At 52.2% G+C, this 70878-nt stretch overlaps 1 protein-coding gene and 1 long non-coding RNA gene across 2 annotated transcripts; both read right to left on the bottom strand.

Moving 5' to 3' along the window:
• Positions 1-9522: 9522 nt before the first annotated feature.
• On the bottom strand, positions 9523-25734 carry FAM167A (family with sequence similarity 167 member A; the record flags this gene model as incomplete). Its single annotated transcript, XM_079707252.1, has 2 exons — positions 9523-9786; positions 25375-25734. The coding sequence occupies 2 exons, from the start codon at positions 25732-25734 to the stop codon at positions 9523-9525; spliced, it is 624 nt and encodes a 207-aa protein (XP_079563378.1).
• A 233-nt stretch (positions 25735-25967) lies between these two features.
• Positions 25968-42227, bottom strand: LOC307054532. The gene is made up of 3 exons (XR_013810942.1): positions 41970-42227; positions 36113-36212; positions 25968-26147 (listed from the first exon to the last, which is right to left on the bottom strand). It is a non-coding gene; the product is annotated as an uncharacterized lncRNA (long non-coding RNA).
• Positions 42228-70878: the final 28651 nt, after the last annotated feature.

Here is a 70878-nt window from a genome sequence, read left to right on the forward strand (position 1 = left end):
GAGCACCAGCAGAGGGCGCCAGTGACTCAGGCCATGGGAAGTGACTGTCCTGCACTTTATAACCACCTGCTGTGGTTATAAATTTATATCTGGGTATGCTGCCAGGAATAATTAAGGTGAAGATGAACTGGTTGTTAGAGAGGAAGGTGGCCATTTAGAGAGGAGAGCAACCCAGAGAGGCAGAAAAAAAATAAGCAAGCAAGACTGTAAAAATAAAATGAACTGAGACACATCAACTGAGGACCATTAGTCATGTGGACAGTTATACTATAAGGAACAGAGAACATTTCGCGAATGCAGTCATCTTGTTTCTGACTCATGGGAGGAAAGACAGAGAGAGATGATCAGCAGGGGTGGGGTTGAAAAGGCAAACTGAATTGCTTGAGTTACTATCTTAGAAAGTATTTCCCTCTTGAAGAGAAAGCCAGATTTTAGCTGCAAGCTGAGAAAGACTGCTAGAGCTTTGAAATGGAGCAAGGCCAACAAGGGGGAAATCTGGACCAGCCCAGGCGTTTTGATAGGAGCAAGCTGGTGATAGAAAGATGTAAGGGATTCTCAGTTTTCAGTTGTAATGAGGAAAATGGCTTCATTAATTAGAAACTGTAGCTTTTAAAAATGAGAATGAAAACACACCACATTAAACAATAGATTTTAAAACATATCACACTCTTTTCAAGTTAATGGCCATTTTATTTTCTTTATAAAGGATTGTGTGCCACAACTGACATAAAACATGAATTTCAGTTGAGATGACATGAATGAAACCAAAGTGCTGTATAAAGCTTCAGCTTCTAGTCACCTTGCTTTTCTAGAATTGGCACAGTGCTTGGCACATAGTAAATATTAACAAGTATTTGTAGAATTGAATTAAATTGTGACAGGGTACTCCCGCTAGAGATCTCAGTTTTTGAGTGGTGGAAATAGCATTTGAGCTTTGAATTTTCCAGCAAACATGGAAAGTGATGACAATCACAAATGCCAAGAAAACAAGCAAATATCAACGTGTAAGTTCTTGGCGCTGCTACAGTATCTGGAAGATAATCCACATGTGAGTAGATTCCTCTGTTTTTCCAGCAGGGGGCACTTTAGGATTTCCTTAACTCAATAGGCCCGCATTATAAACTGAAAAAAACCTTTTGTTTACAGGGGGAAGAACTTCTCAGATCTGTTTTCTCAGACCTCCTTCTCTGTGTAGTTCGAAGGGAGAACTCGGAGGTGGGAGGGCTCCAGGGAAGAGAGGGCGCTTGGAAGAGCCAGGATGAGGAGTTAGGAGACCGCGGTGCAGTCCCAGCTCTGCACCAACCGGACAGTGACCATGGTCAGCCACTCCAGCTCCTGGACCTGCTTCTTTGTTTGCAACAGGAAAAAAAAAAAAATCGTACTCTGAGTGATAAAGCCACCCGACTCTGACAGCATACGGTGTGTCCCACCTGCAGCTTGGGGTCCATGAAAAGCCATGTTCCTTTGTTATTTTATATGATTTAATTCCAGCCCCATTTCATCAGGGTGAGTCTCTCTCCTCTCCCTTCTCCCCTGAGACTCGTCACTCCCAGAGGCTGCTCTTTACCCTCTGCTTTGTCCCTTAAAGTGGGTGCCATCACTTCCTCCCTGTGTCCCAGCCCCTAGGATGCACGTCTCACCTGCACGTCTGTGATCCCCTGAAGAAGTAAGGCGTTGGGCCTTAGAGGTGCTTTTGAATCTGTAAAGGAGTCAAGGTCGTTTTCCTGGGAGGGCTTCTGGCACGGATGCAGCTTGTCCATCCCTCTGGCTCCCTTCCCCCAGGGGCATGGTGGCTGACCCCCTCTCACCGACTTCCCTGAAAGGAACCACTCCTACGGTTTTTCTCAGGGAGACTCACTGTCTCCTCGGCTAGAAATAGAAGTGGCTGGAAACGTTTAACAGAAACTTGCTTTCAGAGCATCGCTTTTTACCTCCTGGGCACCGTGCTGCATCTTTATGATGGCTCATTCAGTCTTGTCTTTCCTAGAGAGGGGTACAGGGAGCGGAGCTCAGAGGCCACTGTGGGCGGGGATGGGGGATACAGGAGACGACATTTTGTGTGTGGATTGTGTCAGACTGAGTTAAATCGTAGAACACCCAGCTGGTGTCTGCAGAGAACTGCAGGATCGTTTGGGGTGGGAAACTCACACCTCTGATGTCAGAAGTGTTCCGGGCAGGGGTGTTTGTGTGAGTAAAAACCCAGTGGTGGCAGAAGGCAGACAGGCAGACAGAAGACCTCTTGGGAATACCTGCTCAGGTGCTGCCAGAAGCCCCAAATGACGCCTGCCGAGCTTGCTGGAATCCAGCACAGCTCCGAGAATCACGTTCCCTGACTCTTCCAGTGGTCCGTAAGCCTGGATGCCCTGGGTCAGGTCCTCCCCTGCTTGGGATGCTGGAACGATTCCACTTCCCGCCCACCCCGCCTGGTGCAATGGGACAGTGCAGAGAGCCCTTGGGCTGCCCCCCAGCCCTGTGCTGCCCCGAAGGGGCGTCCGATCCTGGGGAGGCTCTCGGGGCAGTGGGTGGTGCCCAGGCCGGCCCCCCCTGGGGAGGGGAGTTTACTGGAAGGAGGCAGAGTCCCTTGGGACCCTGGATGTCCTCCGACAAGTGGTCCTTTCTCGGGCTCCAGTTGTCCCCACGTGGAGGAGGGAGCAGGAGGAAGAAGCGATTGGACTGAGGGATTCCCTGTTTGACAGAATTATGGTTTAGGAAATAAATACACTCCAGTCCTGCAGAGCTGAACCACGCCTTACCGGACTATCTCCCAGGGAATTTCCACCCACTCCCGGCACCTGTCCCTGCCAGTCAGGAAACGCCCCCGGTGGACTTATCTCCCCGCAGTGAGTGTGGGTGACTGCTGTCCAGAGCCCCCCAACATTTGCGGTCTCTCTTCCTGAGTCAGTTTCCCTCGGAGGCTGCCTAGCTGTCTCCACCGCTGTTTGCTTTGAGCCTGGGAACAGGGTATTTAAAAATAGCCTTATCTGAAAGCTTCAGTGTGCCTGAGCGGTCCCCATCAGATAGGCCCACGGTTGTACTTGGCCTGTGTGTCCTGGCAGGGCCACACTACTGTCCTCCTCCAGTCTCTTCTTCTCAACTGCAGACTCGGGGCTCTGACAGAGAGCATTCGGAAGGGGGAGACGCTCTGCTGTTGCCAAGAAGCCAAAGAGAATGCTGTCTACAGAGCGTAAAAACCCCTTCCTAAATAAGACGGGTGAGGTCTGCAGGGGCCGGGGCGGTCTCAGTCTTGACTGATGTCACCAGTGCATGAGATGCACACTTACTGGGGCCACCAGGCAGCTATTGTAGCATCAGGCTGTGTCTCTGAAGGAAGAAGCTGCACCGTCCCCGAAATGTCACTTCTGCTGTCCCCGTACTCTGATCATCACCTTCTGTTCAGCTTTTCTCCACCAGCCCTGTCACTCAGCGAGTCCCAGATGGCACCGAGACCGCCAACCATGGACCCCACTGCTCTAGCACTGCTGTCACCCCCGCCCCCGTGTCCCCGTGTCCCCTCTCCCCTCCTCACTGGGTTTGGATTCCTTGGTTCAACACCACGGTTGCTCCTTTGCAAAACACTTTAACTTTTGATTCCTCGTCCTCCGTATACCTGCCTGACACACGCCCTCGCCACCGTCTGCCTGCTCTGTGTGCGCACGGTGGCATCTAACCATTGCTGGAGGGAAAAACAAAACAAAACAAAACACGCAACCACATTCACTGGATTTGCATCACACTGAACGACCACAAGCCTCAAATGGGCAGCCAGCACTCCTGGGTGACTTGACTACCCTTCCTAATAAACGAACATGCCCATTCGCTGAGATCATTATTTCAACACTTCTCTCTTCCCAAACCTCCAACATTCCACCACCTCCAAGTCACTCTCCTATTTCACAGAGAAAATAGGAAGGATCCAATGGGACCCTCCTCCTCTTCCCACCAGAGATCCCCTGACCCACTCGTCTTCAGCCTTCCCTCTCCCTACAGTGGAAGGGGTGTCTTTACTCCCCTCCCAGCCCCCTCTCTCCACCTCAAGAACTTCGCTGCTACAATTACTTTCTTCTCTCTCATGCACCATCAGTTTCTCCCTTCCTAACAGCTTATTGCCATTTGCATGTCTTAGATGCTGGCACCTTTATTATACATTTGTATTATGATTTGATACATTGTTAATATACAATGCACTCTATTATGTATTTATTTTGTTATACACTCTTTCGAGGAAGCCAAAACTTGTTTCCCTGACTTTATGACTTTGTCCAGCTCCTATTTCTCTGCTCTCTGTACAGCAAACTGCCTCGAGAGAGTCAATTTCTTCACTTTCCATTTTCTCCTCAACCCACACAACTGGACTCCTGTCCCTACCCCTGGACTGAAAGGGCTATTACCGTTGGAATAAAAGACAGATGATCTCCATCTTGCTTGAAAACACTGTTTAGCTCTCTGTCCACCTCTTCCTCGATTTCTCAGCAGCATTTGATATTGACGACTGTCTCCTTGAAACATTTTCTTCTTTAAGGCTCCCTGATGCCCCCTTCATCCGGTTTTCCTTGTACTTTACCAGCTGGTCTTTCTAAGTCTCTTGTGACTGTTCTTATTTCTCTCTCAGACCCCCAGGTGCTGGAGTCCCCACGATGCTGTACTTAGCCCCCTCGTCTATGTCTATGCTTTCTTCCTAGAGGAGTTTATCCAGGTATGGTGCTTTTTAATATCATCCAAACACCCAAATCCACACTCTTAAATTTATGCCTCTGACATTGGCCTTTTCCTGAAGTCCGGGTCCTTATAGCCAACCACCTACTCACTTCCTGCTTGAATGTTTGATAGACATTTAAATATAACACGGCTGAGACAGAACTGTTAATGCTGCCTGTCTCCCCGACCCATGCTCCCCTCAAACTTTCTCATCTCAGTAAACCCCCTGCCCCCCAATCCAGCTGCTGGCCAGAGGGCTATCCTTAGTCTCTATTTCCTGCACACTCCACATCCAAGCTACCAGTGGACCCTGTTGGCTTTACCTCCAACGTATCCAAAATACATCCCACACTAGGTCCCAAAGTAAATCCCAAATCAGACCGTGTGTCACCCCGTCCATAGCTGCCATGGGCATCCAAGTCACTCGCGTCCACTGTCACTGACCTCCAGTGGATGCCACGTCTGCCCCTCTTCCCCCATACTTTCTACATAGATCTTGCTAACACTTAAATCAGATCATACATCACTCCCCTGTTCAAAGACCTCAAAACACTTCTGGCACAATCCCAGTAAAACCCAGACTCCTTACTCTGACCCACGAGGCTGACCCCACTCGAGCCGCACTGCCCACCACACTCCCTCCCGCCTCAGAATCTGGGTCCTTGTTTTTCTCTCCAGAACACTCTTTTTCCTGATCTTTGCGTGGCTGCAGTTTCAGCTGAAATAGCACCTTCTCAGAGAAGCCTTCCCTGACCACGTGGTAAAAGCAACCCTCTCCCACACAAGGGAGGACACTGCTGTCACCTTTTACCTTCTCTGTGGCACTTAAAAGTATTTAACTTGTTTGGAGGCCAAATTAGAGTCATTTCCCTTTGGGCTGAAAAAGTATGCAGTCCCATCTGCAGGGGTGGAAAGGCCCAGTGGCTTCTCGAGTGCCCTTTGAACTACATGGACAACGCTGATGGCAGATCTCCAGGTGCCCATCCGTCCCTCAGCTCGTGACCTGTGCTCCATGCAGCCAGTTCATACTGGGAGCTCTTTGCAGGAAATAGATCCCAGTCACTCATCCGCTTGGTGTAAGCAGGTGATATGATCTCAAGGAACGGCTAGAGTGCTTCTCTCCAGCTGTTCCTTCTACAGAATGGGATTCCTAATACCTGCTCTGACCTGCAGACATGGACTTCTCCCGGGAATGAGAGACAGGAGCCATTCAAGACATGCCTTCCCTGCCTGCTTTGTCCCTTTAAAGGTTTCTCCAAGTGTCTGTAGACCACCTGTGTCAGTCTCCCGGAGTGTTTGTTAAAAACAGATTCCTAGGCCCCGTGCCAGAGCTGCACACCAGAACCTCTGAGTGGAGACCAGGAATTTCCTGGGAATGTGCATTTGCAGCAGGTGCCCCAGGTGATCCTCATTCAGGCTTCATTTTGAGCACTGCCACCTAAGATGTTGAAGAAGTTTGACACGAGTTCTCTGCACAGGACAGTAATGCTAAGCCCCGTACTTGGATGATAGAATCGTGATTTGAAATACATGTCCTGTGGGTCCGCTATCCAGCAGTGCTCTGAGTTTGACCCATATATTCTGAATCCAATCAGAGTCACCTTTGGAAGTGGCTAATGGAAGAGAGAGTGGATTTGCTTTGGCTCCGGCCTTGGTCAAATTCAGGAATAATGAATGCCTGCATCTCTCAGTTTCACATCTTGAGCTCACATAGCCCGCACCGGGAAGCTCCTGATGGCAACACCACCAAGCAGCCCTCCTTGGGGGAAGGTGCCATAAAGGAAGGAGAGTGATTCAGGTGATTGTCCCTCCCTCCCTCCTCCCGCTTCTTTCTCTTTCAATTTAGTGCTTGGCCCTGTGTGTGCTGTAACAGGAACAAGGTAAAAGGAAGCACATTTCTCCTCTTTATAAATATATTCTTTTGAAATATTTTAATTTCACTTTTTCTAACAGCAATATAGAAACAAACAATCATAAAAAATAAAAATTATAAATTGTCCATCGATCACGTAATAGCACTTGGTATTGCTACAGGGAGGAGGCCTGAGGCTGGGTCAGGTCATCTCCAGCTTGCCCGGGCTCCCCAGGCCTGTGACCACTGCTGAGCCTGCGAAGGCGTCAGACATCACCCTGCTAGGCAGTGTCATGGAGACTTCGAGTTTTACACCCAGGAGTCCTTGAGGGATGGCAGGGAGATGGGTAGATCATGAGTAAAACTGCAACAGTATCGTATACGTGTGGTAAAGCCAGAAGGCTGCCCTGGGGAGCTGGGCACACAGGTTAGGCTGCGACTGACTCAGGCACCTCTTGACCCACAGGAGGCGGGGACTTCACAAAGCTGAACTGACTTGGTCAGTTGTCTGTGTTCGCCGTGGAGATAAGGATGCTAACAGACACTGGACAGTGAGTAAGAAAACACTCCTGTCTTTTCCCCGCACTTCTCTTCCTGACTCCTCCTCCCCGCCCCTTATCCCCAAATAAAATTCCCTTGGCATGAACTAAGCACAATCGCTGAGACATCTAACCTATTCCAAAAAGTGCGCCTGTTGCAAAACCTATTCCATCAAGTGTTCTCGATCTCAAAGAATCATCAGGTCAACGGAGCAACTAAATTGCCCAGTTGACTCCACCTCAACTGGGTTGACGAAATTCAGGTAAATCACTCAGCTGAGGCTGGACCCAGCTTTTTTAGTTACTGTCATGACTGGTTCCTAGAAAGAAAACTAATCAGTTTGGCCTTTTTTTCAGTTGTGGAATGGGCCTGCCTGTGTGGGTTCAAGGGTGTGTATGTGTACGTCTCTGAAGAGTGAGCGTGTGTGCAGGCCGGCCGGCCACCCCAAGACCTCAAGGGCTTTTCTGGAGGACGCCTGGCAGGCACGCCTCTGTAGGACTTGGCAGTGCTCATTACAGAACCCCTGAGGAGATGCATCACTAGCTAGAGAAAACCTCCCTCCTTCCTGCCTGGGGAGGAGCCGGCCGAGGAGGCCTAGCCTTCCACTGAGGGCTTCTTCATGGACAAATGCTCTGCGCCTCAGACTTCTGCCACTGCTCAGAGCTGAAGCAAAAACAGACCTTGGCTACGTGGTGATACCGTCTTTGAAGGAAGCATAAACCCTCCGGCTCTTGGAAGTCACAAGGAAACACCAAATTCTTTTCTAACTAGGGACCAATCATCCACAAACTCCCACTCCTGGCCCATAAGAGAGAAGCAACCGTGTGTGTGTGTGTGTGTGTGTGTGTGTGTGTGTGTGTGTGTGTGTGTGTGTGTGTGTGTGTGTGTGTGTGTGTGTGTGTGTGTGTGTGTGTGTGTGTGTGTGTGTGTGTGTGTGTGTGTGTGCGCGCGCGCGCCTCGGCCCCACTGAAATTCTACAGGAGGACGAAGCATGAAAGACAGAGCAACAGGATGCCTCACATCGACAATGGAACCGTGACGACAGTAGGAATCGTAACTCGGGGGGTGACGGGGCTGAGTGAGTGGAGAGTGGCAGCTGGCAGTTTGTGGGTTTGGCAAAGCATTAGTACCATCTTTGGAGTTCAAGTTCATGGATACGTGATCTGTGTAGTGTAATTAATAATGACTATTATTAACACATCAATATTCTACAGCCGCTAAAGAGCCGTGGAGCCTCAGGGAGACCACTCCCCTCCCCTGGTCTCACTCCCTTATGTAGCAGGGGGCTCGGCTAGATGGGTCAAAGGTCAGCCCACCCCCCCACGGGGCGTTCTACTGGGGTAACTTGCTGAGGTCTCAGTCCTTACCTTGCCGATCCTCCCACTTGCCTTGAGGGAGAATCTTTTAAAATCAAACCCTGAACCTCTGTACTTGACCTACCCACTGGCTTCGCCATTTGGACAAATATCAAACAGTTATTGACAAGTTAGCCACAGGTTAGTAACAGTCTGATTCAATTAAAATTAGTTGTTTAAGTCAGGCACAGAATCTCAGTGGAGGCTCAGGGCGAGCTTCTGGGGAGGGCACGAAGGTGACGGAGGTGACACGGTCGGAATCCACCAGGAGGCCTCTGCTGAGCCCCCCTCCCCGGGGAAATCCACTCCTAGGCGCTCCCCAGGGTTGTGGCGTGGCAGCAAAGGGGCTCTTTGGAGGTTGGGACTGGTGTTCGTGACCAGAGCAGGCAGCAGGGGGAGGGTGTGCCTGCTCCCACCCCAGCTACACTGGTGGGACCACACACACTGGAAACAGTGTCCCCGCCCTTGGAGGGCCGAGGTCGAAGGCCTCATCCAGGGCACTGGCTGCGGCCCTGGGGCCTGCTTCCCCAAGCTCCACGTGTTATTCCTTTTGGTCTTCCTTTGCTGGTGGGTCCCTGTCGAGGCTGCTGAGTCACCCACTTAGGGTGAATCTGAGCCAGTACTTAGAGGACAGCAACAGTGACGTGGGCGCGGCTGATATCTAATCACCTCCCCCTGGGGGTCGGTGCCCCTGGGGAAGCCTTCTGCAAGAATCACAGCTTTGGTCCCCCTTTGGGTTCCCAGGTCATAGCACCAGTGATTCCGGAAACAGGAATGTGGGTCACTAAGGGGAGGATGAGACGTGTGCCCTGGGGACCCAGGTCTCACTGAACAGCGGATGCAGCAGCCCTTCTGCAGGACTCTTTGGGTATTAAACCAGGGCCAGGCATGGGGACACCGAGCTCCACAGCTGGGCCCTGAGAGCACGTGTCACAGGTCCTGGGGACGCCCTGCCTCCGGGGAGACCCGGTCGGGTAGCTGGGCCTCAGCTGCCTTCCCACGCCCCACCCACCCACCGCCGCCCCCCACCGTCCACCTCCCAAACTCTCGTTCCGGCTCCACCACCCCGTCTAGGGCTTCTCAGCACAGAGAAAACCTGCGGGAGTTGATGTTCATCTTGGTGACCCCAATGAGCTTGAGTGGCGCGGAGAGACTGAAGGAGGAGGCGAGCGGGGCGTCGCAGAAGAGGTCGGACAGCTCGTCGCGCTCCTCCAGCTCGTAGGTGGCGTCGTTGAGCATGCGCCGGTGGAGGTCGCAGGTCTGCTCGATCTTCAGCTTGTGGATGTCACTGCGCAGGCGCATGAGCTGCCGGGCCAGCTGCTGGTCCTGAAGCCGCATCTCCGTCTGCAAGGGAAGACGGGGGAGGCGTCAGCGCCGAGCTGGGCCGGGGAGAGGGGTGGGGGTTCGGTGCTTCAGCTCCATAGTCCCGGACCCGCCCAGGCCCGTTAACAGGAGACCTAATGAAGGGCTTGCATCACCATTTGGGGTCCACCTAGAGAGAGTAGCCCGTTCCCAGCTCAGGGAGGTGAAAAGACACAGAGGTGACAAATAAGGATGTGCGTGCCAAACAATCCTTTGTGCTAAGCTAGATACTGTGTCAAAATCCTTCTGGAAGACATGCGTGTCAGTCCTGGCTTAAAGGTATTTCCAGCTGTCTCATTGTTTACAGATATATATAAATGGAGTAAGGGTATAAAGAATTGCCTGGGAATGATAAATACCAAATTCAGGCATCATTTCTGTAGCTCAGCGGTTATCACGTTTGTCCAGATTCAGGAGCACGGTTGCCTTTAGGCAGGAAGCAGGGACTGAAATTGGGGAAGGTATTCAGGGGCTTCAACTCTATTGATGATGTTTTGTATCTTATGTTGGGTGGTGGGTATGCTGTCACATTATTTTTTAAACATTTAAGAATGTCTGTCTTAAATGCATTTTAAACATTTAAGAACTCGGCCTTGGAACCAGGTGCATTTCGGGGTAGAAAAATTAGCAACTTCACCAATAAGCATTTCATTGCTCTGTTTTCTCTCTTCCATGTTTTGATGTACTTCTACAGATCTCTTTTATACAGAGTTTATAGGTGAGAAAAAAACCAAGATAGAAAGTCTTGCCTGGGGATCAGCAAAGTATTTAATGGCAAAACGGGGTTAAAATTCATAGCGTCCTGTTCATTAGTTTACTTCTCAATCCTTGGGCATCGTAACCCAAATGTATTGCCAATCAGAAATTGTATGGGGCTTCCCTGGTGGTGCAGTGGTTGAGAGTCCGCCTGCCGATGCAGGGGACACGGGTTCGTGCCCCGGTCCGGGAAGATCCCACATGCCGCAGACCGGGTGGGCCCGTGAGCCATGGCCGCTGAGCCTGCGCGTCCGGAGCCTGTGCTCCGCAACGGGAGAGGCCACGACAGTGAGAGGCCCGCATACCGCAAAAAAAAAAAAAAAAAAAAAAAAGAAATTGTATGGATCTAGAATAGTGCCAAATCAATGCTGGCGGGCTCACCAGAGGGCAGCTGGTCATTCATTCACTTATTTGGAGCCTCCAGCCATGCTAGAACTGGGCTAGGTGCTGCCCAAGCCCTTCTGAAGGAGATGGGGGTTCACTTTGTCTGAAAGTCAGTGCCAGCTCACGCCACTGCTTTATTTAATACGGTCTTCTGTGAGTTTGGCGTGAAGCACTTCTCTTTGGGGTATCCTGTAATTTGAAGAAAGATCTCTTTGAAAGCTAGGAACCCTATGGCTCAGATCTGGACCAAGGAATTGGCCTCAGGAATTGTGTCTTTAATCTGAAAAGATCCTTTTAAGTTGGAGAATTTCCGTTTTGAGCAGGTGTCTGGAAGTACCTGTGAGATGTGGTCAGCAGGGAGGCCCGGTGGGGGGAAGGGGCCATTTTTCTATGGCCAATAGGTCTGGTCCAAGGTCAGAGAACAATTTAGTGTTGAAAACCCATCAGAGTCAGCTGAAAGGTCGGGGGGGCAGGGGTTGATAGTAAGGCATCTGTCCAGGTTCCTTGGGCTGGACAAAGGCCACCTCGGTGGAGACACCTCACACACCCATTGAGCTTGGAGGTGTTCGCCTCTGCATAAGGGGAAGGAAACGGCTTCCAGTGGGGAAGGTGATGCATGTCCCTCACTTATTGGAGCCCAGTACCAGAAGAGGCTGATCATTCTGTTTCCTCAGTAAGCTTGGTCCTGAGGGCCCATCACAGCGTGAGCAGCCCACCCTAGGACTGGCTTGCAAGACGTATTTCGTTATGACTCATGAATGTAAATCCACATTGCACCTGATGCTCAAAGACACAGTGTTTGTTCCAGGGCTACAAGGAAAAGCAGCAGTGTTGGCCCCCTTCCCACCTACTCTGTGGGCCACACAGGAATTTTCCAAGGGGACTCCACACCTTAAACCCAAAACTGAGTCCCCGCTTAAGAGGTAACTCCACTGTAATCAAGCCAAATCCATATAGAAATGAGTTTTCTCAGCCCCCGAAGAAACCTGAGCAAAATGTGCAGGGCTAAGAGGCTTTTTTTTCCCCCAGGAGTTTTTCAATTGTGTTAAAATACACAGAACATAAAATTGTACCATCTTAACCATTTTGAAGTGTACAGTTCAGTGGCATTAGGTACTTTTACATTGCTATGCAGCTGTCACCACCAACCATCTTCAGAACTCTTTTCATCTTGCAAAATTGGAACTCTGTCTCCATGAAATAATAACTCCCCATTTTCCCCCCTCCCAGCCCCTGGCAATCACTATTCTACTTTCTGTGAATTTGACTATCGAATTACCTGTGTACGTGGAATCAGTACAGTATTTAGCATTTTGTGACTACCATATTTCACTCAGCATAATGGCCTCAAGGTTCATCCACGTTGTAGCACATGTTAGAATTTCCTTTCTAAGCCTGAATTATATTCCACTGAATGTATACATCGCATTTGGCTTATCCTTTCATCCATGGATGGATTTCTGGGCTGCTTCCACCTCTTGGCTCTTGTGAATAATGCTGCTATGAACACAGGTGCACAGTATGTGTTCAAGTCCCTGCTTTCACTTCTTTTGGAAGTACACCCAGAAGTGGAATTGCTGGATCCTATGCTAATACTATGTTGAATTTTTTGAGGAACCGCCATACTGTTCTCTGCACCATTTTACTGCAGCCAGTAAATGTTTTTATTCCGGCCAGTCCAGAGGCAGGAGTCGGCCCCTCTTTTAATTCTCCAGGAAATCCCTAGTGATCCATGGGACTCGGATAAAGAGACATCACAGCAAACCACTTACACACTTAGATTCTTCTGTCCTGAGTTTCCCGACCGCCACCCTCCCTGATGACCCCTTTCTAGCCCCTCCCCGCTCTCAGAGCCTCACCACCCCTCACGCCCCCTTATCCCTTCAAGCAAAACCCAAGAAATCTCCCTCTTCCTCTTGCAGAGCAGCTTGATTACCGCCTTTGGTTACTTCTTCCCTCCCTTGGGGTTTCACCTTCCACCTTAGAAACAACCAGCCTCTCCTAAGAGCCATTCTTATCTGACTCAGAGAATCAAACATGTGTTGGCTACAGCCAAGTACTGACCACAGCACAGCTACTGCAACAGGGCTACGGGTCAGCCGCCCCCACCGTGGTGTGTGTGCTTTCTCACCCCGAGGGAACACACCCTTTCACCAAATACTATACCACAATTAGAGGATTGCTGGAGTTACAGGCAGCGCCTCTGAGAATCCGACAAGTAACTTTACCCTGCAGAGGCAACGGGCCACCCTGGGAGGGGGGATTGAAATCGGCCTATCCCACAGCTGAGCCTTTGCCAGGGAGAGCATTAAACTCATGTTGACAGTTGAGTCACCAGGGCCAGGTTTTAGGGCCAGCATCTAAGTCTTTTTAATAAAGGCTCAAAACTGGGAGGCCCTGCCCAATTTCAACATTCTGCACCTAGGCCTGGAGAGAAAGGACGTACATGGTGAAATTCTTACTTTTCTTTGGCCAATATTCTTCAGTTCATATGGTGCATTACTTATGATCTATTTGCTTCTTACAGCTCTTGGAATGGACAGTATCCAGGCAGACAGGAAAACAAAAATCCCAAGGTGATCAAGGGCATTTTGTTCAGTCCCGATTTCTGAGGCTGGAATCTAAGCTATCCCAGCCCAACAGCCACAATTAGTCTCTGATTGACGCTGAAGAGAGACTGGGTATAAAATCCAGGCCATTTTCTCGGAACATGCTCCCTTCTCTATGAGACTTAATCTTGAACCATGGGAAGAGTTTTCATAACCTGTCTCGTGACTTAGCTCAACTAAACGTCCAGTTATTGTTTTAATCAGCATTGTGTAGAAAATAGAAGCCTGGATAAAACATGATTCATTATTTGATCTTGGGTTTGGCCTCTGAAAAAGAGCCAGAGACACGCTGTGAGGAAAGAACGTGAGGGTTGTCACTGAGGTGAGCTGCTGGGTGACAACCACAGATGCTGGGAAAAATTAATTTTTTTTTCAAATACCCCCTAGAAACCATACTGGGTTTGTGAATTGATTTCCAGGGGATGCTGTTGACTCAGGCAGAGGCTGGAACATGTTTTTCGGCCTCCACTTGCTCTGCAGTCCCAATCTTGGCGCTGGGGCAGGTACAGGCTGAATCTGGGTTCTCCTGATGCCCCTGGAGCCATTGTCTGCCGGGAGGGAAAGTCAGAGCAGAGCCCCAGAGCCAGGACAGAGAGCAGGGGGTGCTTCAGGCCCCAGCAGGGACTCTCCGTCCCCAGTGGCAAGAGTCAAGCTCTACATACTATATGATAAAGTCTTCGGTTTTCAAACTTGGAAGGTCCTAGGCCAAACTGCCACCTGCACAGGTGAGGCTGACCTTTGGGAAGGACAGGGTGGTGCATTCTGAAGGCCCCCAGGTCTGTGCCCAGAGGCTCTGGGTTCTAGTCTGCTTTGGTCTGAATCTCTGTGTCCCCCTCAAATTCATATGTTGAGACCCTAAAGCCCAATGTGTTGGTATTAGGGGGTGGGCCTTTGGGAGGTGATGGCGGTCATGCGGGTAGAGCCCTCATGACAGGATTACTATTCTTATAAAAGAGACCCCAGAGCGTCCCCTCATCCCTTTCCATCATGTGAGGACACGGCGAGAAGTCTTTAACTCGGAAGACGACCCTCCCCTGACCATGCTGGGACCCTGATCCCAGACTTCTAGCCTCCAGAACTGTGATAATTGAATGTCTGTGGTTTATCAGCCACCCAGTCGGAGATGGTTTGCTGCAGCGGCCTGAATGGATGAAGACAGTCCCAGTGCAGACTATAAGGAGATGAGTGGCCTGGGGCGGGAGATGTGACCCCTTTGTGGAAAGAGGATGCTCGTCACCTCCCCCCACCTCATAAGGGTTGCATCCTGGACATGAGGGAGCCCTAGAAGCCGTACACCCAAGAAAGGAATTCTGTGAGAGGGGAGAGACGGGAAGGACAGGCCCAGATGAGCACACCCACGTTCACCTGTCAGCCTGCACCTCAGCATCCTTTCACGCCTCCCTGCCCCCCTCCCACTCTCTGCACTCAGTCCTGCAGGCAAGAGGCCAGCGGCCAGGTTTCTCCCCTTCTTCAAACCTGTCAAAGGTACAACCGGCCCTCCTGGCTCCCTTGCTCTCTCCAGCCTTGAACTCCCATTCTGAGCCCCTGGCGCCTTGTGGCAGCCACGCTGGGTCTGTGTCCCCTCCCCCAGAACCACGCCTTCCCACGCCATCATCCACGTGCCCAGCTCGGCCCATGCCCCCCATCCCTGCAGGCTGGGTGACACCCCAACCATAGATACCTCTTACGGCAACACCTACACACAGCATTGCCTGTCTCCTCACCAGACAGTAAAACACGCAGGAGAGATCAGGCCTGGCGCTCAAAAGGCATTGGCTGAGGTGGAAACACAAGTTGGAATAAAGTAATATATCTTTTAAGTTAAAAAAAAAAAGGCATTGGTCGAATGAATGAATGAGTGAATTCAATCCTCCTAGAGCCAAGTCTTGATTTTACACAGGTGGGACAATCCCAGGACACCATCCCTGACTTTCCCACCCAGGCTGCCCTCCAGGCTTGGGGAGAGGCCTCGAGTAGAATGAACAGAGCATCAGCTTGTGGGTCCAAAGTCCTTCACCACCACTCAATGGAGGTGCCCCTCTGGGCAAGTTGCTCAAGTTGCCTGAGCCTCAATTTCCTCATCTGTGAAAATGGGTGCAATAATAATGCCTGTTCTGAGAATTAAATAAATAAAACATATATAAGACACTTGGTCCGGGACATGGGGTTCCACAAATATTAGTTCCGCTTTATCCATTCTTCATAGTCAGAGCTAAGCCATCAGTTATTTTTTCTTATTTCCCATACGACATTCTTATCTCTCCTACTAGGTTTAGGAGTTCTGGAGGACAGTGTGATTCTCCTTTGTTCCCCAACTGCCTGGAGCAGAACTAGTCACCAACCCATGCTTCCCACACACTTTGGGGGTGATTGCTCACACCTGACACCTGTGTCGCTCTTCACATTGTTATCAATACTAAGTACGGCCGGCTGGGCTGGTAGGGCAGTACTGGCATCTCGTCACCAAGTGGTCTGTCCAGAGTCACAGAGCCAGTAACGCCGAAGCACCTCAGCATTTGCCGTGGAGGCATCTCCGAGGCAGGGGTGTCCTCAGCTTGGACACGATGGGTTCAGGCCCGCAGGGTGGGCCGGGGACATCCCCAACTTCCCTGCCACTGCCCTGGACAGCAAGTGGGGGCCTTGCTGGGCAACAGCTACCCCGGGATGGTGCCCCCCTGTGCCAGGCTGCTGGAGTGGGGACCACAGCACAGCTATTCCCCTTGAGCCCCAAGCAAGACTGCAGGGAGGGCTGGCCCCCCGCCTCTCCTGCTAGGGTGTCTCTAGGCGAGAGAGTAGACAGAGACGAGACCCCCCCGGCACTTCCTGCTCTGCCGTGAGCTCCTTGGGTGGCCTTCTGAACTTCCACCTGCAGGGAGCACCCGCCAGCACAGGCAGGAGTAGCACTTCATTAAGGGATTGCGTGGAGATCGGCTCTAGCCAGCGCCGTTGTCAAATGTGATGGAACAGGGCTGAGGTGCCTGGCATCCTTAGGGAGCCCCCAGAAGACCCCTGGAGCACCTGTGTTGGGGCTTCTAGACTTTTCTTGGGTTCTGGGCTCCCCGGCTTGGAAACGGATGGGCTGGGAGTTTCACGTCTGACACCGAGTGAGCCCAGGAACCAGCCAGGATCCCTCGCTGCCCAAGAGTCAGGAAGCGAGCCCTGTGGAACTAGGTCTCCTATGAGTGATTAAGGTGCCCCTGCACCTGTGGTGTCTATCTATAGCTTCCCACCTGCGCCTTCAAAAGGAAGTGAAGCGAATCTGTTCTCTGCAAGTGTGAGCAAGGCCATTAGGTCTCCCAAGTCGTTTCACACTCCGTTACCCTGGAACCTGCCTCCTTAGCGGGGATGATGGTTTGGGCTTCACCCCGGGAGAGGCCTCACAGCAGCCTCAGTGCTGGGCTGGACCCAGAGCCCATCTCAGGAGGGTGTCTGCTGTGCCCATGGGGCGTCCGTGACCTGGCTTCCCTTCACGTGCCAGAGCTAGGGGGTGAGTCCGAGCACACCCTGGGTGCTCAGGAAACCTCGGGGACTGCCGAGCGCCCTGCAGTGTGTCCAGCACCGACGTGGGGCTGCCGGCCGGAGCGTGGGAGAGGCCAGAGAGGGCAGGGGGAGCCCACGAGCAGCAGCTGCTAGTGGACACTCGCAGGACCTCTCCACCCATCTCCCTCTCTGGCTGGAAAATGAAGGCTCACCGCCCCTTGGGTTCCTTCCTGCTCGAGCACCGATGGCTCCGTCCATAGTTGGAACCAGCACTGCGAGAAGCACTTGCTCCGGCAGGAGGAGGCTCTCCTCCTCAGCCCCTGTGCCGGGGGGGCGGGGTGGGAGGGGCGCCCGCCCTGGGGGGAGCCACGTGGGAGGTAGAGAAGCCAGGGCCGCCTGTCACCCGGGCCCCTCCCCGGCTCCTGGGCACCTCGGGGCCTGGCCTTGCCCTGCCAGCGGCCGGGAGCGGTGCCCCCCGGAGTGCCAGACCCTCGGTGCAGCTCTGGAAACCATCTCCCTGCTGCCGAGGGCTCAGCCACCTGGAGGGAACCTCGGTGGCCTTTCCCTGGCTTTTGTCAGCTTGCTGGCTGAGTCTGGCTCATGCCTGAGCTTGGGGACGGGCCCAACACCTCGGGGCAGTGCCAGCTTTTCAGCCCCTGGAGGAGTCCCGGGGCAAGGGTGGGTCCAGAGCCTGTAAAATAACACACCCCTCAGAAACGGACAGTCCAGTCCAGGGGCACCTCGGACGTGAACAGTCCCGAGACCCTGTGTGCCACCCTCTGTGTCAGGATAATGAGTGTCCTCTCAGAGGCAGGAGAGTGCCTGAAAGAGTGCAGGATCGGGAAGCACTGGAGAACGACAGCCCAGAGTTCCAGGAGTTGAGACAGCATGTTGACTGCTCAACTCATGAACTACGTTTGAGGTTTTGACGGCCCAAAACCTCGTGAACCACGATGCGCCTTCACCTCTTCTGACCTCGGGAGCCCCTGGCTGGGCAGCAGGGGTTCTGAGGCCGGCAGATCTGGGCTCCAATCCCTGCTCTGCTGGTTGATCATGGGCAAGTCACTTTACCTCAGTTTCCTCACCCATAAAATGGGGGTAGTATTAGCGCCACCATAGAAGAGGCACATGGCTGTGCGTGCATAGTGCCCGCCCACCTCGGGAGCCCAGCAGGTGCCCTCTGCCCTCTGTGCCCTCCTCACTGTCCCGTCACAACCCCCTGCCACGTAGGATGTATAATCTCTGCTTTACAATGACAAAACCCAGGGCCAGGCTAACGGGGTTTCCTAAACTCACACAGCCAGGATGAGGTAGAACTTGACGGGACGTCTAATCTAGTTACACACTGCATGCTTTGCTGACTCCACCTGCGACCGGTTACTGGCCCTGTCACATTTGAATCACCTGCAGGCACATGCGAAGTCCCAGCCTTATGGCATCTAAATTTCCACAGAGGGCTGGGAGGGATCCATGGTTTTACCCAATGCACTGGGTGCCTGATCCAGCAGTCACGACACACTAGCCTGGAGGGTAGATACTACAGCTGGCAGGGTGCCCCTCCGAGGAGCTGGGTTTTAATTATTACAGGACAATGGGAATGGGAACAAGGAGAAGGCTAATGTCAAGCCTTGGAGACGTGCGTTTGGTTGCTAAGGAAGTTAGGGATGTGTACTTCCCTTTGGTTAATTTCAAAGTCCACCGTGCCTGGCATTCGGTGATTGCTCTTGTCTCACGGTGTCACTGTTTACATGTTTGTCTCATCCACAAAGGGGGGGCCCCATAAAGACAAGGGCCCTGTCCCCACCGGCACCAGCACCTAAGCCCAGGCATTCGGTCAACACTGCTCGTACTGAACGAACAAATTGGATCGAAGGATGCCCGCCTGCCTCTTACAGCCCCAGGACCACCTCGCGCTGTTCTTCTGGTTAAGTGCGGCCATCAGGTCTCTTTTCCTTCCCTCTCCCATCCTCTTCTCTGCATTGCAAGGTGGCCAAGAGGTGGAAAGCAGGCAGGATCTCCTGGTCTGGAGCCACCTTCATCCCACTGGTCAACAGTTCCTACCTAATCCTGAGTGGGGGATGTCTGGCGACGGCAGATCTCATTTTTTATCTTTTTCTGGGAGATCCGATGCCTTATGTAATCTGGAAGCTATGAGGGGAGGCGTGTGTGTCAATTACACTGGCTAGAAGAGGAGCTTAGTTCTTTCCCGTCTTTTTTCTTTTACTTTTATAATCTTTTTGTCTCCCTAATCATATATATTTCTATTTTAGAAATTTCAGAAACTACAGAAAAGTCCAAAGGATAATATCAGCTCCCAGAAATAAAGATCATTGACGTTTTGGAGTATTTCCTTTGTGGGGCCCTTTGTTTAGCAATTCTTTAGTAACCGCTAAAGGGTGGTATCTGGCCAGATTAACGAGATAGCCTTCCTCCTGCAGGAGCGGATGGGTGGAAAGCCCCAGCTACACGGAGGAGACATAGCCTCGGGCAAAGTGACACCTGGGCTAGAAACTCTTGTGCATCAAACCCCAGCTCAGCCAGCAGCCTCCTCGGTAGCTCTGAGCAAGTTATTATCCTCATTATGGACCGGGCATGGCTGCCCCCATCCCTGCCATAGGGTTGTTATGAGGCATTGCTAATAACTCTCTGTGACCCGTTACACGTGTCCCATTCTAAAATCAAGGCCTGATTTTTTTTTTTTTCGGCCGCGCCACGATCTTAGATCCCCAACCAGGGATTGAACTTGTGCCCCCTGCATTGGAGGGTTGGAGTCTTAACCACTGGACCACCAGGGAAGTCCCCCCATTCTGAAATCAGCAGAGTTTCAAATGCAGGCTTTCTGACAACTCGTGGGCCCACTGACTTGAACATCTGATGTGAGCACCTGTACCCAGTACAAAGGAAAGAGATCTGGGTCCAGAGCCAGGAGATGCAGGTCTGTGTCTTGCCTTAGCCACACCCTTACATATGACCTTGGGCAAGTCACTTAACCTCTCTGACTCTCAGGCTCATCATCTTTCTGAGCCTCAGTCTTCTCATCTGTAAAACGGGAATAGCAAATACCTCCAAGCTGTCTCACTCAGATACTGTATGTAAGCGTGCCTTGAGGACCATAAAATGCTCCCCCAGATGGGCGGGGTTCACGCCTCTCACCTCCATCCCCATCAGAAGATGCTCAGTGAGCTTGAACTGTCATTTGGCCACTAACACTCAGTAGCAGTGGATAACACTGGCCTCAGAGGTCTGTGCCTGGACACACCAGTCACGTGCTTGTCAAGCGGGCAGCACAGGCAAGAGAGGGTTAACCTGGAGAGGCCAGCTGGGTCCAGGGTTACGGGCCTCCTGCCATGGCAGGCCTTAGAATAATGAACACTTGTCAGGTTTCCTTTCCCTTTTTCTAACAACCATAAACACCTTTTTGGCGGGGGGGCTCTGTCTGTGGGGATCAAACACCTGCATGAAGCTAAAAGAAAAATATATGTTGACGCCCAGGGATTCTGGCCACAAAGACAAAGCCTTAGGAAGCTGGAATGTTTTGTTCTGGTTTTAGTTTTGGCACCGCACAGGCCAAGTAGACGATTTCTCCCTTTTCTTTATCCTTCATGTTGGCAAGGGGAGCGTTTGAGCAGCACTAAAGAGAGAGGCAGAAGGGAGTGTCCCTTTTTCTCTTGGGCTGCAAGCTCTGGGGCCAAACGCAACCAGAGGTTTGTGACATGTTCTGAATTTCAGGCTCAGCTAGAGGGCTGAGACCCACAGCTTCAGGGCCCCGTCCTTTCTAGCTCACCCCTTCCTGAAGCGTTGCCCCAGCCCCACTCCAGGCCACCTGCACCTAGTGAGGCCACCCTGAAGGTGGAAAGCTGGAGGCTGTGGCCTCTGGCAGCGGGAGCAGCCTGGACCAAGCAGAGCTGCAGAGGCCGCTTCACTAGGCCCTGAGTCGGTCTCCCCAGTAAACGATGCTGGGTCTCAGCCTGGGGAGTCAGGTGGCCCGAAGCTGCCGGGCACAGAGGCGGCAGCCCTACCTGCCATGGCCGGATGGTGACACCTTTCCTGAATACACAGGGAGCTGAGGGTCAAGCCTTCCTGGCTGGAGGAGCAGTGCCAACAGGGCTTCAGGATTCCCACCCTCCTTGTACCCCCAACATGTTACTCTGAAGGAAAATCCTCTACTTGCAGGTCCCTGGGGGTGTCAGGAGCGACGGACAGCGCTTTCCCTGCAGTGAAAGCTGAGAGGAAGGGTGGACCCTGAGGGAGCTGCTAGGACCCTCTCTGGCCTTGGAAATAAGCCAAGATTCAGGCAGTCGCTCTCTGCCTTTGAGCTAACCTCCTAGCAGACAGGGGTGGACCGCCTGTCCTTCCAGACCCGACATCGCCTGCCTCTAGGAGGGTCAGCGTTGACAAAAAGAACCTTGCTGGGGGCTTCCCTGGTGGCGCAGTGGTTGAGAGTCCGTCTGCCGATGCAGGGGACACGGGTTCGTGCCCCGGTCCGGGAGGATGCCACATGCCGCGGAGCAGCTAGGCCCGTGAGCCATGGCCGCTGAGCCTGCGTGTCCGGAGCCTGTGCTCCGCAACGGGACAGGCCACAGCAGTGAGAGGCCTGCGTACCGCAAAAAAAACAACAAAAAAGAACCTCAGTGGTTTCATCACCTGCTCCGGTATAAGCTCTTGATGGTCAGAGACCCGTTCAGGGCACAAACCCACGACTGAGCCCGAACTCCCAGCCAATTGAGTTTGGCATCATGTGGGGCCAATAGCTACACAGTTGACTGAATTACAGATTTTTCATGTTTCCTTGGCCACATCAAGAGAAAAGACAAATTTGCACACGGGTCTGATAAATCGGTAGAGACAGCCTGCCCGGGTATAGAGAAAACTTGACTCTGGGCTTAAAATGAAACAAAGGTTATTTGAAAGCACTTTTGAAATCACTGTTTTTAAAAAACAGGTTAATTTTTAATGACACCTTCAATGAGTTAACAGATGACGAATTAGGGAAAACAATGACGTGAAGTTTAATGTTTTGACTGAGAGTTAAAACAGGAGCGTGGGCGTGTTGATCAAATGTTCAACTCTGTTTTCAAGTCAGTCAAAGGATTTTATAGGTTGTCTTTGTTACTCGTTAATCTCAGAAGCGGGCTGAACTGCACATTTCAGTTGGCCTGCCTGCTGGTCTGCATTTGGGCTGCTCCGACCTCAGACTTAAAGTCTTCTGAACTAATTCAGCTCTTGGACCATTCGGTGTTGGGATGATGTGGCTTCATCCCCGGAGCCCACTGGCTGAGTCCAAGGCCAAAGGACAGTTACAGCAGGGACGGGGTTTAGGGCACAGGCTTGGGGACCCTTGGGGGTTCCCTCTGAGGTCCCTTCTTGGTTCTCTGACCCCAGTCTTGCCTGCCTTTCAGTGCTTGATTCTCGAAGTGTGGTCCGTGGACCAGCAGTATAGCAAATGCTACCTTGGCGCTTGTTGGAAATTTGGAATCATGGACCCCATCCCAGACCTATAGGATCAGAATCTTCATTTTAACAAGATCAGAATCTTCCCATTAGAGTTGGAGAGCCTTTGCTCTGAGAGTTTCTCTACCTGCAGCTGGAGGAGGCCTGCCCGGTGGGGCCCTGTGGGAGGGACACCTCTCACCCCCTGCTTTTCTCCCCAGAGCTCTACTCTCACTGGTGAAGGCTGAGTTCACCACTTACTAGTCATATAATTCTAGGCAGGTCGTCTGACTCTACGAGCCTCAGTTTACTCATCTGTATAATGGAGACATAACAGCAATCGCACAGGTCTGCTGTAGGAACACAAGAGACCACAGCGTGAGGGCTGGACTCTCAATTTTGTTTCCCCCTCTGCCCCACCTCCTGACTGCCAACATCTTTGTGAGGTCACGGAACAAAATCAACTGCCTTTGGAAGACACTATGCAGTACAGTGGTTAAGAAGAGCCTGGGCGAGGCAACCAGACAGGCCACTGGTCAAATTTCTACCCTCTCACTTATTGCTCCATTCCCCTCTGAGCCTCAGTTTCCTCTTCTGTAAAATGGGGCAACAGGAAGGTGATGTGACACTCAGAAGAGGTAAGTCATGCATGTGAAACACCTGGCACACAGTAATCACTCAATTGGTAACAAATCTTAAGATTATTATTATTATGCTTATTGCCCACCTTTGGAAGCACAGAGAAGTGGCGCAGAAAGGGGGAAAATACGCAAATATAAAGCATTATTAATAACGCCGATGTTCCCTGTACTTATTTACAACAGCCTTAGGCAGCCACGTTAGTCCTGACGATTAACGCTCCTCTCCCTGCCTGCGGAGTGTGACTCCATACGTCACCCCTGGGTGCCCTTGGTCTGGTCCACCTTCCTCCCCTCAGCCAGTGCACTCTGGCCGGGGCACTTCACGCTGCTTGGCTTACAATGGGCTTGGCAAGAAAAATGAGCACGGCCTGTAGGTCTATGGTAGTGGTTCTCAACCCAGGCTGTACTTTGAGAATAGCTTGAAAAACTACTGACGCCCGGGGCCCACCCCCAGATGTTGGTTTGACTGGTCTGGGGTGTGGTCTAGGATTTGGGGGTTTCAAGGCTTCCCAGGTAAGTGTAACATACAGCCAAGGTGGAGAGGCGGCTCTCATCCGGCGGACGTGGGGGACAACTTGAGAGAACACCCTACTGGTTCACACCCAGGAAACTCCTTCTCTGATTTTCACCCCCAACAGGGACCCATGCGGGATGCTAACTTACTTAGAAAGTAAAAGCCTCCACTCCCAGAAGCAATCAAACCTCAAATAAACCCAAAGCCAACAAACTGAATCCTTGATTGATGGGACTATTTTTTTGTTCCTCTTTATGAAAACAAATCAAAGCAGTGCAGCCTCAAGGATTTAAAGAGCAGCTTCGTGTCCACCCATCCTCCCCTCTTACATGCCCCGAGAGCACCCAGTGGCTATGGGGAGCCTGGAGACGCAGCGCGAATCCCCAGCGGCCGCGTCTTCTCTGCAAGCAGCTAACACTCCAGTTACGGGGACGGACATAGTGGAGACGTGTTTTGAGAAACAGTCTCAACATCAAAGATTAAAACCAAAAAAGATGTCTGATTAATCAGATACTTGAGGCCCTGAGCCCTCCTGGCCCCAGTTCTTTACCTTAACTCACAAGGAATTCCAGTCCCCAAAGGGGATTTATTTTTCAGGATTCTGCCCAGCAAACCAGGCAGGCCTCTGCCTACCCTGTGGGACCAGGAGTTACTGGAGGCTCTGGAAGGCGGTTGGCCCTTGGTTGCTGGCTCACCTGTGTCCAGAGTGGCCCGACTGGGCAGCTGTGACCTGGGCCGCAGGTGATGGGCTGGGTGGGGCAGGAGTTGAAAGCACACGATTAGCATTGCACCTGGCTCTGCTGAGACACCACCAAGCCCAGGACCAGTGATTCTCCCCTGGGCGACGGGTGCACAGCTCTGCACGCCAACCACCTTCTCATGTGCTGAGCGACGCCCCTGATGGGAGCCTGCCGTGCCCGTGGGCAGAAAAAAGGTCGAGCTGCTGGCCCCGGCTCGCAACACACGCCCTGTGCTCACACTTATTCCACCTGGATGCCCTCCCAGCTCTGACTTCTGGGCAGTTTCCTACTCAGCCTCCGAGCCTCAATCCAAAGCCTTCACCCCCGCCAGGCCTGATCAGCCACGCTGCCCCTGGGCAGCTCCCTGTACACCCGTCAGTGTGGGCAGAGTGCTGCTGGGCTGAGCCCGAGCTGCTTACAGCAGCGCCCATGCTGCCCTGTGCTTGCCCCATGCAGCCCGCTGCCCAGAGCAGCGCCGTGGGGCGGGGGATGGCTGCTGAATGAAGGGCCACAGGAGCGGCCAGCAGCTTGGGCAGGTGGCAGGGTGACAGGGATTCAGAGAGGAAGAGGGACAGTCACCATCCAGGAGGGAGTGTATGGGACTCTGATGCCAGGAGTGGCGCTGGGGACACCTTCAAATCATAGGCTCAGGGGGACTTCCCTGGCGGTCCAGTGGTTAAGACTCCACACTTCCAATGCAGGGAGTGAGGCTTCCATCCCTGGTCGGGGTACTAAGAGCCCACATGCTGCAAGGCGTGGCCAAAAAATAAAAAATAAAAAACACGGGCTCAGGCTCTCCACAAGGACCTGTGGTTGGGGGCTGATGGGCACATGGACCACATATACCCACACAGTAATGAGGTCCACCCTTGACTAAACAGGAAAATGTGCAGTTGGGAGGGGGAGAGATGGGGGAGCGACAGAGACAGAGAGACGGAGGGGTGGAGACAGAGACAGAGACAGAGAGAGAATGGCGTCTTTTCTGGGGCTTCCTGGAGGGACAGCCACTCACTTACCAGCTCCTTCCTGAGCCAGGCTATAGCTTCGTCGATGCTCTCGAAGCCCTCCAGCCTGCCGGTGGACGGGGCCCCATCGTCCTGGCTGGCCATGCCATGGGGTGGAGGATGCCGCCTGGGCGCTCCTGGGGGGCGCGAGGGCCCCTCTTCCACACAGGCCCGCTGCCCGGCCACCGGCCTCGGGAAGGGCCACGTCTGCTCCTCCAGCCTGGCCTGCCATTCCAGGTAGGAGGGCCTGCGGGTCTCCAGCCTCAGTTTCTCCGTGAGGGCCTTCAGGCTCCGCAGGTGGTCATCGGGAGGCGGGGCTGCTCCTTCTACCCCACTGGCTGCATCTTCTCCTCGGATCTGGGGCACAGACATTCTAGAACCTGCCTGGGCAGCCAGACATGGGAGGTGGTGGAGGGCACCGTGGGAGTCTTGGTGGGCGACAAGGTCGGGTCCTGCTCTGGAAGGGTCTCACCCAGCTGGGGCCGAGGGTCCCGAGGGCATCGCTAGGACGGGCGCAGCTCCCGGAGTCCAGAGGGAGGACGGGGAAGCTGCACAGTGTCCACCGGAGCAGCTGCCGACAATCTGGGTTTAAGATGCTGTGGGCGCCATGCTTTGCAGGAGGCAGGAACAGACAAGGGTTAGCAGGAATCTCTGGAGGCAGCTTTGCCGAGAAGACGTATCCGTGCTGGAGGTGAAGGCAGATCGAAGACTGGAGGGGATGCAGGACAGAGCCCCCTCCTCACAGGGAAGCACAGGCGGTGAGAAGCCGCTGGCTGGTGTGAGGCCTGCAGGAAGGATTGGAACAGTGTCAGCGCTTATCCCTCCCCTTGATGCGGCCTCAGAAGGCGACACTGAGGCTCAGAGAGGCTCAGACACGGGGCTGCCGACTGCTAGTTCAGGACTGGAAGAGAGGCTACTTCAACGCCCTGAGTCCATGCAAAAAAGTTAATCATGAAAGTATTGACTTTGTACAGTGTCTCACCATGTATGAAATGTGTCCACCTCTATTATCTCATTTACTCCTCACTGCAAGCCTGTAATTACTTCTTTTTTGTCCCCATTTTACACACGAGGACACTGAGTCTCCAGAGGTTAAATGACTCACCCAAGAGCTCCCACTGATTAGCAAGGACAGAGCCGGTCTCAGGCCTCTCTGAGCGCAGGCCGTCTGGAGGTGCGGAGGGGGTCCCCGTGCAGACGCAGGTGAGCCTTGGGTCCAGGCACCCCCTGACCCCGTCCCGCCCCATCCACCACAACCCCGTCCTAGGCTCCAGCCCTTTGGGCCAAGTCCTCCTGCACACTCTCAGCTTCCTTCCCCAAGAACAGCACCGTATCTCTCACCTCGTCAGAGGAGGAAGCAAGTAAACCTGCAGCAGCTGAGGGAGAGCCGACCTGCACTCGGGTGGATTGTTAAATGGAGCGAGGCTGTGACTCACCTTCTAGAAAGATGGTTCTCACATTCACCTAAAAGGCCCACACAGCAGCGCCTCCCCGGCCGGGGCTGCAATCTTCTCATCTGCTTTGGCCTTCCCACCCCCAGGGAGGAGGTGTGAGCCAGGCTCTTGCCCCATAATTTGGAGTCACAAGGCAGAGGAGTAGCTCTGAGCCAGAATGAGGCCCCGGGCTCCCAGCCTCCATATCCCACGGTGTCTGGCAGGTGGAGATGGGCCATCAGAGTAGGAGACATCTGACTTGGGCCAAGAAGAGGAGCCCTTGGTTTTCAGGGTGAGCTTTAAAGATCTGTGCGGAGGGCGTGTCGCCGTGAAAAAGACTGAATCGGTCTGGAACAATGTCCAAGATAAAGCGTACATGAAACAAAATATATATTCGCAGCCTGGAGAGGATGCCGCCCTTGGTGTGCAAAAGGCGGGGAAGGAAGAGATTTTTATTGACTTGTGTGTGCCTGAGGAGAAAAGCTGAAACTAAGAGTTGTGATGGGGACCAGGCATGGGGCAATGGTGGGCAGGCTGGGCCACCAGGGAGACTGTGGGCTCCTCTCTCACTGAGGCTTGGAGCTACTCAAGAAGAGCTGAGCTTGCTGTCTTTCTGGATGGTTCCCACAACCCCTTCCTGCAGTGGCATCTGACCCGAGGGATGCTCTGAGCCCGGCCCCGGGAATGAGAAGAAATCTTCCACCCCAACCAACGGCAGAGAAACCTAGCTCTTGCCTCCAGCCACACACATGAGAATCCCCTGAGGAAACCCCCACAAACACACGTCCCATGGCCATCCCAGGGGTCCTGATTCAGTAAGTCTGTGGCCGGACTTAGGCATCAGCATATTTTAAAGCTCCCCAAGTGACCTGAGATGACCAGGGTTGAGGACCACTGGTCTTGAGACAGAAACACTAGACTTGGGATCAGATGGTCCGGCCGTAGGTGCTGCCAGGCTTGCTGAGCCTCAGTTTCCTCACCTGTAAAATGGGGGTGATAATACCAACCTCCTAGGTTTGGGGGAGTGGCACAACTAAGGTTTGTATGTACCCTCTGCAGGCTTAGCATGCCCTGCAAATCTGGGGTATTCTCATATAGGGGTCTTCTGTGCAGCCTCACCGTCACACAGGCTTCTTAAGAATCTCTCCAAATCTAAAGACCTATTAGCCGCAGTCTGGGGCCCCTCCCAGGCGCCGTCTGCCTCTTTGCTGAGGTGCCAGAGTCTGTTTGGAGTGTGCCGGGGTGGTGTTAACCTACAGGGCGTTCTCCACTGACCAGGAGTGCTGGTTATTTCCAGCGAAGCTTTTTGGAGAGGATCTAGTTGCAGATGAGCCCTGAGATTTGTGAGCAGAAGAAGCTGCTGGGACGTCTGTCTCCCTCCCCCTTTCTGCCACCTGCACCCTGCCTGCAGAGGGAGGACCTGTCAGGAAGGGTCTTCCTTCAGCGCCGCGGGGTAGGGGGCGGTGTGGAGGGGACAGCTACGACTGCCTTCTTGTAGCTGCCTCCTGGGCAGGGGGCAGGGGGTGGAGGAGCTTATTTTAATTAGTGGTTTCTAAATCAGTTCAGAGAAGACCTGCACAGAAGGCATCAGGATGGCTTGGAAACACTGGCGGGAACGCCAGTGCGCTGAGATTCAGCGGTGCTGGCCCTTGATCGGCTGAGCTTTAGCGAGTGTGCACGTCCTCTCTCTCCAGCCTCAGGGCTGCCCCGAGAAACAGGAGGGGTCACCGCATTTCGAGAACGGCAAAATCGAGGCTGGGAAGGTTGAGGGACTCGGGTCAGCCTCTTTCTACTCCAAAGGGCATAGGCCTTGGGGTCAGTCCCCCAGAGTCCCAGTTCTGTGATCTTGGGCATGTGCCTTCATGACCACTCTGTGCTTCTGTGTCTTCTCCTGACAAGTGGGAAGAATCAGGACCAGCTATGTAATTTGCTGGGGTTGGTGCAAAATGCAATCAGGGCGCCTCGTTAAAAAGTACTAACTAAAAAGATTTTCGGGCTCCCCTGGTGGCGCAGTGGTTAAGAATCCGCCTGCCAGTGCAGGGGACACGGGTTCGAGCCCTGGTCCGGGAAGATCCCACATGCCGCGGAGCAACTAAGCCCGTGCGCCACAACTGCTGAGCTGTGTGCCACAACTACTGAGCCTGCGAGCCACAACTACTGAAGCTCGCGTGCCTAGAGCCCGTGCTCCGCAACAAGAGAAGCCACTGCAATGAGAAGCCCACGCACCACAACAAAGAGCAGCCCCCGCTCGCCGCAACTAGAGAAAGCCTGCGCGCAGCAACGAAGACACAACGCAGCCATAAATAAATAAATAAATAAAATTAATTAAAAAAAAAAAAGATTTTCAAGGGCCCTGTGGGCTGCCCAGGTCCCTGGCTCACGAAGCCACAGCCCCAGGGTAATAACATCAACCTCACAGGTCATTTTGAATATTACATAAGGTGACAAATATCGAGTCTTTAACAGTGCCTGGTCTACAGTAAGCCCTAGACAAAGTGACCCTCACTGGGGACGTGGCAAAGGCAGAGAGCCCGAGGAGGGAAGCCACAGGATGCTGCCAGACCTGGGGCCTGAGGCATCCGGAAAAACAGGGCCAGATGGTAATCCGACCAGGCCCAGGCATGCCCCGCCAGGCAGGCCACTGGGCTGCAGGGGAACATGAAATTCCTGAAGCAGAAGACAACCCCCGGAGGCATGTCAGCCTTCCTGCAGCAGCAACGTGCCAGTGCTCAGGACCCACGCAGCACACAAGGACTGCTGTTCAAACATGCTCCTGGCTCGCTGTGGGCGCACGGTTGCTGCCACGAATATTGCCGTGCCAGCCGTGAGCTAATTCCCCCAGCTGCTGGGGGAGCCAGGTGGGCGCAGCCCAGTCATTCAGCCAACACCCCATCTCATCATGACCTAATCTGTCCACGTGGACAACTTCCAAACCCACTTCCTAGATGGGCTCTGAGGGCAGGGAAGGATGCGCTGACCCATTCTCTCTCTCACTCTCTCTGTGTCTCCGTCCCTCTCTCAAGGGACACTCCCTCCCTCCCTCCCTCTTGCCCTACGTTTTCCTAAGAAACTCGAAGCCTCTCTCTCCCTGTCTGGACCCCAGGCTCGGGCCGGCTCCTTCCTCTACCGGGGTCTCATTTCTCCTCCACGATACGCAACCCTTCCAACACGGAGCACCAGGCCCTGCCACGGCCCCCGTGACTTTGCACAAGCCGTTCCCTCAGCCTAGAATGCCCTTCCTCCCTCCTCTGCCTCAGTTCTCAGGGATTTTCCCCTTCAAGTTTTCCTTGACTTGCCCAAGCTGTGTGTGCCCCCGGGATACAGCGAGACCACATCGGCCAAACAATTATGTCATCCCAACAATATTAGCTGACGCTTACTCAGAGCGGGTCACTCCAGGCATTGTTCTAAGAGCTAATGTGCACGAACACATTTAATCCTCACAATACCCCCACGAGGCAATATTATGCTTGTCTCCGTGACCTAGATGAGGAGACTGGCGCACAGAGAGTTTGAGTAGCTTGCCCGGGGTCACAGAACTAAGTGCGAAGGTGGGATTCGAAACCCTGCAGCCCGGCTCCAGGCTGGCTCATAACACTGGGCTCAGTGGCCCTCTCAGGCCACAGCCTTTCTACCAGGAACTTTCTGCATGGTCTCCTCTGTCGGACTCTGAGCTTCAAGAGGGCGAAGACCAGGCTCTGCACCCTGGAACCCCCGGCCCTTAGGGCCAAGCTGCTCTCTTTAAATGTTTGTGAATGAACAAGCAAAGAGCACGGATGCCTCTCCCCCGGCATCTGGATGGGCTCAGAGAAGCAGAGGGGATCTGGGCTTCCCCACCTGTCCTCACAAGACCTGCCCTGACCTCGGGCGCCTGGACACAGGCTGTCAGGCCCAGCATCGTGAGGTGAGGAGACTTCTGCCCAGTGTCCCCTCCCTCCCCTGGAAAGAGCATTTCCGTTTCCTGTGAGGAAGTCACAGCTCGCGCCCCAGGGTGGCCACATGACTCAAACTGGCCCATCAGAGCCCCCCTGAGTGGCTGTGTCAGAACCACCCAGAAGCCGGCCGCGGCCTCGCGGCTCACCACAGGGAGAGGGTCTGCCTAGCAAATGAAGCCAAGCAGATGAGATAGCTTGAGGCCCTCAACTGGGCCCTGTAGGAAGCAGTTCCACCTGACCTTGATTATAGAGCCTTTATATAGCCTCCTACTTTGAACCAGGTTCCTGACACTTGGAACCAACATAAGCGTGTGTTGGACAAAGAACATAAAATGACACAGTGGATATTTGTTGAGCACGAGACTTGAGCTTAGCCAATCGGTTGCTCAGGCCCAGGATTCTGAGTCTGGGGCCTGTGAGGCCAGGATGGAGGGACGTTGAACCTTGGAGGAAGATGTCAAGTGCAGGGGATGTGGCATCATCTCAGCCAAACCATCCTTACTGAAGGACTGTGGGAGGGTAATATTGTAATATAACAAGAAATATGTATTTGGTCTCCATCCCTGGTTCCTGACACAGAGCTCCTAAAACCCTTGTAATTTTCTACATGATGAAAGCAAGAAGAGTATTTTTTGTTAGAGTATCTCAGTTTTGTTCCCACTTCTTGAAACAGCTCCAGGGCATTCAGGTGGAAAGAGGGTCATGTGTTCTTAAGAAGAAGCCCCCTTCTACTACACCTGAGTTTATGTTAATGAGGTGACTGTTGGAAGCCACTCAGGATGGGGCTGGTTGCCAGGGGAACCAACCCGTGATGAGAGGGTTGGAACTCTCAGCCCCACCCCTGACCTCTGGGGAGGAGGAGGGGCTGGAGGTTGACCTAATCACCAGTGACCAGTGATTTAACCGATTATGCCTATGCAATGAGGCCTCCATAAAACCCCGACTGAAGGGGTTCTGAGAGCTCCCAGGTTGGTGAGCACGCCGAGGTGCCGGGGGGATGGCACGCCTGGAGGGGGTATGGACCTCTTCACTTGGATGGTAAATACAAGTACTAAATGCTTCCCTGAGTTTTGTGAGCTATTTAAGCAGATGACTGAATCTGAGGAAGGGGTTGCGGGCAATTCCTGGTTTACAGCCATTGGTCAGAAGTTCAGCTGACAACCTGGGACTTGCAATTGGTGTGTGAAGTGGGGGACAGTCTTGTGGGACTGAGCCCTTAACTTGTGGGATCTGACGCTACCTTTCGGTGGATAGTGTCAAAACTGAGTTAAATCGTAGAACACCCAGCTGGTGTCTGCAGAGAACTGGAGGGTTGTTTGGGGTGGGAAACTCACACGTCTGGTGTCAGAAGTGCTCCGGGCGGGGGTGTTTGTGTGGATAAAAGCCTGGTGCCCCGATGAGCGGGTCTCCGACACATCACTACGGGCCCTCTTGCCTCTCGGTTTTCTGAGCCGCCCCGATTCTGCCTGTTTTCTCTCTTGGGTCTCTACCTCCTGCCGACTCTGTGCACACCTTACGATAACACTGCTTTCTGCTGCTTATAACCAAGAGCGCTGACTGAAATGAGGGGGCACAGACAGTTCATGTGGGGAGGCAGAACATAGGACTGACAGCTAAGCAGTGCCATAAAACAACCGGAACACCGAAAGAGGCTCCCTCCCCCATTTCCACGTGTCCCTTAGAGGGTGCCACCTCCAGCGGAGAACCAGAGAGCGGATGGCCATTGTGGACTCAAAGAAGCTTTCACCAGGAGTCCATCCGCATTCATAGTTGATATGTTTCTTGTCGGGTTTTTTTAAACATATTTATTTATTTACTTTTGGCTGAATTGGGTCTTAATTGCAGCACGCGTGATCTTCGTTGTGGCGCGTGGGCTTCTCTCTAGTTGTGGCATGGGGGTTTTCTCAGCTCAGTAGTTGTGGCGCACGGGATCAGTAGTTGTGGCGCGTGGGCTTAGTTGCCCCATGGCAGGTGGGATCTTAGTTCCCCGACCAGGGATGGAACCCGCGTCCCCTGCATTGGAAGGTGGATTCTTTACCAGTGGACCACTGGGGAAGTCCCTGATATATTTCTTAATTTACGATCTACTGCAGGCAGCGCTTGATGAGGATGCAATAACAGTTTTCCACGGGGATAAATGGACACGCATGCTGCTGCTTCCAGCAGAAGTGCCACCCGTGGGTCCTCGTGCATAAGCTGACACGCTCTGGTTTAGGCTTGGTGATACACGCAGCGCAGACTCCCTTGCACACATGTGCAGGCCGGCCCTGGCCCCCAGCAGCGGAGCAGCGGGTAACACACAGGGGTTGTGGGCGGGGTTGATAAAGGCAGGAACGGACCCTTAAGACACCCATCCCTGCCAGACCTGCCTTGCTGAGGAAATTCAGATCCTGTGAGGGCCTCAGCCACAGCGCAGCCGATTCTTCACTGCAGAAATGTCCCCGCAGGACACAGAGCCAGCAGCGGGGCCCGCTCCCCGGGGCGGGGGGTGTGAGGGCAGGGCCGCTGGCTCTGTGTCCACTGCCGTGCTTGCTGCTGTGTCTGCTCGTCCACCTTCTACCTCTGTGGGCCTCGGGCCCCTGACGGATGAGCCCGACCCATCAGTCCCCCAAAGAGAGCCGCCCTGTGGGTGTGTTACATGTGTCACCAGGCCTAAAACGCTCATTGCAGGGACTCGGGCCCAGGGCTCAGGGGCCGCCCAGCATCCTGGGAGCAGGGGCTGCACGAAGGGAGGGACGGCACCCACTCTGGCTTTAGCCGGGCCAGGCCTGCCTGCCAGCTCTCGGCAGGGCCACACATCCCCACCTTCTATCCACAGGCCGTGACCTGAGAGCGGGTCAGGGGCTGCCAGGGCTGAGGATAAAGGGGACCCCTGCTTCCCGGGCTGCGGGTCTGTCCTCTGGGACCAGAGCCCTTCTCCAGTGGGAGCTCTGAGACTTGGGGAGTCACCTCGCCTCGCCTATCTGGGTCTCAGCCGGCCCCTTTTTCTTTGCGGTACGCGGGCCTCTCACTGCTGCGGCCTCTCCCGTTGCGGAGCACAGGCTCCGGACGCGCAGGCTCAGCGGCCATGGCTCACGGGCCCAGCCGCTTCGCGGCATGTGGGATCTTCCCGGACCGGGGCACGAACCCGCATCCCCTGCATCGGCAGGTGGACTCCCAACCACTGCGCCACCAGGGAAGCCCCAGCCAGCCCCTCTTTTGAAATGAGGTGTTGCAGCGTCCACCCTGCAGCCACCGCCGGGCTGAGGACAGAGTGGGGGGAAAGCGCTCCAGCGTCTGCACTGCGTTTTATAAGCTTCCAGCGTGGCTCAGGCCATGGCTCACGCCTGAACTTTTTCTTTCCTTTTCTAAAGCAGCGAGTCCCTTTTCGTTCCAGGTGGGTGACAGGTTGGTAGGTCTGGGACAAGGAAGTGCAGCTGGGACGAGGCAGGCTTTTTTAGGTTTAATCCTAAAACCCCGATGTTTATCTTAAACTGAGCGCGCAGGGTTGGGCCTCAGGACTGACCTCCGGTGGCCGATGGAGGCTGTAAAATCCCGTCTGTGTTCTGTAGACTCAGGGAGCCCTAACGACCAGGGTTGAGAGGCTGGGGGACACAGCCCTGCGGCCCACGGTCACCAGGGCGCTTCCAGGAGCTGCCAGAGAACGTGTTTTCTCGCCTCCTCTGAGGTTGCCATGGTGACCGAAGCAGGAGGGGACACCCGCTGGTCTGGCCCTTCACAGATCATCTTTCCAAGCTCATCTTTATTCCAGGTCTTGGTCAGAGCTGGTGTTGGGAGTGCCAGATATGGGGGGGAGACATGGTGCAGAGACAGGACCCTGGGTACAAACTGTGCGTGCATGGCGGGGGCAAACTGAGCTGGGACGGGGTGTGTGGGGGGTGGGGGTGGGGGGGCTTTATTGTTGCGTGTGCGCTCTGGGATGCTAGTGAGGGAAGTGGAGTGGTACCTGGCTTCCTCCCATGCACCGGTGATGTACCCCTCAGGGGAGGGCACGCCCGCAGGGGCTGCGAGCTGCCACCAGGAGAGCCCTCCGCTTTCCACTTCCTGGAAGCCACCCGTTTGCTGCGTGGATCACTCCTCCTGCCACAAACCATTGTGAGACTCCAGCCAAGCCATTTCCTCTAAGAGCCTGAGGCTGTGCTCCCGCCCTCATGTCTTGCTCCATCAACTGACTTCCCCCTGACTCACGCACCTGTTCACACGTAACCTCCACAGAGACCAGCTCTGACCAGCCCACTGAGATGTCCCTGCTTCCTTTTTCTTCATAGCTCTCCTCACTCACAGAACTAGGATGTTACATGTTGAATGTAAGTCCCCTGAGGGCAGTGACTTTCTCTTGTTCACTGCTGTGATCCTAGCACTCAGAACAGTGCCTGGCACATAGTAGGTGCTCAATAAATTTGTTGGATGGGTGAATGAGTTGTTGGATGAATGAAAGAAGGAGGACTTTCTGGGCAGTCGGTTTTATCCCTTTGTCCATCACAGGCCCTTCAGGGAACTCCCTTCTCACTGGGTCTACAGCTCTGCTTTGAAGCTCATCTGAGGGCTGGCCAAAACCCTCCAGGATACCCCACCTTCCAGGCCATTCTCCGACTGCTTCCAGCATTGGCCTCTGTCACGCGCACGGCACCCTGGCCTGTATGACCTTGAACCGTGGGAGTGTCTGGCTCCCTGACTACTGTCTAGCTCCTCGATGGGAAGGACATTCCTTTCTCTTTTGTGTCCTGAGCACAGGGCACTGCCAACAGCAGATGTTCAGTAAATGCTGAGGACGGCGGCGCTGTGAGCTAGGGAACAAATTCACACCTCCAGATGGTTTCCTGCCCAGTAGAAGACCTCTGGCAGCTTCAAGGTCAGAATGTTTCTAGCGAGTCTGAGTGGGGGGCCGGGGTGGGTTTGGGAGACTGGTCTCAACTTGATGATTTGGCCTTTCCCCGTAGCCTCAGGTTTGAATCTGATGAGTCTCTGAGCCTAGTTCAAACACCACCCCATTCTACAGTCCTCTGTACCGGGGGTGAGAGGCCCGGTGGGCTGCAATCCTCACTCCATCACTGCCTGCTCCAGGAGTCCCAGCACTGCTGCTAGGGAAGGGGAATGGGGCCACCGTTTTTGGACAGGCCCAACCCGGTGGGAAACAGGAGTCCCTGACCGGGGCGTCCGCTCCAGGGACCCCATGCCCACCCCCAGCCCGAGTGACCGTGGCCACTCACTTCCCCTCAGGGCTCTGCTTCTCCCCTGCCAAATGCATGGTTTGGGTGGAGCGGCCTTGACACTTCCTTCCTCACCAATAAGCACAGAGCCTAGACCACGGCACCCAGTAGCGTTGTCACCTCGTCATGAAATCGCAGCCACAGGGCGCAGGGGGCACAGGGACCCACTCACCGGTGTTCTCTCAGGCGCTCCTCCCAGTGAAGTTCGGTTTGCAGCGTCCTGTGCTAATGGCCACGGCTCAGCATATCGCTCAGAGCTCCTGCGTCCACACCTGGAATCACAGGAGCAATCACAAACATTAGGAAATGACACTGCAGTTTACAAACGTTTTCCCCACTTTCGATGGCCCGGGCTGGAGCGGCCTTCCTGAGAGTTAGACCCCAGAGAAGTCACAAACCAGAGACGTTTCAAGACTTGCCTGGGGTCACACAGCTCTGTTCGGGGAGCCGGCTGGGCTTAGACCCGCGTCTTCAGACTCCAAGTGCAGCTTCCATTGTCTAGAAACCTTGCTCTGTCTTTCTGGGACCTCGTGAGACAAGAGTCTATAAAAATACTTGTTAAGGCCTCTGCACAAAGTGCTCGGTCCACGCTGAATAATTGATGGGCCCTGCCCCCTGCCGCAGAGGACAGCGCACAGGCCTCCCGCCGCGAGGCTGGGGATGGGGAGAACTTCCCTATCGTTTTTGCCCAGTGAGAGGGGTGGCTGAGAAAACCGCCAAGAAAGAGTTGTGCGTCCCTGTGGGTCGGGAAGAGGCTCTGGCTCCCAGGAGCCACAGATCTAATTTACTGCCTCGCTGAAAGGAGCCGGGGGGCCTGCCGGGTCACCCGGCGTCGCCGCCGTGTCCCTTCCAAGGCCGCGAGGCCCTGGGAAAGGGCTGCTCCATCCCGACAGGCCGGGAGAAAGGTGCCTGAGAATCAGAGGGTCCCACGGGGGTGGTGGGGGGATTAGCCATGGGAAATGCAGAGTCCGAAGCGGAGATTCTCCTCCGTGAGAACCTGACAAGGCAGAGATGCTCAGGAGGGGTGAGGCAGCCTGTCGCCGCCCGGCCAACTGCTGCATGTGACCGCAGGACTCTTCTGGCCAAAGGCCATGGCAACGGGGATTAGGGGGGAGAAAGCAGACACAGAGTGGCCTTTAAAGCAATTTGCAGAGATCAAAGTAGAAGGCAGTTTGGGCGGGTGCTCTGGCTCTAAGAACAGGGAACATTTCACAGCTAAAGATGCTGGGGCTATACATCCTCCGCCGTGGGGTACGTCCGCCCCACCAAAGTGTCTCCTAATTGGCATTTGTCTTGGCCCCCATCCAAGGCAGAGTTAGGACTGTCCGAGTCCACAGAATAATGGGCTCCAGCTTCAAATGTGCAGAAGCAACCAGCTCTGGCTCAAATGGGAGAGTGTTGGGACGATTGGCTTTCTGTTTTATTCTGCGTCGAAAGTTCCAGAGCCCAATGGTTTGGCAAGGACTTCCTAAGACGTTTCACTCGCTTATGTAGGGCACCTCACCTGCATAGTCTGTTTGGGCGTGCTGACCTCTCAGGGGGTTGGAGGGCCCTCAGAGGTGCCCTGTGTTTGGGCAGGGCCCGTCGTAAGGATGTGGGAGTGAGAGGCCGTTCCAGCTCTGTCTGCAGCTCATCCAAAGTGCAGCCCTGCGCCCCCTCTGGGGCCCAGGGAGAACAGAAAGTAGGGTGTGTGCCCCCGCTCCTTTCTCAGGTCAGTTGAGCTGAACGTAGCTGGGCTGCTGAGCTGCCTGAGTTCACACTTCACAGAGGGCAGGAATCGGGAGCCGGACAAAGAGATGGAGCAGGTTATAGGGATGGGGCAGGGCTGTGTGTTGGTGGACGTGGGATGATAGCCCAGCCCAGACACTTACTAATTCTATGACCTTGGGATCATAGTGGAATCAACTGCAAAGCCTTGGAAGGATCCGATGAGATAGAGTGTATGTGAATTCTTAGTCATGCCTCTAACAGGACGGTCACCTCCCGCCCACGACAGCGCTTGGCTGGACCTCTCCTTGGCTGCAGAATCACTAAAGTTAGCCCACACGTCTCTGTGCATTCCAGAACACACAGGGCATCACTCTGTTGTCTGCCCAGGACTCTGGGCTGCACGTGGTCTTTTCTCGTCGGCAGCTCTGATCAGACACTGCACCTCCTTGAGGACAGGGCCATTGTCTTGCTTCCTCGGTGGGATGTCAATGATTGATCTTAAAACCCTTCACAGATATGAGATGTTCTGTGTGGTATCACTGGGCCAGCTGCAACCAGCCACATTCAACGAGGGACACCCCAACCCCGGCTGGCATTGGCAGCCTGGTGTAGGGTCTGCTCTGCAGAGGGGGCTCTGGGAAGCACTTGGCTGTCTTTCTTACCGCTCAGCACCAGAGATTTGAGAACTCACAGAGTAAACGTTAGAAGCGCATTCTCCCAGGTGAAAACGGAGGTATTCAAGACATGCGGGCCACACGAATTTTGAGACACTCTTGACTCTTGAAGGAGCAAAGTGAAAGTATCTGATGAGACCTCGGGGGGAGGTATGGTTGGGGCTCCTAGAGAGATAGATGGCTGTGACTTCACTGAGCCCGCAGAATAGACCGTCTGAACTCTGCTGGACCCGCTGGCAAATAAACAGTGTTCAAAAATGTCTAGGTGTCTGGCAGAATTCAGTCTGAGGCTTATTTCCATCCGGCCTGATAGGGAGGTTTGCTCTCACTTTCCCCAAAGTTGTCAGTGTCTGCCATCAGACACGTAAACAAACAAACAACACAACAGAACCTGAGAATTTGGACCAAACTAGTAGGACAGTGTACAGTAAGGCGGTGTCCCCAGGGTGAGGCACATGGAAATGCTCACAGGACGAGGGAGGTAGCGTCACTTTAACTTGATGATGGACAGGGGCGACCAGGGCCCGAAGTGGCCTCCCGCTCATGGATCCTGATCTAGAACCTTCCTGCATACTCATCACCCTGGACCACCGCAGCTGGCCTTCTGGGGCTGGAGTGCCTGGCTCACACTCAGGCCCTGCTGGCTTCCTGGAATGAGGAAACACAGCTCAGCCTTCAGTGGGCCCTGAGCTGTGGTCTCCGTGGAGGTCACCGTCTGGGCCCATTATGTACCTGGAAATCAGCTCTGGGCTGGGCCTTCCAGGTCCCAAGGGACGAGCCCGATGACAAAGTCTCTGGGAACTCATGACCAGCTCCCACATCTGGATCAGGATACCTGAGGGGAATTTCTGGCCATACTGGAGAGATGGCCTTGAAGAAGCGGGAGCTCAGTCTGTGCCCCGGGAGAAGCTGAAGCCCACCCCTCCCCAGGGCTCCACAAAGGCTGCTGGGCAGGGGCCAGGCATGAAGCGGCCCCTGATGCTGGGGACCTCACTGCCCCCCTACCTTCCTGGATGGGTGTGCCCACGGGGAGGCCAGCTGCTGTGCTCTGCGTTCCCTCCCTTAAGGAGTTTTTCATGGGCGAGCATAGCTGGGGGGGCCGGCGGCGGGGACCGGCGGGTAGCTTTCAGGAGGAGAGGATCCAGGAGAGGGCAACGCACACTTGTAACTTCTCCTCTCCAGTTCCCTGTCCTCTTCTCTCCTTCCGCTCCCACACCTCTCCGGAGACAAGCGTGGAGGGGCTGGGGGCAGAGTGTGGAAGCACCGGGCTTCCATGCACCAGGGCAGCTGTCCTGGCCACGCAGAAGCTGACATTTGCAATCTTCCTAACTCTTGTCGGCCGACGTGACCCCTGTGGAGGCTCAAACTCTACAGGCTGATGGCAAAGCTCCTTCTAAACCCCTTGCCCACCTCCAGATCCTTCCGGGTCCGCATGCCCACTGCCCTCCATTTAGCCCATGCTCGCCTCTTCGGGGTCTTCTTCAGAATTTGCCTTTCCTTCCTTTCTCCTCACCCCAGTCCAAATCCCAGGGTACGTGCGCATATTAAGAGCCATCCTGGTTAATCCTAGAGGGTCTTCCATTCGTGAGTGAGAACTCTGTCCCGCCTAGTCTACAAACCAGGGAGCAAGCTGCTCCAATGATCATTCATCTTCCACCTTTGCAAACAGCTCTATGCCCCAGGCAGGCAAAGAGCGATTGCTGGGGAGAGTGCAGCTCCCAGAGGGTGCTGGGAATTCCAGAGGCTCCTGTAGGGCTGAGGGAGTCGTCCATGGGCAGAATTTACCTAAAGGAAGCCGCCTGCATGTGTGAGTGAGCAGCCTGACAAGCAGTTTCTTCCTCGTTGGCCTGGGGCTCGGTGGATGTCTCTCAGCAATAGTTAGGCACTGTCTTAATTTACTTCCCCGCCAGAGTCCATATTGGAAGGAGACCAAGCGGGTAGACGCGGAGGTGGGACTGTTAATTTAGTGGAAATCCATGCATGTCATTGGGAGGACAAGACAGGAGCGAGTGCATGAGAAGTTGGGGGTCTTCAAGGGGGCAAGGAGGAAAAGGGGGGTGAGGGAGGACCCCTCTCTCTCTCGGCTTCAGGGGAGCAGGTTGAAGCCAGCCAGGTCGAATGCAGAGCCTGGCTGCTTTCCTGGCTCCACAGGGGCCTCGAGGAGCCAGGGATGTTCCCAGGTCACAGGACAAGCCCCGCCCCACGGCTCTCTTTTGGTCTGGGTCTGACTGGTTTCTTCCCCCTCCCTGGCCTCTCTGCTCAGACGTCCAAAAGCAGCCTTCCTTTGAGAGCACTGTCTTAGGAGTCAGCACGTTGGCTGAATCCCTCTGCTCTTTTCACCAGCCCCATGAGCCGCACCAAGTTACTGAATCTCTCGGAGACCCATTGGCAAAACGGGGGTATAATGTTCCCTCGAAGGGTGATTGTGAGGGTCAAACGACCAGCGGGTGTGAAGGGTTCTCAAACAGTGCCTGGCTGGCAAGTGCACTCAGGGAAGAAGAGCCGTCACCCTTATGCATTCTGTGTACCGCTTGGGGCTGCTTTGCCAGGACCCTTAAAAATCCGCTAGCAGGAGCTCCCACCCTGCAGTCGCGATCAGGCCACCTCTGCTCTCCCTGGACTTTGCCCAGCTCTCCACGCTCCATCCCGCCTGGTGGGCGGCAGGACTGTCTCTGGGGCATCGGAAAGGAAGCTGCTTTAGAGCCTCGCCCCCCTCGGGCACTTCGGGGATTGCCCTGTTGGTGGGACCTGGGCTCATTCCACCTGGGATTCACCAGGAACCGCTGGAAGCTGGTGGAAACTTAATCTGGGAGAACGCGCCTGTGGGTTTAAGACAGCGGCCGTGATCCACCGACCTGGAAGCAGCCCACCTTCCAGATCTTCTCCGGAGGGACAGGGAATGAAAAACAGCAATACGGGATTTTTAAAAAAGCAGAACAGCCAACCCGACTTGGTGCACAGAGACACCTGCCCCCTGGCCTCGGGCCACAGACCTTCCCGCCTTCTCCCAGTGACCTGGGTGCCCAGCCGCAGGGCTGACCCTCTCATTCCCCCGGGCCCTTCTGGCTGTACAGTTCCCTCTGATCGCACTGGCCTCAGCCTTTCACAGCACCCTCGGGCCCAAGTGCCCTTTGTCACTTCTCCTGAGTTAGGGATTGCATCCTTGGGGCAGGAATAACCACATCTCTGAGCCTGAAGTAGGCAGAGGGGACCAGGTGGGCTTGGCGGTGACCCGCGGTCTGGGAGTAGATCCGGAGAGACTGAGCGGGGCTCCTCCCTTTCAGACCTCAAGCCTCACAACTCCACCCAGATCTTCTCCCTGGAAGGGGCCAGCCAGGATATGGGAGATGGAGTCCAGCCGAGCTGTCCCGCTCCCCCTGAGGGGAGCGAGCCCCCAGGAGCGGGTGAGGCAGGACCTCATCTCCTGCGGGCTGGTGGGCGGGGGGGCGGTGTCCGCTCCAGGGCGCATTGGGGTCCGTGCTCCCCCAGCCCCGGACTGGGCTGCTCCCCGCCACTGCCGGCTCTGAGGACCTGCGGCGCTCCGACTGGCAAGTGCACTCCCGGGACAGTGCCACCGGCCACAGACACATCACCCCCAGCCCGGCCCCCAGACCTGGGATCGTCCCCGCCCTGCCGCAAACCCACCTTCCCGGGCGCTCCGAGGCCCATTCCAGGGGTGTCACCGAGGTCCCCGCCTCCTCCTTTCGACGCGGGCTCCCCGCTCGTCCGCAGCCCGAGGCCCCCGCTTCGAGGTTGAGCCGGCTTCTGCCTCCCTTTCTCTCTTGCTCCTGGGAATTCTCAGCACTATTCTTTTTTTAAGGGATTTTTTTTTTTTTTTTTTTTTTTTTTTGCGTTGCGTCAGGGCGGTTGCCTGGCGACGGCGGAGCTATTCCACCGCGAGCCTTTCAGTCGAGATCCCCTCCAGCCTCTCATTCAAGTCTCTCCGCCTCCGGCTCCGGGGACGGGGAGGCGCCAGGCCAGAAGACGCGCGCCGGGTCCTAAAGCCCTTCCAGAGGCTCGTTCCCGGCCAGGACCGAACCGAGCAGCCGCCCTGCCACAAGTAGAAGCAAAGCACACGCGATGGCCCAACCCTAGACGAAACCAAACCCAAATAGACTTTAAAAAAACAAAAAACAAAACAAAACGAAAACACAGAAAACCGAAACCAAGGCAGTTTTCCTCCAAGCGTGGCCACGTGGCTTGGCCACTGTCAGCAGTTTGCCTGCGTGGAGGGGCAGAAGAACCCCCTTCCAGCGGTATCGGCAGGCTGAGAGCCTACACTCCACCCACCAGCGGCTTGAGTTCCAGCTGCCAGCAGCAAGGCCCATACTGAGTGCCTAGCACGTGTCACAACACCGTGACAGCCACTCGGTGGGGCAGATGTGAGCATCCCCAGCTTACAGATGAGGAAACTGAGGCTCAGAGAGGAGAAGGAGAAACAGAAGTTCTTCCAGATCTGTCTCTCAGACCAGATGGGAGTAGCCCAGGGGGGCCTGCCCCAGACCATGTGTTTCCCCCACTAACCACAGCTTGGCCTTTAGGATCAGTTCTGACGGCAGACAGGGGACTCCAGTTCAGATGGGGGTAGGGGAGGGAGGGGGTGAGGGGTGTTCTGCTTCCTCCTGGGACCTCTGTCCCCCAGGGCTGACTACTGGAAGTTTGCCTTACTCTTGCGGCAGCCCAGACATGGCTAAGTTCCTTTCCCAGACTCTTGGGGTTTGCAGGGTCCTTCAAAGTTATCTCATCTGCCATGCTCACAACAGCACTGGGGGTGCAGGGCAGGCGTCGTTATTTCCAGGGTAGGTGTACACACTGCAAAGTGACTTGACCCAAGGTGGCTCGCCTTGTTTCCTGTGGGACTCGGCCCCCACTGTGCCTGAGACCCTTGTGCTGCCCCCTGGTGCCCGTATCCTTCACTGCAACTCCCCATCTGGGCCCTGTCCCGCTTCCTTCCTTCCCTCTTCTCCAGGACATCCGCTAAGGACTTTGTCTAAGGAGACATCCCACTAATGGGAGCACCTCTTCATGCGAACGGGCTGGTGGTGCTAAAGCAGCAAGTGTACTCGAACAGGGGTTTTCTGGAGAGTCACAGCACTGACCCAACCTCTTGACTGTAGCTCCTAAATATGGATCCAATTCTTCCACTTCTTCCCATCCCCTGGGCCACTGCCCTGGCTCACGTCAGCTCGCCCCAGCTCCAGCACCAGCCCCTTGCTCACGGCCCTGCACCCACTCTTGGCCCCCGACCTCTTCCTCTGAGCCAGCTTTTCCTCCATAGCCAGAGCAAACGCTGCAGAATGGAAAGCCGATCTTGGCTTCTCTCTGCTTACAGACCCCCAACAGCTCCCATCCCTTCCAGGATCAAAACCCAGCATGGCCACCAGGCCCGTGTGGTCTGGCTCTGCCTACCTCTTGGGCCTGGCCTAGCTTGACGCTCTGTTCTCCAGACCTGCTGCTCCGGCACGGGGCGGGCCGCACTTCTGCCTCCTGAGGGAACCTAGGTGACCCTCTCCTTCCTGGGCCAGTTGTCATTTTATCTTTATTTGTGAGGCTATTTGATTAGTGTCTGTCTCCCTCCGAGGCTGTAGGCTTTGAGGGGCAGGCATCATGTCTGCAGGCAGAAGACGTGGTCCCACTCGGGAACTCGGCATCTTCCTGGGCTGGCTGTCCTTGGCCACACGACCCTGGCTGAATACTCAGCGTTTGCCCCACTGCTCACCAGTGTATTCCAGCCCCAGCATGTGGCAAATGCTCCAGTGTCTCCTTGGTGGAGCCGTCCAACCCCACCCCACCTGGAGACGCTCTCTCCCATCTTCATCCTCCCAGGCCCTCATTCGGCATGGAGCTCCTGCTTCTTCTGAGTACATTGTCTTCTGTCTTCACACAGACAGCCAGCCTGTCCAGGGCAGGCAGGGTCTCTTCCCCCTGCTTCCCATTCTGCCTGGTACCTACAGGCCTGGATGAGGACCAGGAGAGTCAGCAAGGCAGAGACGAGCAAGACGAGGAAGAAGAGCCCGACCTCTGCTGGAACAGTCTCGAGTCTACTGCCTAACCATATGACGGGGTCAACTGAGTTATAGTTCGCGCTCTAGCACAGGATAGCATGTAGCCATCCAAATAACATTCTCAAAAAAAATTTGATGACATAGGAAAATACTAATGATCTCGTGCTAAATAAATAAGACTGGAACATCCAATGTCAAAGTAAACAAGACATAATGAAAGCTTTAATTCTAATAATATCTAATTCTTTTATATGTGTAGAAAAAAGATTGGGAGGGTATATGCAAATATTAGCTGTTGTTTTTCTCTGGATGGTGCGATAACAGGATTTTACATTTCTTCTACAGACTTGCATTAATTTTTTACATTTTCTGCAGCGAATAGTTTTTGTAATTAGCAATGTCAAGAAACACTATGACAAAGAGAAGATGGCCCCATGTTTGGGGTACATACCTGATGTCTCCTGCTCTGAGTGGAGCTGTCTTTTATATTAGGTGCTGTGAGGCTGGGCTGGAGCCCAGAGCAGCCAGGCCACCTGGGAGCGCTTCCCCTCCAGTGGCCCTTTGGATCAGGGAACATTGCGCCGAGCCTGGGAGAGTAAGTCTGGACTTGGTGACAGCACACTGATTCTAAAGTTGCCTTTTGGATCAGTCCTATGGATCCAATTTAGTTTTCAAGAGGCAAGATGAGTGAGGCATCTTTGGATCCTACAGAAGTCCTGTGAAATAGGGCACTCAAGAACTATTCTCCCTACCTTACCTGTGAGGACACCGAACTTGGAGAGGTTAGGGGGCTTACTCAGAGTCACCCAGCTGGTCTGACCCCGAATCTAGGGCACTTTGTTCTGCACTGCACTGACCCCGTTGTCCCTGCAAGCAACGGGCAAGGCAGCCTCAGAAACCACAATGCGCTTGTTCCATGTGCGATGGCCAGGGATGACCTCGTGAGTGAGGTGACTTGTGAGCAGAGATTTGAAGGAGATGAGGGAGTTGGTCAGGAGGTGAGGGGAGGAAGGGTGTTCCAGGCAGAGGGAACAGCCAATGCAAAGGCACCTTGTGGGCACACGTGCCTGCGCAGGGGTGCCTCGTGCGGGAGTTCAGTGCGGGGGTGAGAGTGGGTGACGAGAGTTGTGGGAGATGATGCCAGGGAGGTGACAGGGCAGGGGTGCTGGCAGATCCCATGGACCTGGCAGGCCCTTGTAAGGACTCGCCTTTCCCCCAGGGAATGCAAAGAACGCACCCCTGGGATGGGTCTCTGCTGCCTTCAGCTCCCACAGCACAAAGCACTCTCTAAATTCGTCTTACCTGTTCCCACCAGCCTTTTTAAGCTACTCACGGACCAACTCCTTTGTCTAAGCCTCCTGTGTATCCTTCCTGGTGATGAAAATTTGGTCCCCGTTCATTGAATGAGAGAAGGAAGGAAAGAAGAAATTTCTGTTTGGTTCTATTTCCGGGAGACACGGAGGGTGATGACACCCTCCCCTGCTCCAGGGAGCAATTAGAACTCGCAGTCCCCGGCCAGGGTCTTCTAGTTTCTACCATCTGCCTTTGGGAGGGACTTTTCCATCATGGGCCCAGCATTTTAAGAGGATCCAGGAAGTGTCTGTCATTTGGAGACATTGACGTTGGCAAGGATAATGTCTCTTTGTTGCCCTTGTCTCTCAGAAGAGGTTGACTCACGCAGAAGCCCTGAAGGGAGGTGGGGGACCCGCTTGCCATCCTGCAGGGAGCCCAGGGGGGGTCAATGAGCATTTATGGGCGGCTCGCTCTGTACCAGCCGGTGCGATGCCCGCCGTTTATTGGTGTAGGAAGTAATTAACAAAGAGCATCCACCTTAGACCTGGAGTTGGGCAGGTGTCAGATGCCGTCTAAGCCCAGCTGAGGAGGATGAGGGAGCTGGCTAGGAGAGGCAGCGGGAGGCCTGACAAGGAGCATGGCAGGAGAGGAACAGCATTTGCAAGAGTATGTTCAGGCCGGAAGGGGCTTGAGCATGGCTGAGAGGAAGAGTGCAAGAGGGCATGACCGGCCAAGGTGAGGTCTTTGAACATGACCCTGAGGGCAGGGGGTTAAGAAGGATGAGTGTCACGGCTTTTGTGTCTTAGAAAACCTGGATGGATGACGGGACAAGACAGGAGGAAAGGAGACCCATAAAGAGAGCGTTTCCATCTTACTAGGGGCAAGAGGTGTTGAGAGTCCGGCAGGGAGTGGCTCACTGCGTTTCCCAGGGGATGCTGGACCGCGGGGAGTTGGGGGAAGAAGCACAGCAGGGGATCTGTAGGCCGGCAGGCTCAGGTTGAGGTCCTAGCTCTTCTGTGACTGGCGTGTGCCTGTATGGCGTCACTCAAGTTTTAGTTATAGTTACTTCATCTGTACAGTGGAAATCATTTTAGTAGTACTAGCTTTATACACGGGCAACAGGGCCTGCCTTGGACCCCACGCATTAGAGAGCCCTGCTCTGGGTCTCCTCCAGGTAAGGGGGCCATGAGGCCAGAGAACGTGCCCACTCCAAATCCATTCCTTTCTTATTCTGTGCTCTAGGCATCCAGGATCCAGGAATTTCCTGCCCAAATGGCCAGCATCTGGGCCTGTGCAGGCCTCTTTCCTGGTCTCTGGAGTGTGGTTGAAGGTTAGACTCTCAGGATGGGGCTTCTCCTGCATAAGCGCAAGGGCCCTCAGGTCAGAAAGGAAAGAGGAAAGGCCACGGGTGGGGCTGAGAGCTCACCTCCCTGCCCCTGGCGTTCCAGGGGTCCAAGGATTTGGAATTGAAACCTGCCTTTGAGGTTGTTATAAAGATATGTTTGTCCAGGCAAGAGGAAAGAACAAACATTGTCTAAGAGTTTGTTAGCTTGGTTTACAACTCTCAAATATTTGGACACATGGCGCGTGGGCCTCCATTTATGTGTTGGCTTTGGACCTCTCAAACACTGAGGGTGGGCCTGATTACAGGCCCGGCTTGCTGGTTTGTTTAAGAAGTCTAGGACACTGCACGCAAGTGTGAACTCTTGTCACCCGGTCACTCTCCTCTCCACCATGGCTTGTCCTGCAGAGTTTGCACTTTCCTCTTATGGACATTTGTAAGACTCACCATCTAGAAGATGCTGCAGAGTATTTCCAGGCCCAGCACCAGCACATCTGAGTGACAGCTGGAATGAGGCCTCCCTGGCCCTCCCAACTTTGGAAGGAAAGCAGAAATGATGCCACTAATGATGGTGGTGAAGCAGCCCTGATGGTCAGAGGAGAGCCTTCTAGATTCTTCTAAGCATCATCTCACCTCCTTTGAATGATGGAAAGAGCCTTGGATAGGAACCGGGAGATCCAGGCTCCAGTCCTGGCTCTGTTACTAATTAGACCTTTGTCAAATCCCTGGAACGAGAGGTTCAAGCTCTGGCACCTTCTGACCCAGGATTCCATGATCCTCCCCACCCACCGAATAGAATGTATCATGCTGGGCAGAAGGCAGGACCAGAAGCTGCCAAGTGGGAGGGCCTGGCAGATACTTCAAGTCTGGGTCAGCAAGAGGTCAAGGCCAGCTAGACAGAGAGAAAGAGTCCTGTGGGTTTGCAATGAGGCTGGGGTGAGAGCCAGCAGGTGAGACACTCACAGACAAGGCTGTACCCCCATATCTTGGGTAGCGCCTGCTTGTTCTCTGCCTTGCTTTAATCTGGCGGGTGGGGTGGGGTGAGGTGCTCCCAACCAGAAGGCAGGATGAGGAAGTCTAGGGCCTGCCACAGAAGTCTGCCCCTGATGGAAGCACAGCCGCCGATTCCCAGTTGCTTCACGAACTCAGCAGTGCTCCTAGTGGCTGATGACTTTATTCTTTTCATTTCCACCAGCCAATCTCTTTTTTTTTTTTTTCCACTTTTTAATCTTTTTTTTTTTTTAGTTTCTGCTTTATAACAAAGTGAATCAGTCATCCATATACATCTGTTCCCACATCCCTTCCCTCATGCATCTCCCTCCCTCCCACCCTCCCCATCCCACCCCTCCAGGCGGTCACAAAGCACCGAGCTGATCTCCCTGTGCTCTGCGGCTGCTTCCCACTATCTATCTACCTTACGTTTGGTAGTGTATATATGTCCATGCCTCTCTTTCGCTTTGTCACAGCTTACCCTTCCCCCTCCCCATATCCTCAAGTCCATTCTCAAGTAGGTCTGTGTCTTTATAATGATACAGAGGCCAAGGATGGGGGTCAGGAGAAGTTGTCACATACAGGGATAAAGTTGATCTTTCTATCACTAAGAAAACCTAGACCATAAGCATGGGCTTCAGAGGCAGAAACAAGGCCAAGTCAAAAAAGATAACGGCATGCTTGTTATCCATCACTGGGTAGGAATTCTGGGGGAAACCAGTCTGTGGGTCTTCACGTTCACCCCCTTTCCAAGAATTGTACCGCAAGGACAGACCTCCCTAATCTCCCTTATACTTAACTGCTCTCTCCAGATCAACTCAAACTGACTGCCCCCATAGAAGTTGAAGCAAATGGGAGTGTATCCCACTTTCTCTCCCACCCCATCCTGACCAGCCAGGAGGGGACGAAGTATACTGAGTGCCCAGTTTGGGCTTTGGGGACCTTGGGTCTGATCCTGGCTCTGCCACTCGCTGTTGGGCGGCTTTGGGCAAATATCTAACCCTTTTGAGCCTCAGTTTCCTCACCTACACATCAAGGGTAACAATGCCTCCCACTGTGGGTCATTGTGAGGATTAGAAGCAATGCCTATAAAATGCCTGACAGAAGTTTGGCACAGAGTAGGAACCCAATAAATGATGTTTTTTTTACCATGTCTGTGAACCAACTGATCCTCTGATTGTGCCCCATCTGAGAAGGGTCGTGCGTGTTGCTCATTCTAGCCTAAACCACAGCATGAGCAAATATGAACCAATCAAGCTGGCAGGATTCCCGAACGTCTTAGCTGCCTTGTTTGTCTTCCTTGAACATGAAGTAGCTCTGTTTGGAACCTGACACTAGGAAAATAGGGCAGAGCACGTAGCAGAGCAACATACCCCGTGGTTCAGCCACAGTCCTCAGGCACAGACTCAGGGCACTTCCTGGCGGGGATGCAGCCAGCGCCTAGCGTGGTCGCCTGCCACTACCCTGACTGCCGTCTCATGACTAGGACTGTCTCTGGTCCAAGGACAGAACTGGCAGCAGACAGGGAGAGGCACCCTGAGATGGGCCTACTAATGCTCTCAAGGATGTGGAAAACCAAGGGACGGGTGACAGATGGTGAACACGCAGAGAAATTACTTCTGCAGAACCCCCTGTGAGTCACTTTCAGGTTAATGCTTCATGATAGGATCAAACTATTTAGCAAACAGAATCAGCCCTCCTTGAAAATAGTTGTTGTGATGATGCCATAGGCTTATGAGAAGGGGGAGTGGGGAGAGAGAGAGAGAGAGAGAGGAAAAGAAAGAGGAGAAGGTGGAGGAGGAGGAGGGGGAGGAGGGAGAGGAGAAGAAAGGAGGAAAAGAGAAGAGAAGGAAAATATTCAGAATGGTCCTGTGGTCTGAATGTACCACCCCAAAACTCCTATGTTGAAATCCTAATCCCCACTGTGATGGTGTTAGGAGCCGGGGCCTTTGGGAGGTGACTAGGTCATGAGGGTGGAGCCCTCATGAATGGGATTAGTGCCCTTATAAAGAGAACCTACAGGGCTCCCTCGCTCCTTCTGCCCACGAGGACAGAGCAAGAAGACACCAGCTATGAACCAGGATGCAGGCCCTCACCAGACACCGAATCTGCTTGTGCTTTGATCTTGGACTTCCAGCCTCCAGAACTGTGAGAAATGAAGTTCTATTGTTTATAAGCCACCCAATCTGTGCTATTTTCTTAGAACAGCTTGAATGGACTGAGACGGTGGGATACATTCTTCCTCAGTGGCCTGGCATCCCAGAGCCATGAGCTATGTGAGTGACCAGGACACAGCCAGGACGAACTAACAGCCTGACTCTTCCCCCTGCCCCTCAGGAAGGCCTTGGTTCATTCAGGCCAGGTGGTTTAGCTGTCACAGGAAGGGTCAGGTCAGCCCGGGGCTGGGAATTCTGCAGCGAGTGCCTCCCGCCATGGCGCATCCCGAGTGAGGCAGACTCACTATGCTCTCTCTCTGTAGGACCCACTCTGTTCTCCTTGGACCTGACCTCATTTTTCCAAGCCAGTTTCCCCTGTGGGCATTTCTGCATCCTTGCAAGTCAGGGCTCGTACGCTGAAGAGGGTGGATTATCTTTGAAGTTTTCCAAGGGGAAAAAATAATGCGTTGGCAGTTGGGAGAGAACAGCATCTCAGAGGAACTGTAAAATCCTCCCCCCATCCAAGCCCGCCCAACTGGCCCCTCTTACCCTGAAGTCCAGCTATGAAAACAATGCAGTCTTATGGGTCTCAGAGTCTGAGAGAAATCAGATGGAACCCAAAAGAAATCAGGCAGAAGACAAGTTTAAAATACAGCTGTGATCCAATGCAGGGGCCCTGGGTTTGATCCCTGGTCGGGGAACTGGATCCCTGATGCTGCAACTAAGAAGTCCACATGCTACAACTAAAAGCAAAACAAAATCTCGCATGCCACAACTAAAGGTCCTGCATACTGTAACTAAGACCCAGTGCAGCCAAAATAAATAAATAAATATTTTTTAAAACCCCAAACATCTTATTCTGCATTATGTCTTTACAAAAGACGTCTTGCCTTCAGAAGAACCATTAACTTTCTAAAACCCACTCACATACCAACATGCCCATGCAAACATATCTAGTACCTGCAAAACACTAGGCTCTGGGCTAGATAATTACACTTGTATGATCTACTTAAGTGTTGGAAGGGAGTAGAGGAAATGTTAATAAATCTAGTCTGATGTACCTATTTGCAGGCCCTAGAATACATCGATTCTCTGATCTTTCCCGACGTGTATTGTGGATTCTATTACCCTCTTTCCTCTCCCCAATAACCACCCCTTTAACTTGAATCAGTACCGCTCATCTGAGCTTCCCTGTCACCCGAGACAAAATGCTCCTCTTGACACTTCACCCTGAGGTCACCAACCTGTTGTCTGTCTCTCCTAATAGATTCCAAGCCTGTGAGGTCAGGGGTGGTGTCTTCTTCATTTCCATCCCTGGAAATGTTCCCAATGCCAGCACAGGACTGGGACACAGAGGGTGGCTAATCAACGATGCTTGCATAAGTGAAGAAATGAATGAATGAATAAGCACACATTCTTATAAACCCTTGTGTCTAGCTTCCTCTGCCAAAGAAGAAATGGAAGGAAACAAACTAAGTCAGGGATGCCAGAGTGTCCCGGATGGGCCGCTGGTGATGGGGTGGGTAGCTTGAGAGCTGGGTCATCTGTCCTCTCCCGTCCTAGGCACGAGTCGACGTGGCTCCCTTAGTTCACCTGGGACATGGTCTGGTCACCACTAGCCTCCCTGACACGGACTTACAGAGAGACAGCAGGGGCTCTCTCTCCCTTGTCATTAAAGGGTCTGTGTGATCAATCCTCTTTTCTCAGGAGCTAAGAGGGTAGTAGATTATACCATCTCCTTTTGCAGGAAATCAGCGAACGGTCAACTTTGCTTTGTCCTTTCTGCAGATGGAGAGGCCAAGGAGAGAGTGGGCACTTCCCTAAGTGCCCCGCAGCCTGCATGGGAACCTGGCTGCTGAGCTCGGGACATTAAAATGTTTTCCATTTATGACTTGGGAAAATTCCACAACTTGCCCCAGCTTCCCTCAAGGCCCAGGGGGCTGAGGTGTTTGCACCTGGGTACCTGGAATGTGTGTGAGCTGAATAGGGGCACAGCCATGCAAGAGGTCCCCTACCCCGTACCTTTCCGGGCCTGGAACTCAGTCCTGTGTGTGGAGGTGGTCTCTCCCAATGCTGAAGCAGGGGAACGAGAACTTAGGCCGCTCTGGCTGTAGGCGCCCAAGTAGGCTAGAGACTCCCGTGTGTCCTGTTTGGGAGACTGTTTTAAGCTGGAATGTGGGGCAGGGCCGGGGCAGGACCGGAGTCTGGGGAAAGAAATGAGTTAAGTGGAGGCTACTGAGGGCACAGCAGTGGCGATCCCCCTCTTGGGAGCCTGAGAGGAGAGCTGAGGCCCCAAAGACCCAGGCAGCCTGTGCCTTCTCGCTGCTTGCTCTGGGCCTTCGAACTCCTGCTCTGGGTTGCACTGAGTCACCAGGCTTGGTCTCAGCTTCTGCTACTGTCCTGCATGGGGCCCAGGACCGTCCTGGGCATTCAGCCCCAAAAGCCCTTCCACAGACTCAGCCGTGTCCCATCAGGGGTGGCCACAGCAGGCCGGGGTGGCCCCTCAGGGGTCCAGGGAGGGCCCAGAGTTGCCAAGCTGCAGACGTTGCTGATCTCTCTTTAAACTATGGAGCAAGTCTGATTTGCGGCCGCTCAGCCTTCAGGGTTTGAAGCTCCCAGAACAGCTGCTCTCAGCTCAAGACGGTCATTAGTGGGCTTGTGGGTTGGAGGTCTGGGGAAGAGTTTTCCAGGAGGCAGCACATTGGAGCGGAAAGCAGACTGGCCTGTGGGTCAGGAGCCCCAGGATCCAGTCCTGGTGTTCCTGCTCGCCAGCTGGTAAGCCGAGCAGATCCCTTTCCTTCTCTGAACCCTGGAAAATGGGGACGGTAGGACCCAGATGAGGATTCTTCAGTCATTCACCAACTATGACCGAGCACCTTCGGTGTGCTAAGGACTGCTGGAGACCCTGGGGATGGAGTGACAGACGAGAACGGTAAGGCCGTTTCTTGTGGGGCTGACCTGTATTCTAGTCGGCGAAGGAGACAGGCAATAACCATCAGATAAACCGATCAACACGGTAACTTTACTTACGGATAAGTACCCTCCAGAAAATAAACCAGGGTGACTCAGGGAGAGAACTGGGGTTGGGGGAGTGTCCAGAGAACACCTCTGTCCAGGCCGGTGATGCCTTGTGCGGGGTGAGAGCGCTGGGGTGGTCGTGAGTAGGCAGGTGCCACACCTCGTGGAAACGGAGCACATAGGATCCACTGTGACTGGGGAAAAGAGATGGAGAGGATGACTGCTGGGCATTTTGCATGGAGCTACAGAGTCAATGGTGGTCATTGATTTGGGGGACACGTGGGTCTGGGAGGGAAAATTGAGATACTGGTCTTGGACATGTGAGGTCAGAGACCCTGAGTTGACCCCCAGTGGGGATGAGGTGAGGATAGTCAGGCACCCCGTTTCGGAGCATGGTGCGCAGCTGCAGAGCAGATAGGAGGGGCTCACACACGGTGAAGGTCTCCTGAGGTGTGGACGCAGGTTTCCAGGGCTCTTTACTCACCTCCCGCCCACCCACCCCCTTTCAAACGCACCCCCATCCCCTCCCAAGTGCCGTGAGCACCCCAGTGTTGACCCCAAACTTCCTCTGCAGGTGGCTCAGGGGCCGTTCCCACTTCTCAGCACAAAATCCACATCCGTTACCTCCTGGATCCACAGCCTGGCTCCCCGTTGGCTGACCAGTAGGGAAGCAGCCGCAGACTACTGTCCACTGAGGTGTCAGTGACTCTGGACGTCTTATTCTCTGGTCGGGCATTATTCCCTCTTTCGTAGGCGGAGGTGGCTGTGGAGAGGCAAGCGAACACCGCCCCAGCCCAAAGGCCTCATAGATGGAGGTGTTGGGTGTTTTGATTGAGGGCATGGCTTTGGAGCAGTTCAGAACCCGCTGAGGCCTCAGATCTCGGTGTGGGGAGCTTCCCAGGGCAGGGGAAAGCTCATTTTTCCTGAGGGAGCTTTAGAAGACACAGAGGATGCTGGCTCCTGGGAAAGGGTGCCCCAGAGACACTGCATGGTGGCTCTCACCCTTGGCCCAGGTGTGAAAAGTGTAGGTTTGGGTTCTGGTGATACAGGCAGGGTCAGTGAACTCTGGGATAAAGAAACATCTTAGCAATTCAAGGAGGGAGCGCCATTGTCTCAGCTACGCTAAAACGATGGGGGTCCCTAATGGACACCTGTTCCTGCCCCGATAGGAGACCGTGGGCTCGTTGTTAAAGCCCATGGGCACTCTGTCTGGTGGATAACAGTATCTCCCTTTGCAACTGAGAGGCAGGAAGGCCAGTGAAGGAGGGGCCTGGGGCTGTGGCTGAGTTGGGACCTTTACCCTTGCCGGGGCGCAGATGAGCTACTACCTGCCCAAGGGTCCCACAGAGAACAACTCACGCTGAGGGGCTTCGAGGGGACCCAGGGGCCAGTCCCCTCTCAGTGCTGGCAGAGGAAGCCCGTGGAGAAGAGAAGAGGCCAATATTATCCCATTGACTCCCATTCGGTTTTCAAATACGGTGCGTCCGCTGCCTTGTTCTTTGGGCACGATCACCCCGAATGACCCAGCCTCTCTGACCCCAAACAGGCCTCCTCTGTGCAGGGAGAAAACACCCACCAGTGGTCCCAGCTTAGTGTCCTCAGCAGAGAGCACGGGCGCCAGAGCCAGACGCTCTGCGTATCCATCCCGGCTCAGCCTTTTTACCACCTTGTGACTTAGGCAAGTCACTTAGCCTCTCAAGGAATAGAAAATAAACCACCTCATAGAATTGTTTGAGAACTCAAGGAGATAATAGCTGTACAGGGCTAAACACAGTAGGTGAGCACAGCAACGTGCAATCAAAGTCAGCTGTCATTACCATCATCTGCATGGCCACCCCAGGGGTGCTCTTGCTGGCCCTGCTGGGGCCCCAGACCTCTCCACAGGCCAATCTTTGTTGTCAGAAAGGTGGCAGTTATGGCCAGGAGCCATCGCCCTTCCCTGTGACCAGGCAGCACCCCTCTTACCAGAAGAAGAGGGAAGGGAAATCTGGCGAGGCACATAGAAACCAGCGAAACAAACCCCAAAGCAAAGCTAAAAACAACAACTTCCACAATCTTCCACAGATTGCCCCAAACTGTTTAGTCTAGTGACCCAGACGGTGGTGGTCAACTTAACCTCAACAGCACTTAGCCTGGGGCCGTCCATAGTTGAATGTCACAGGATTGACATTGGTCTGCTCAGCTGCCATAGCAAAGTCAAACAGACTAGTGGCTTCAACAACAGACGTTTATTTTCTCTTAGTTCTGGAGGCTGGAAGTCCAAGATTAAGAGGTTAGTAGGGTTGGTTCCTTCTGAGGCTTCTCTCCTTGGCTTGCAGACAGCCTCCTTCTCCTTGTGTCCTCGTGGCCTTTCCTCTGTGCATGTGCACGGCCTGTGTCTCTTTTTGTGTGTCTACATTTCCACTTCTTATGAGGATGCCAGTCAGATTAGATTGGGGCCGACTCTAATGACCTTATCCTAATTTAATCACCTCTGTAAAGGCCCTATCTATAAATACAGTCACATTCTGAGGTCCCGGATGTTAGGGTTTCAACATACGAATTCTTGAGGGACACAGTTCAGCCAAAAACTAATTCCATCCACAGAACTCTGAGATGTACAGAATACACAGACTTTAGGAGGACTTCAGAAATCACCAAGTCCATTCCCTGGAATTTGTAGATGAAGCTCAGGGTCCTGCAGCCATTTGTCCAGAGGCACAGAGTAAGTCAGTGCAGGACAGGGGCCAGAGTCCTGGGGCTGCCCTGCTAAGCCGAGTGGATTGGGCAGTCAGTGTCCGTATCGGTAAGAAGTAGGTGAGGAGTTCTCTCGCACTGGGCTGTCTGCTGAGAACTCAAAGTACGATCACGATCATAAACATACTTTGTAAACAGCAAAGCTCGCACCCAGGGATGCCCCAATGTTTAGACAGGCAAGAGAAGGTCATGGTAATAGAGGCTCTTTGTTTTTGAGTCTGTTCCTTACTCAGAATAAGGAGAGGAAACGGGCTTTCTGACTGTGTGCCGGGCTTTGTGCAAACGTTCACATTTATTCTTAATAACAGCCCTACTTCAGACTAGAGATTGCTACTTTTTTTTTTTTTTTTTTTTTGCGGTACGCGGGCCTCTCACTGTTGCGGCCTCTCCTGTTGCGGAGCACAAGCCTCCGGACGCACAGGCTCAGCGGCCATGGCTCACGGGCCCAGCCCCTCCGCGGCCTGTGGGATCTTCCCGGACTGGGGCACGAACCCGTGTCCCCTGCATTGGCAGGCGGACTCTCAACCACTGCGCCACCAGGGAAGCCCACTACCCCATTTTGAAAAGGAGAAAATTAAAAATCAGAGGACTGAAGGCACTTGACCAAGGCCACTGTTTGTCAGTGGTGGATCCAGCGCTAAGTTACTCCGACATAGCCACGCTCTCCTCACCCCCAGGGTAAGGCCAGGGGCTTTGGGGTGGGCCTTAGCCAGGAACGGAAGCTTTAAACACCAACTTGCAGTGAGGTTCCTGGCTGGGAGAGCACATGCTCACAAGTGCCTGGAGAGCCTTCCTGTGACATCCAATTTTTATCTGGGAGGCAGTGGATACAACAGGCCATCCTAAGAAAATGAAGTGCAAAGGTTTAACACTGTCAGGATAGTCTCTGACTGCAAACCACAGTGCAGCTGTGCCCATGGGGAGATGCCACACGTCCAGGCTCATGCCCTCCTGGGAGCCGTGGAGCCTGCCTCACTGTCACTTGTTTCATGTGTCCAGCCAACACGATCACAGTGATACTGGTAAACATCTACACGATGTCCACGGGTCAGGAACCATTCAAAATACTTTGTCTATATCAGCTCATTGAATCCTCACAAAACCCTAAGAGACAGGTATTCTTGTCGTCCCCAGCTAGGTCGGGCAACTTGCCCAAGTTGTCTGTGCTTTAAATGTCTGTTGCAGGGTTTGACCAGACTGTCTTGCTCCAGTTGCCAAAGTCTCGACCACTAAGCTATTTCAAGGACATGTGAGGACTCACTCATAAGGATCTGTGTTACTGGGGCATCGTGCCTTTATTTATTTATTTTTATTTTTCGGTATGCTGGCCTCTCACTGTTGTGGCCTCTCCTGTTCCGGAGCACAGGCTCCGGACGCGCAGGCTCAGCGGCCATGGCTCACGGGCCCAGCCGCTCCGCGGCATGTGGGATCTTCCTGGACCGGGGCACGAACCCGTGTCCCCTGCATCAGCAGGCGGACTCTCAACTACTGCGCCACCAGGGGAACCCCATGCCTTTGACTTATAAGAAAAGAACATCTTTCAGGGCCTTTTGAGGGCCAGACACTCTGCAGACCTGTCATCTCCAGAACCTGAAGAGCTGGGTTTTGTTATCTTAGTTTTAGAGACAAGGAAGTTGAGGCCCAGGAGGTTAGGTGATGCAGCTAGAATCTCACAGCCGACAAGTTTATAACACTGGGATTGTAACTCTTAGCTGCTCCTGTGCTCTCCCTTCCAGGACCATGCTTCCCAGACTCACAGACGTCCCTTCGAGATGTTTCCCACCAGTGTTTTGGGCTTTGTAAGCTTGATGTCTGAGTGGTAGTAATTTAGTAGGTCAAAACCAGCATTTAAAAAATGAAATAAAACAAAGTACACAGAAGAAAGGGGAAGGGATAGGAATAGAACACAGTAGAATAAATGAAAGGTAAGACTAGGTAATTTGGGGTGAAACTTTGGGTTAGTTATTTACACATGTGTACTGGGTTGTAATGTAGATTGCAGGTTACAGTAAAGAAAGTTTGGAAGCCATTGCTGTGTGCCTTCCAGGCCTTTTGTCTGCAGGCACCTCCTCTAGGGCCCAGGGGTTATGACTTTCAAAACCTTAATCATGGGCCCTGTACCCTCTCCAGTTTTGAATGGAGCTATTTCTGAAAAAACAAGTCCTTTTCCTGATTCACTTTGTTATAAAGCAGAAACTAACACACCACTGTAAAGCAGTTATACTCCAATAAAGATGTTAAAATAAATAAATAAATAAATAAAACAAAAAAACAAGTCCTTTTCCTATTGGAGTTCCCAAGGATTAGGGATAAGACTGCAATTTGGTGAACTTCTGGATGACTGCTAAAAATCACATTCCCTTGCTGACTCAAGATTTTTTTTCAGGGCTGCCGTCCCAGAATCTCCCTTTGCTTCTGGGCCATAGTCCACCTGTGAGTACAGAAGCTCTGTCCCGCCCCCTACCCCCACCCCATAACCTGTGTCATCCTGTTCTCTCTCTCTCTTTCTCCTTTTTTTTTAAATTTAGTTTTAGGGCTTCCCTGGTGGCGCAGTGGTTGAGAGTCTGCCTGCTGATGCAGGGGACACGGGTTCGTGACCCGGTCCGGGAAGATCCCACATGCCGCGGAGCGGCTGGGCCCGTGAGCCATGGCCGCTGAGCCTGCGTGTCCGGAGCCTGTGCTCCGCAACGGGAGAGGCCGCAACAGTGAGAGGCCCGCACACCGCAAAAAAAAAAAAAAAAAAAAAAAAAAAATCTAGTTTTAGTGTCCCCCAGGGTCATACATGTATGTAGTTTGAAGACTCAGAGAGGTTTGCCATGAAAAAAGGGCTCCTTTGCCTCTGCCAGCTGCCTGCTCTCTTCTGCTCTCCAGACTCCATACTTTCAGAAATTTCAACAGATGCTTTACATTGACATTTACCCCCATTTCACCAAATATCAGTAGCATGTTTAGATTGCTACTTCTTGATTTTTTTCAGTTTCAGACATGACCTTTTGAGTTCTTATTATGAAGCAAATTTAGCTCTTTTCAATCTCTCCAGCATACCCTTCTTATCTCACCATCTCTCCAGTAGAGCCAAGGAATTTTTATAAGTATTCACTGTCTGTATTATGATTACCTAAATTCTACTCACAGCTGAGCCATATAGTATACTATACTTTTTTTTTCAAACACAATAATAAACTTTCCCTGGATATAATTGACTTAATTTTTCATTTGCTTAATTATCTATATGTTTATCATTAATTCAACCCTCCAAGCTAGTTGTCCCTAGTGGTGTAAGTCTCTTCTTAATACAGTCGAACATATTGGGCAATATGATAATATCACCTTCTTGAAGAAATCCCCTAGAGCCCTCTGACCTACTCCAAAGTGCATGGGTTGTTCCTAAGCCTGCTTCACAGTTATTTTCTTGAGATTTCTCTTCATTATTTTCTTGGGAATCTCTTTCACCTCTCTCATCTTGGCTGTTCTCTTTCTGGTATCTCAAGTCTTTTTCTTCCTTGATTTCCTTTTTCGTTTTAATGGTGCACATCACCGAGTCCGTTCCTGAGAAAGGCAAAGTGGAACCAATGTTTTGAGACCTTGCATGCCCCAAAATGTCTTTATTCTACTCTCACTCCTAATTAGTAGTTTGGCTTAAGACAGAACTCTAGGGCTTCCCTGGTGGTGCGGTGGTTGAGAATCCGCCTGCCGATGCAGGGGGCACGGGTTCGTGCCCCAGTCCGGGAAGATCCCACATGTCGCGGAGCGGCTGGGCCCGTGAGCCATGGCCACTGAGCCTGTGCGTCTGGAGCCTGTGCTCCGCAACAGGAGAGGTCACAACAGCGAGAGGCCCGCGTACCGCAAAAAAAAAAAAAAAGACAGAACTCTAAGTTGGAGATAATTATCCTTAGAATTTTGGAGACATTGTTCCATTATTTTCGGGCTTCCATGATTACTTTGAGGAGTCCAGAGCTATTGTGTTTTGGTCATTGGTCCTCTGTCCCCTGTTTTTCTCTCTGGAGGCCTGTGGATGGGTATTCTCTTTACTTCATTGTTCTGAAATTCTATGATGCAGTGGTATACTTTATTTTATCCATCATGCTGAACACTCAGTGGGTGTTTTTGGTGGTGGTGAGAGTTGGCTGGGGTCCTCTTTGGAGAAGGCCGCTGGGATGCTCTGGTTCTCTTTATTCCCCACAGGAGGATGTTGTGGTCAAGAAGATCCCTCTCGGTGCTGGGTTTGGCATGAAGGCATGTTCACTACCATGGTGGCACTGGAGTCTAAGGTGAAGTTGTGTGTGCCGTGGTCATAGGACCAGGTCTGGGATGTACAGAGCGGCTGTGGCCTCCAGATCCAGGGTGCAGGCATGCTCGCTGTGACAATGATACTGGTGTCCAAGATGCAGGCACACATGGAGTGACTATGGCTCTGAGGTTCAGGGCACAGTGAACTTGCTGTGGTGCTGGTGGTGCCAATGTCAAGTGTATACAGAGTGGCTTCTGAGCTAGGGTCTTGGCCATGGGTACAACTGTTTTGGAGAGGGGAGGATGGAGTGGGGACATGGCAGCTCTGGCCCTGGGGGGGGATGCAATGGCAGCTCCTTTCAAGGCAGGGAGCACAGCAGTGGCTTCTTCTCCAGGGAGACACAGTAGTATGGATTCCAAGCATCTCCGTTTGCTGAGGTCAGTGTCAGCAAACCCTGTGGAAGTCCTCAGTGGTGAAAGCTTCTGGTGTCTCAGTGGTGACAAAGGCTGCTGTGGTCCTCCTGATCTCCCTTCCCCCATGTGGGAAGGTCCTGCTGAGGGCATCCCTCTTGCCACTGAGCTGTGCCAGACTGGGGGATGGGGTGATCCCAGGAAGATGCCTCCTATGCTTTTCTACACAGTCATCCTTGGGTTTTGTGCTCCACTGAGTTGCTGCAAGTTCTTTCTTTCATTCAGAGCTCTGCCAGTGCTATGCTATTTCATCTGTTTGTAGTTCTTTATTTGTGTGTGTGTGTGTGTGTGTGTGTGTGTGTGTGTGAAGGACAAGCATTGGGACTTCCTAGTGTGCTAACTTGCTGAGATCACTTCTCCCCTTTACTTTTTTAACTTTCTTCAATTTCTTTCCTTAATGTTTGCTCTAGTGATTACAGTATGCCTCTTCAATTTATCACAATCTACTTTAAATTAATACTGATTTTTTGGTGACAAAAAGCAACTCTGGGGACTTCCCTGGTGGTGCAGTGGTTAAGAACCCACTTGACAATGCAGGGGACATGGGTTCGATCCCTGGTCTGGGAAGATCCCACATGCTGCAGAACAACTAAGCCCATGCGCCACAACTACTGAGCCTGTGCTCTAGAGCCTGTGAGCCACAACTACTGAGCCCACGAGCCACAACTACTGAGGCCCGTGCACCTAGAACCCATGCTCTGCAACAAGAGAAGCCACTGCAGTGAGAAGCCCTTGCACCACAAGGAAGAGTAGTTCCCGTTCGCCTCAACTAGAGAAAGCCCGCGCGCAGCAACAAAGACCCAACGCAGCCAATAAATAAATAAATAAAATTTTTAAAAAAAGAAACTCCGCACAATGTAGCTCCATTTCTCACTCCCCCCTCTTCTGTGCTATTATTGGCATATATATTTATATGTGCTACAAACCCACAGTGTGATGTTATAATTTCTGCTTTGAGCAATCATATATTTTTTTAAGTTAAGAAAGGATAATATATCATTATATATTCTTTTTTTATTATTATTTATTCTTAAATTCACTTACATGCTTACCATTGCTGTGCTTTTCATTTCCTTTTGTCAACTGGTTACCATCTGGTATCATTTTCTTTCAGTTATAACGACTTCCTTTAGTTTTTTCCGTAGTATTAGATAGAAACAAATTCTCTGTTTTATTTATCAGGAAAAGTATTTCTTTCACCTCCATTTTTTAAAAGATAGTTTTATTGGATAACAAATTCTTAGGTGACCATTCTTTTAGCACTTTAAATATGTCATTTCATGGAAATAAAAACAGAAATAAACAAATGGGACCTAATGAAACTTAAAAGCTTTTGCACAGCAAAGGAAACCATAAACAAGACAAAAAGACAACCCTCAGAATGGGAGAAAATATTTGCAAACGAAGCAACAGACAGAGGATTAATCTCCAAAATATACAAGCAGCTCATGCAGCTCAATATCAAAGAAACAAACAACCCAATCCAAAAATGGGCAGAAGACCTAAATAGACATTTCTCCAAAGAAGATATACAGATTGCCAACAAACACATGAAAGAATGCTCAACATCATTAATCACTAGAGAAATGCAAATCAAAACTACAATGAGGTATCAATTCACATCAGTCAGAATGGCCATCATCAACAAATCTACAAACAGTAAATGCTGGAGAGGGTGTGGAGAAAAGGGAACCCTCTTGCACTGTTGGTGGGAATGTAAATTGATACAGCCACTATGGGGAAAAGTATGGACGTTCCTTAAAAGCTAAAAATAGAATTACCATATGACAGCAGTCCCACTACTGGGCATATACCCTGAGAAAACCATAATTCAAAAAGAGTCATGTACCAGAATGTTCATTGCAGCTCTATTTACAATAGCCAGGACGTGGAAGCAACCTAAGTGTCCATCAACAGATGAATGGATAAAGAAGATGTGGCACACATATACAATGGAATATTACTCAACCATAAAAAGAAACAAAATTGAGTTATTTGTAGTGAGGTAGATGGACCTAGAGTCTGTCATACAGAGTGAAGTAAGTCAGAAAGAGAAAAACAAATACCGTATGCTAACACGTATATATGGAATCTAAAAAAAAAAAAAAATGGTTCTGAAGAACTTAGGGGCAGGACAGGAATAAAGACACAGACGTAGAGAATGGACTTGAGGACACAGGGAGGGGGAAGGGTAAGCTGGGACAAAGTGAAAGAGTGGCATGGACATATATACACTACCAAGTGTAAAATAGATAGCTAGTGGGAAGCAGCTGCATAGCACAGGGAGATCAGCTTGGTGCTTTGTGACCACCTAGAGGGGTGGGATAGGGAGGGTGGGAGGGAGACACAAGAGGGAGGAGATATGGGGATATATGTATATGTATAGCTGATTCACTTTGTTATAAAGCAGAAACTAACACACCATTATAAAGCAATTATACTCCCATAAAGATGTTAAAAAAAATGGCATTTCACTGCCTTCTAGCCACCTTTGTTTCTGATGAGAAGTCAACCATTAATTGTGTTGTTGCCATAAATATGATGGATCATTTTTTTCTTTTGCTGCTTGCAAGATAATGTCTTTTCTTTGCCTGTCAGTATATAATTGTGATGTCTCGGTATGGTTCTCTTTGTGTCTATGTTATGCTGGGTTCATTCCGTTTTCTGATTGTGCTAGCGTGTTTGGGCTGCTGTAACAAAATATCATAAACTGTGTGGCTTCTAAGCAACAGAAATTTAGTTCCCACTGTTCTGAAGGCTGGCAAGCCCAAGATCACAGTGCCGGCAGATTTGGTGTCTGGTGAGAGCCCCCTTCATTGATGGCCATGGTTTTGCTCAAGCCTCACGTGGTGGAAGAGAGGAGACAGTTCTCTTCGGCTTCTTTTATAAGGGCGCTAATTCTTATCCTATTCCAGATAAATAAAAGAGGGGGGATTTCTTTCTATCCAATTTACATGAGGTTCCAGTCTCATGGCCTAATCATTTCCCAAATGTTCCACTTCCTAATTAGGTTGGGCACACGGGGCATCAGGTTTCAACACATGCACTTTGAGGGAACATCCAAAATGCTCTTCAGACCAGAGCATTGACCCTTTAAGTTAATGTCCTTCACTAACACTGAGGAATTTTCAACTATTTTTTCTTCAAATAGTTTTTCTGTGTCTTTTCTTCTTTCCTCTTTTTTGGGACTCCTATTTCATCTATATTTGAACATTTTACATTGCTTGTCAGGTCTCTAAGTCTCTGTTCATATTTCTTAACTCTTTCTGCTCTCTCTCTTTTTTTTTTTTTTTTTTTTTTTTGCAGTACGCAGGCCTCTCACTGTTGTGGCCTCTCCCGTTGCGGAGCACAGGCTCCAGACGCACAGGCTCAGCGGCCATGGCTCACGGGCCCAGCCACTCCGCGGCATGTGGGATCTTCCCGGACCGGGGCACGAACCTGTGTCCCCTGCATCAGCAGGCAGGCTCTCAACCACTGCGCCACCAGGGAAGCTCTCTCTCTTTTTTTTTTTTTTTGATTCAATAACTTTTATTGCTTTATCTGCAGATTCACAGCATCTTTCTTCTGCCATCTCAAATCTGCTGTTGAGCCTATCTACTAAATTTTCAACCTCAGTTTTTGTAGTTTTCAACTCTAGAAATTCCACTTGATTCTTCTTTACCACTTCCACTTTTCTGTTGAGATTCCCTTATTGTTAACACATTCTTAACAGAAATTCCTTTAATTCTTTGAGTATATTTTCTTTTAATTTCTCCAACATAACTATAGGAGCTGCTTTGAAGTTTTTGTCTGCTAACTCCAGCATCTGGGTCCATGTGGCATCATAATGTTGATTTTTTTTCTGGTCAGAGTTTCTTGTTTCTTTGTGTGTCTAGTAATTTCTAGCTGAAAATTAGACATTGCAGTGAATTCTGTTTTTTTTTTTTTTTTTTTTTTTGCGGTACGCGGGCCTCTCACTGCTGTGGCCTCTCCTGTTGCGGAGCACAGGCTCCGGACGCACAGACTCAGCAGCCATGGCTCACGGGCTCAGCCGCTCCGTGGCATGTGGGATCTTCCCGGACCGGGGCACGAACCCGTGTCCCCTGCATCAGCAGGCAGACTCTCAACCACTGCGCCACCAGGGAAGCCCTGAATTCTGTTTTATATCTGAATTCTGTTTCATTTGCCTGAAAGGTGTGTTTTGCTTTATTAACTTTTCTGCACTTGAATTGCAAAGGTGGTCTCCTCCATGGTGTACAGCCATCGATATCACCGTGTAGTTCTTACTTTTAGTAATTTACTTTGTTTTTTAGTCTGGCTCCCTAAGGGTATTCCCTATTTGTGCACTATTTAATTTGGAGAGAGGTTATGCTCAGCAACCTCGAACATGTGAGCCTTCTACCTTCTGCTGCCCAAGCTGTGTATGGCTAGAGGAGCAAATTCAAATCTACAGTAAGTCCTTAGGTTTCCTTTGGTTTTCATTTCTTGCTGGACTCTTTCTGGTCTCTGTGACTCATGTGTATTTTAGGAGTCACTGAGGGACATGTGGGGAGTTTATTATTTCAGCCCTTTGGCGGCTCTCTTAACTTACTTCCAGGATTTACCTCCATTACATTCCTGGCTGATCTGCAGGCCACTCTGAACAGAAGTTATATTCTCAAGCCAGAAAAGCTGCAGTTTTTCACTTTGGTCTTGAACTGATTCCATGACCTTTTAACCCATAAACGGCAGGTTTTCACCTCCCCATTCCAGATCAGCTCTGTCACCTCGACCTGGCTGTTGGTCTTCACGAACAGCCCTCCAACAAGTCCATCATTCCCACGAGTAAAGCTGTGGTTCTCATCCCCCAAGCTAAGGCATGGGAGCGAGGGATAGAAGCTCCAAGCAGGAAGACCACAGACTCATGGCCGTTCTGACGCAAGGGCAGTTTTTCAAGATTAAACACTTCTCAATTGGTTGTTCTGCCTTTGGTCATGTTCCAGTGCCTTTAACTGGTTGGTTTTAACAACTTTATCTGGTTCTTATACTTGTTTTTTTCAGGGGGAAATTGACCAGCTTCTCATACCACCATTCCTAAGTAAATCTTGGACTGGATTATTTCAATGTTTCTTCCTTTCAAATATTCTATTGCCCACAGCTTTTGATTTTTTCAGAAATGTACTGATGTCAGAAGGCTGGTGCAAACACGTAGAAGGATAGCTCCGAATTTTGCATAAGTCACTTTAAATGTGCAAAAATAAATGGGGGAGCCAGCGAGGCTGAACACCGAGCTGGGGGTTTCACAGCTGGGGTTTAATCTCAGCGCAGCCCTGGGAGCGCTCTCCAGGGTTCTCTAACAGAAGTTTCTGCTAAGGACACCCCTAGCCTCACCTAACACATCTTGCTGCTGTCCGTCTTCGGCCCTGCCTAGCCCCCTACCTCCCCCTGCCTTTTTCATGGATTCTATGACTCTGTCAGGGTGAAAGTGGCAGAAAGTAACTTTCACTTCTGCTTAGACAACTGAAACTCAAGAGCAAGGTCATTTCCTTGTTCTTTTCTGAGTGGCTGCTGGAATACATTTTCGGGTTTTTTTCCGACCCCTGTCTGTTAGGCGTGGACAGAAAGGTGAAGGTTTTTTTTTCCCCAGATCATGTAAAAACCAGCTTACCTGAACTCCCTTCCCTGCAAACGTTTCACATCCCCTCTCACCCTAACCTTGAATAGATCAGTCGGAGTTTGAGGAAATGGATTTTCTCTTTAGAAAGGTAGGTTTCCTGCTCCCTGCTGTATTCTCTGTATCTTTGGGTCCAAGTATATAAAAGTTCTTCAAAATCCACAGATTCAAACCCCACAGATTAAAAAAAGAATTAGATGTAATTCAGGCAGCATCACTGGATCCTTTGTTAGTAAAAGACTCAACCCAGGTGTCTGCCTCTGAGAATTTGCAGGATCCTTAGTGATAAACCATGTTCAAAGCCGTCTCCTTGGTAACATCCCCCAATAATCCCTAATGGAGTTATTGTTCCTGCCTCTGTTCTAATACTGTGCCTTGTTGAGGCGTCTATGGCTGCACTTTCCACATCCCATGATACTTGTCTGTCTACCAGACCCCTTCCCAAGCTCCTTAGACTGAGCCCCTCAGAGGAGAGCCGTGCCTGTTATATCTGTATCCCCAGCCTCTGGTGTGTTCTTAGAGCGAACAGTCACCAAAGTTTGTTGTGTTAACTGAATTGAAATAACAAGACTGAATCATCTCATCTCAAATAGTAACTTTTAAATCATAAGCTCGGGAGTCCTTGAACTTGTGTTTAAATGTTTAGGTCCAACTCTCAGGTGTCAGGAAGTGAATACAAAAATAATAACACCTGTGATTCACTGAGCACAACTGGTTCTGGGACCTGTTCTGGACCCTTTGCTCTCAAGGATGGAAGAAGACAAAGCAGTTTTTTTAAAAGATCAGATTTGGGACTTAGATTAGGCATATTCACATCAGCTACCAGTTATTTGGAGTTCACTACGTGCTAAGTACTGTAATAGAGACTTTTAATACATTAATCCATTTATTCTCACAAAAAACCTTTTGGGAGAAATGAAGCAGTCTGTTTCCAAGGAGCCTTAGAGCCCACGAACTCCATGTCGCTGCTGCTGATGCCATGAACATCTGTCAAAAAGCTCTTTCCTACCAGGAACACACAGAGAATTATTGTCTTAGTCCTAACATCCAAGGAGAGAAACTCCATAAGGAAGCTGAAATTCTGGACTGTGGTCCCAGGGCAGGAGTAGAAGCAGACCTGTCTAAATTCGATCCCTGCCGCACCCTCACTGAGGTTCCCAGACATAAAGGCAGGAGAGGAAGCCACCCATTGGCTCCCTTTTGTCTGTGCGTCAGAAAGCAGGTGACCAGTGGCTCCCCATGTCTGGCTGGACCAGCAGGTCTCCAGAGGTCATCTAACCAACCTTCTCGGTCCCATCGGTCCCTCCGCCGGTGTGGCACAGGGCAGCACCTCACCACTCTAGGTGTGAGGGTCCTTCCCCATCACCTGCATCATTCTCCTCTGAGTTTTCATAGCTGAGTGAAATAGCACAATTGAAGAGTCTCTGAGATCAAAATCAAGGACTGGCTAGGGTGCCAGAAACAAGGGAATTAGCTGATTCTGTGCCACTTCTCACTCATTCTGTCATTTGTGCTCTTAGCATCCCATGGTCTAGGTATCATCAGGACTATCTGGAAGACAAGAAAAAACCAGCAAGCCTGGGAGAATGGCCACCCTGCCCACCCAGATGGCACAAGGCAGCAGAGCCCAAGCTCCTTCTTGCCTTGAAGACAAACGCTGCAAAGCAGAACGAAATACCTTGCCGAGTTAGCTTGGAGGTTACTAACTCTGCCAGGCTTGCTGCAGGAAAAACAACATCTGTGTTGTTAAATCAAAACCCCATGAGAAAATTTCCCAGTGGCCGAGGGGCATTGTTACCGATGTGGCCCAGGCCCAGAGAAAGACCAGCTACTTGTGGTGCTTCCTCGCAGGCTTTTCCTGGACCCAGTGAGCCCACGGAAGCTTTTGAAGGGCTTGGCGGGAGGGGCGGGGCTCCTTGGGGGCAGCTGTGACCACAGACCGGGGAGCCTGCCACCTCGGCCGGGTGATTGCCATCGTCAGCAGGAAGCTATGCGCTACTGAACTGATTGAGACACCTGGGATGGGCTCCTGTTTTGGGATTGCTTCTGAGCTGCTGGCTGTAGCTGGAAGGACACTGCCCCACAAGGCGCGGGGATCTGAAGAGCTATGGTGACGGGCCGCTGAGCACTGCCAAGGTAAGAGGCATCTTCTGCCTTCCCGACCATCTCATTTCCTCAAATGGTGCCAACGGTGCCCGGAGGCCTGTGGGTGGGAGACCGGGCAGGAACATCGCTATGGGGGTTATGGGCGGAGAGAGAAGACATTCTTAGGATCCAAGCCACAACTATGAACAGATTGCCCTGTTGTTTGTTCATTTCTGTTTTAGAGAGTTTTTTGATTTATAAAAGTTCATCCATCCAGGGTAGATTCTGCTTCTCAGGCTTTCTAAGCTGGAAAACGTGGTGAATGTGCCACAGAGGAAAGACAGGAGGAGGCTGGGCCGGGTGGTGGCGAGATGCGTGGGCACTCACGGCAGCTGTGGGCTCCAGGCAAGGGCCTCCCTATAAGCGAGAGTAAAGGTACCATAGTGCAGAGCTGATGGAGGCCAGCGGTGATGCACGGGAGTGTCTGGCTCAAGGTCGACGATTGGCTGTTGCTTTTGTTTCATTTTGGGTTTGTTTGTTTTTTTTAAACAAGGTTTTCCATTTTTCAGACATTTGGGGGTAGCATGATGGAATAGGTTTAACGATGGCCTTTTGGGCTAAGAGATCTATTTGGCCAACTGTGAACAGGAAAAAACAGTTGACAACATATTTTGAAAGGATTTTAAAAATTCTAGGATTTTGACAACTTTTCTAGTCATTTCCTAACTGCGTTTACCACTGTGTTTAGCCTCAACTGCCCACATTACCAATGAACTAAAGAGTTATCACCGTGTTTCCATAGTTATAGAGAATTCCATATAAATATGTTGATACTCCTCCCTCCCAGAAGGGAGCTTGATTCCCCTCAGCTTAAGTGAGAACTGGACTTAGTAGAGTGTATGGAAAGCGAAAAATGGTAACACTATAGTGGAGAATCCTGGCCACAAAGTCAAGGTTAACATCTCCAGGGATAGGTCATATTGTATTTATTGCGTAACTTTGTCTGCAAGGAGAAAAGTACTTCACCTGTGTGCTATTCTTCCCCCAAACCCATGATCCCAGTCTAGTCATAAGAAAACATCAGACAAACCCAAACTGAGGGATAGTCTACAGACTATTTGACCTTCTAGATTGTCAAGGTCATGACAAATGAGTAAAGATGGGGAAGCTGTCACACATCAGGGGAGAAGAAGGAGACATGACAACTAAATCCAGAATTCATATCCAGGCTGGATTGGATTCTGGGACAACAACAACCTCAAAGTCATTAGTGAAAAATAGGTGAAGTCTAAATAAAGTCTGGAGTTTAATGACTATCATTGTACTGATGTGCCTTTCTTAGTTCTGGCAAATGTACCATGGTTAGGAAAGAAGCCAACATTAGGGGAAGCTGGGTGAAGGATGTATAGGAAGTCTCTATCTTCTCTTTGTAATTTTTCTGTAAACCTAAAATTATTCCAAAGTAAAAAGCTAAAAAAACAAAACAAAACAAAACTATGCTTATCCCTCCTTGGAGCAGAAATGGTCAAAACCTGAGCATGCTTAGGAAAACTGGCTTCCATGGCCCAGGGGTCCCACCTTCTCTTTGAGCATTCTGGAACCCAGCAAGCCTCTTGCATTTTTTACCATCCTCTCTCCCAGCTCCCCACCTTATTCCCAGAAAGCCCCTTATTTCCCTCTCTTCATGGTATTTCTCATGATTCATTTATTTTTTCATGCAGCACGCATTTTTTGAGCCCTCACTCTGTGTCAGGGGACTTAGGGCCGATACCCCACCTCTGTCTCCTAGCAGAGCTCACTGTGCTGGTTCAGGCTCCTGGGCCCCCAGGACACGCCTAGCTACCCACAACTGGCCCCTCACCGGTGAGGAAGTAGGAGGCCGAGCGGGGAGACCAGGGAGGGCCCAGACCCGGCATGGAACACCCGATGAACTCTGCCATCCTGAGCTCAGCCATCCCCACAGAATCTGTGGTCAGCCAAGCAGCAGTGAGCTGTGCTGGCCGACGCTCTCCCGTGAGCGGAGCATCTCCAGAGGGATGCAGAGCCTAACTGGGACTCGAAGTGCCAGCCCCTGCACTGCCCTAGAGTCTGCAGCATCCAGATGTGACCACCAGGGGCGGCACCCTTGCTTGTAAGGGGCAGGTGTTTGGAAAGGTACCAGGGAGACAGAGAAGCCTGACCTCCCCAACACACACACACAAACATACACACGCACACACACACACGCACGCACACCCCACAGGCCTGGCAGAGCAGGTGTGCCCTTGTTCAAAGGTGATATCTCAGCCAGATTAGAGAAACGCTGCGGAAGCAGTTGAGAAAGAAGAAAGAATTATGAAGCTGTGGGGTGATAGCGTTTAGATGAAAATCACATCACTTAGATGAAGATCAAAATGAAAGCGCGGAGGTTACCACTGGGCCTACAGTCCCTTCCCTGCCATATCCCCTGCTCCCTCGCTGCTCTGGACCCCCTCCACAGGTCCACGCTCCTGCTGGGCCCCCCCACCCTTCCTCATGCAGGCAAGTCTTGCTTGTCCTGATTCTCAGGATCAGAACCAATGTCTTCTCTTCTGTCACCAGTGCCCAAACCCATCCC

Source organism: Hyperoodon ampullatus (genome assembly GCF_949752795.1).
Source record: "Hyperoodon ampullatus genome assembly, chromosome: 6".
Taxonomy (NCBI): domain Eukaryota; kingdom Metazoa; phylum Chordata; class Mammalia; order Artiodactyla; family Ziphiidae; genus Hyperoodon; species Hyperoodon ampullatus.